Here is a 66470-nt window from a genome sequence, read left to right as displayed (position 1 = left end):
TTGTTTTGTTTTGTTTTGTTTTGTTTTGTTTTGTTTTGTTTTGTTTTTTGAGATGAGTCTTGCTCTTGTTGCCCAGGCTGAAGTGAAATGGCCCGATCTTGGCTCCCCGCAACCTTCTCCTCCTGGGTTCAAGCAATTCTGCTTCAGCCTCCTGAGTAGCTGGGATTACAGGCACCCACCATCACACCTGGCTAATTTCGTACTTTTAAGTAGAGATGGGGTTTCTCCATGTTGGTCAGGCTAGTGTCAAACACCTGACCTCATGTGATCTGCCCGCTTCAGCCTCTCAAAATGCTGAGATTACAGGTGTCTGCCAACAGGCCCAGCTAATTTTTGTATTTTTAGTAAAGATGGGACTTTATACCAACTTGGCCAGTCTGATCTTGAACTCTTGACTCGTGATCCACCTACCTCAGCCTCCCAAAGTGCTGGGATTACAGGCATAAGCCACCACACTTGGCCTCTCCAGATTAGTCTTTTTATTCTGAAGTTAAAGAAACACTTCCCTCAAGGTTTTAATGGACAAACAAACCTCCGCACTGAGGAAGGATCATTGACTGAAGGCTGGCTTTGTCTGAGGCCAAGAATCCTGCAGCTGACCAGGTGGTCATAGCACTTCCGATAAAAATCTGAGAGTTCACGTGAAGCCAGCTCAGTATGGACAATTCTGGCAGTATTCAGGCCTCTGAAGACTGCCTGGGTCAGCTGCAAAACTTTTTTATGAGGTATTCTTCTCTGAGGAAAAGCCTCCAGCAATGCATCCCTTCCCACTCTTCCAACCGGTCCTGACTTGGTGAGGCTTCCATCCTGAGGACATGGAACCTGTTCCTGATCCTTCAGAATAAGGCTGATGGCTGAATAAACAAGACCCTGATAAGTAGCCTTCTTACCAAAGTCACACAAAGGCCTCAGAGGAATCACAGGCTCTCTCCTTGCCAGCAGCTTCTCCCAACACCTGCCGCTGTCATCTGATTTTTTATGCACTGCTCCAAATCCCACACATGCTCAAAAGCACACTGTAACTCCCTGTGGCTTCTGGCCCCTGGAATCAGGTCTGCACTTCTTACTCTGGCTTTTAGATGCTTCCAAGCTACATCGCACCTTGCCTTTCCAGTCCTTCATGTCATCACTTTCCCACCATGTCCTCACTTCTCTCCCTTGCCGCAGTAACTTACCTGGGAAGGGAGTTTAGGCTATTCCTCTGTAATGGATGCTGCTGGTGTCCTGACAAGGCCCCTTTTACCATCTGCTAGAACAGCATACAAAGTCTGATCCTCTGGCTTAAGAAGCCCGATCCCTGGCGCCTTCCACACCCTAGGGCTCCCAGGTGGGATCAGGCTGAGGTTAAACTGCAGCTGAGCCTCATCCTTGCTTTGCTTCTTCCCCTGTCTTATCTCGCTTTACCCACTTCCTCACAGAGCTTTTTCTCCAGACAGAACTTCCTCATCTACCACTTGAACAGGAATCCCTGTCTCTGGCTTTGCTCCCAGGGAGCCTGATCTGAGACTCCCCTGTCCCTTGGGAAATTACCTTGAGGCAATAGTAATAGCCTTCAACTATACTTCCAGGAAGGCTACCCCGGAGGCCACAGAACAGAAGGCTTGAAGAACAAATTATAGTGCTTATTTACACCGCTTTAAACACACAGCAAGAAGCACGGGCAATGAGATGGAACAGGTGAACATGACTAAGAACAGGTAAACAAGCATGTGGAAGGATCAGCTACCTGCACCCTTGGTTATGTAACACTCACCTCTCTTGTTCTCCCTCTGCTGCACCAGCCTTTCCTCCTGACGGTGTGTGGCTATGGAGGACAGCAGGCAGGGTTTTCCTATCATGGGTGAGCCATGGATTTGAGGCCACTGGTGACATTGTTCAGGGACAAGGAGAGTTGCTTTTGCAATGAGTAGATAATGCTGTTTTGAAATTAAACTTTTTCAGTCAGATGACTTATCTTGGAATGGTTTCCAAAATATGGCCTTTTTTTTTTTTTTTTTTTTTTTTTTTTTCAAAAAAGAGTTGGCAGATCATGGATGGAATGTAAGTCCATTTGTGTAGCTATTTTCTGTAAATAATGTACCCAGGAGCAGAGATGACCTAAAATGGGATTTGTGATGTCCGGACACCTCTTTTGTTTTTATGGTGAGAGGAGAGCAAACAGAAGACAGTGAGTGAGTTGTTTAGAAATAATTTGAGAAAATGTTATTGAACTGAACTGGGGTCAGCTCTTTTGGTGCAGTAAGGCCCAACATCCGCAATGAAGTTTGCAGGAGGAGAAACAGCATTTATCGGCAGGGCACCAAGTAAGGAGAGTCACACAGCTCATTCCTAAAACTCAAACTCCCCAATGGCTTGCAGGTGATAATTTTTATGGAGATAGAGGTTATAGGCAAGGTCATGCATCAGTAAATGGAGGCTATACATTGGTTTGACCTAAAGGGTGAGACATCTTGAAGCAGGAGCTTGGACATTGGTAGAGCCAAAGATTTTCTGATTTTCAATTGGTTAAAAAGGCAAATATTTTTCTTAAAATTTGGGTCCGCAGCAAAGAATATTAGCTCTGGCTCATGGGTGTGACTTCCTCCAGACCCTCAGGAAGAACAAAAGATTATGGCGAGAGTTCACTTCCAGTTTTCCTTTTTTTTTTTTTTTTTGGTGGAGTCTCACTCTTTCACCCAGGCTGGAGTGCAGTGATGTGATCTTGGCTCACTGTAACATTTGCCATGTCAGGCACACAGGTTGGAGGATATCAGCTCCCATTTTACAAAGACTGGGAACACTGTATCCATATTTCATGTAAGACAGAGCTGGGATATAAGCCTTGGGCTTCTATGGTCACAACTACTTTTTTCCTTAACTTTGTAATATATCATTTTAAAGTAATCTGATTTCACAATGTTTTACAATATAAGAGTAACATCTATACCATCTTCTTTGGCAGGTTACCTCTGAAGATAGCCAACCAAATTACCTCATAATCTGGCACATTTTAAGGCAGTTGCACCACTCATTTGATTTCCCAGCTATGCTTGAGGGTCCCAGGAGCCAAAATTGCAGCCAAACTGATCTGAAAGGCCCAGGGAATAGAACGGTCAAGTATGTTTCCAAATTTAACCTAGGCCTGGCACATCCTGGCCAACTGCTCAGTTGGCAAGTGGGGAGCAACTAAGTAAAGAGAGTGGCAGGAAGACCCACCTGGTGTGGACACTGATGAAAAACACAAGCAATATCAGTCACACTGATTTTAATATCAGGATTAAAATCCCCATATGTCCAGTTGATGGTCTACCATCTACTATTTCATTACCAGCAAGACAAAGGGCAATACTTCTCGAGACTGGAATATGCAAGAACAAACTTAAGCTGCCTGTCTCTCTGGGGCCTACAAAGCCAAACAGTGCTAATTTCATACATACAAAACAAGAAAAGTTGTTCATTTCTTTCTGATTTGGGATTTAAGGAAGAGTGCTGATCATCAGAGAAACCAAGTAATTCTATCCTGAAGCCCAGGAGGAGACATGGTGGGCATTTGTGAGTTATAGATGGTGCAGGGGCAACACAATCTGCCAGCAGGAAGGGGAAAAGCTGTCCTGGTAAGCTTTGGTTTTCCACAGGACATGGAACCAGAGGAGCAAGATCAGGGCCTGCGTGACCAATTCTGATTAAGAGCAGGACTTCTCACATAAGGTACACAGGGGCCGGGTGAGGTTTCTCACACCTGTAATCCCAGCACTTTGAGAGGCCCAGGCGGGTGGATCAATTGACGTCAGGAGTTTGAGACTAGCATGGCCAACATGGTGAAACACTGTCTCTTTCTCTACTAAAAATACAAAAATTAACCAGGCATGATGGTGCATGCCTGGAATCCCAGCTGCTTGGGAGGCCAGGGCAGGAGCATCACTTGAACCCAGGAGGTGGAGGCTGCAGTGAGCTGAGATCACACCACTGCACTGCAGCCTGGGCAACAGAGTGAGATGCCATCTCAAAACAAAGACAAAAATGATAAACAAACCAAACAAAACCCCTAAAGTGCACATGTATCTGAGAAGGGTCTCAACAACCTAAAACAGCAAGCAAAATTTTGAGTGTGTACTTGCTTTCCTAGTGAAGGGGTCCTCATTCTCAAATCCTGAGCTTTTAGAAAAAAGTACTAAGCCAGTTTCAAGTTAAGGTACAAAAGCCACCATATACACTACAGCCAGCCATGTCTGAGAGCTCTCAAGGCCACTACTGACAAGTTGGAACATAGACTCACAGCAGAGACAAGTGAACACTTATTTTTGTCTTTTTCTTCCTATGTGTAATTCAAGTCTTTTACTAAACAAGTCCTCAGAAATCTCAAGATTCAATTATGTCCTAAGACTGCTCCAGGAGTCTTAGCAACCTTGTACAAATGCTAGAGTTACTCACTTACCAATATTAAACCCTAGTACAGAATATGAAACAAACAGGACTCCTTCCTCCATGGAATGTGCTGCTTTCAAATGAGGCAGGAGCCAAAGTAGAAAATGTTGGAATTTTCCTTTGGACCTGGACAGTGATGAAAGGCACTTGCCATGAACACAAGCTACTGTCTTTGCTTTGACCCCTACTTTCCAGTTTTTAAAGATAAGGCAGGAAATAATCTTCTCTGAAGACAATAAAAATTTCAAAAAAAAAAAAAAAAAAACCGGAAACACATGATTTCACTTCATTGATAAAAATTTACTGAACTTTGACACCTGGATCTAGTTCAGCTGATGGAGGAGCTGATTGATGCATTCACCTTGATAGCCAGGTGTGCCCATCTCCTCAAGGAAGCCCACTCTGTTTTTAATAGTATTAACAGCTGAGAGGTGGAAAGGGCACAAGAACCAGGAGATCTGGATATGCTTTCCTGGGAAGGCAATTTTATGAATGAGGTCTTCTAAGCAAATGACACCAAACTTCCCCAGGTGCTCATCAAACACTGTATTGTCTGTCAGAGGAATGACCTAATTCTTGACCTTGGCCTGTCCAAGCTTCAAACTGATTTGGAAATCCCCAGGTTACATAAGGTTCCACTATAGGCAGCATTTTTAGGTTCTTGGGGGTGACTTTTACAAAGACACCACTAAAATTTTTCATTCAGTGAATTCTTGCAATGGTTCTCTACACCAGTAAACTCATGCCATCAATCTTTTTGATGTCTACAACAAAGGTCAAGAAATGTTTATCTGGCAATTCCAAGGCATGAGCTTTCACTTCTAGTCATCTGAGACACATCTTGTCATGTTTCTGCCACCAGAAAACATGTAGACATGATTCCAGTCGCTTAAGCTTGAGCCCTTTTTCTTTCCTCTGCTCCTTCTTTGCCACAAGTGCCTACTTTGCCTGGGTGGCTTTGAAAGCTTAACAAGCCTTTCTCCTTTTCAGATTTTCTGGAACCAAAGGGATTTTTCTTTGCTCTTGCTCTGCCATCTGTCTGGTGTTACAGCTACTGATTGATTTTGACTCATTTTATCTCATTTCAATTGTTTTCTCTAATTGTTACTTCTACCATGTTAATCTATATACCATGTTAATAAGCTATCTATGTAACTGTGCATTCAATACATATTTATATGAAGATGTTTACAGTTTAAAATTGCATGACAGTGTAGTAGAATCCTATAAAATTAGAAGTTTATTATTAATAAATTTATTGGCTGGGTGTGGTGACTCATGCCTGTAATCCCAGCACTTTGGGAGCCCAAGGCAGGTGGATCACAAGGTCAAGAGATTGAGACCATTCTGGCCAACATGGTGAAAACCCATTGCTACTAAAACATTAAAAAAAAAAAAAATGGTGGCACATGCCTGTAGTCCCAGCTACTTGGGAGGCTGAGGCAGGGGAATAGCTTGAACCTGGGAGGCGGAGGTTGCAGTGAGCCAAGATCACACCAGTGCACTCCAGTTTGGTGACAGAGCAAGACTCCAACTCAAAAATAAAATAAAAAACTTATTGCATTTTCAATTTTTTTCAACTGTGAAAACAAAAAATTATGTATGCTTCTTTTATAAGATGGTAGACTATTTGTGTCCCAGAGGCTGATCCTTTACTATGAATTAGTAAATATTGCTTTCTAATGTCAGTGAGACTTCCCAATCAGGTTTTATTGCCTTCTTCCTCCAATGATGTGGCATGTCGTGGTCTCCTCTGTTTATCTTAAGCTATCCCTAATAAGAGGTGGTTATTTCTTGCATGACTGAGACCCCCCTTTTTTCTCTGCCATGGGATCCTCCTGTGATTCTTACTGGAAGTAAAATGTGGGAGGCAGGAATAATGATACTGTAGAAATATTTTTCCTACCATGTAGCCATCATAAGCAGCTTACAATATGGCCCACCAAGAATTCACTGACTTCCAGGCTGGCAAATGTGTTTTTATATGATGTGTCTTTCTCTTATGATTAAGTTTAGCTCAATCATAATAATCTCTCTTTGAATGAACACAAAGTCAACACCTTAGTTACCTTATTTCATGAGTAATTTCCCAGCAAAGTCACAACTTTTATATATCCCAAAGGAAAGGATTACATACTCAGCAGATGTTTAACAGACTGAGAATCATCGTAGAATTTTGCCTACCCACCTGAATAGATTTTTAAAACAGCCTTTTTGGCTGGACACAGTGGCTCATGCCTAATCCCTGCACTTTAGGAGGCTGAGGTGGGTGAATCACCTGAGGTCAAGAGTTTGAGACCAACCTGGCTAACATGGTAAAACCCCATTTCTACTAAAAATTAAAAAAAAAAAAAAATAGCCAAGTGTGGTGACATGGGCCTATAATCCCAGCTACTTGGGAGGCAGGATAATCGCTTGAACCCAAAAGGCACAGGTTGCAGTGAACTGAGATTGCACCACTGCACTACAACCTGGGCAAGAGTGAGACTCTATCTCAAAAAAGCCTTTTAATTGCTTTTGTTATCTAAGTAAACAGAGATATTGTCTGTACATAATAATTGACTACTTTGCAATTTTATTTGTTGCAAACGTTAGCGTATCTTCTCTGGCTTAAATTATTTCTCCTTACTGTACCATTTTATACAACCACACACATATAACAATAAAAATTTATTCAATTATCTTTTAAATTTTTATTAAAAATGAGTGTTAAAAATCATTTCTTTTGTTTGAAAGGTTTTTATTGATGTACTCAAGACTCTTATCTCTGGAGACAAAGTTGCCTGTGTTTTAATACTGCCTCTGCTATGGTAAGCAAGTTATTTCTCTCAGTGGCTCTGTTTCTTTCTCTCTAAAAACAGAATAATTAAAATACACGTCTGAGCATATTACTTGAAATTCACAAAATCTTTTGTTAAAGTAGAGACTTCTATATGGCAAATAATAAGAAAAAACATCTAACACTGCAATTAAATCAGAAAAGTAGTCTAGAAATCTCTCTCAATCAATTGTTCCTTTTTTCATCAGAATAATTGTGATGGAGTGAGCATTTGCAGCAGTATGGTCTTGAATAACTTGGTCTGTTTCATCATTTTTGGGCTATTCCTATAAGGCTCCTATGCATTTTTTAAAAATGTTTCCTTTTCCTAATTCAGCGATTTAACATAATTTTCATAGGCTAACATTTTCAAAAATAGTTCATTCTTAAAAAGAAGTGATTAAACAACACACCATTTTTCTCCAAAAGGAGTAGAGTTACAAATTAACTCTATAGTTTACTGTACAGATAAATGAAAAATAAAAATGTAGAGTCTTTTATTTTAACTGCATACTTAGGAATAAAACACTTCTTGGTCTATAGGCCAAGAGCTTTTAGAGATAGTAGCTTATAGAGTTCAAAGAGACCTGGTAAACATTCATTTCTATGGTCTAAAGAGTGAGTAATTCTTTCACCCCTAATTATAACTATTGGCCCAGAACTGAAGAAATGCAACATGTCATTATACCAGAAAGCATTTTATTATTTTTATTTTAAATTCAGAAGGTACATGAGCAGATCTGTAACATAGGTATACTGCATGTTGAGGTTTTGGTGCTTAATAATGCCATTGCCCACATAGTATACATCATGTCTAAAAGTGTCTCAATACTTGTCTTTTTTTTTCCATCTCTTTAAAAGTCCCAGTGCTTATTCTTTTCTTGTTTCCATCTGCACCCAATGTTCAGCTCCGACATATAAGTGACAGCTACCACATGTCTTATTTGCTTAGGATAATGGCCTTCTGCTGTATACATGTTGCTGCAAAAATAATTATTTAGTCTTTTCTCTGGCTGCATAGCAATTCACGGTATATAAGTACCTAATTATTCTTATTCAATCTGAGATTCATAAGTATCTAGTTTAATTCTATATCTTTGCTTTTATGAATAGTGCTGCAATAAACATGTTTGCTAAGTGTCTTTTTGGGAAAATAATTTATTCTCCTTTGGGTATATACATACTGAAGAGACTGATGAGTCAAAAGGCAATTTGATTTTTAGTTATTTGAGAAATCTCCAAATTGCTTTCCATATTCTCACCAACAGTGTATAAAAATGTTCTTTCCTTCAAAACTTCAACATTATTTTTTCACTTTTTTAATAACAGTAATTCTAACTGTGTATAATGGTATCACATTGTCATTTTGATTTACAACACTTTGACGATTATAAATGTTGAGCAATTTTTGGCATGTTTCTTGACAGCTCTTGCATCTTCCTTTGAAAGTTCCTATTTCATTTGTATCATTTTTTCTTAACTTTCTCATAAATTCTGTATAATCCTTGTTATATCAGTTTACAAATATTTAATTTTATATTGCAGGTTGTCTGTTTACTTGGTTAATAGTTTCTTTTGTTGTGTAGAAGCTCTTTAATTAGATGGCAATTTTTAATTTTTGTGCTGTACTCACTTTTAAAATGTTAGGCATAAATTTTCTTTAGGGGCCAGTATCTAGAATACTTTCTAGTTGTTCATGTAGGATTTTTATAGCTTGAAGTTTTAGTTAAGTTGTTAATATACCTTCAATCATGTGTTTTATATGGTAAGAAGCAGGAGTTCAGTTTTCTTCTGCATATAACTAATCAGTTTTCTCAGTACCATTTACTGAATATGGAGTTAATTCCCATTCATTTATTTCTGTTGTTTGCCAAAAATAAGTTGTAGAAGTGCAGCTTTATTTCAGGGGTCTTTGAATATTTTCGGGGTCTCTCATCTGTTCCAGGGACACACATATGTATGTTACATATGTGTGCGTGTGTGTAACAGAACCATGTTATACTGGTAACCGTAGCTTGTAGTACAGTTTGAACTCAGGTAAAGTGAGGTCTGGTTCATACTTTTTGTGTAAAGTTGTCTTGGCTATTTGGGTTGTTCTATTTTTTCATATACACTTTAGAATAGTTTTTAATTCTATGAAAAATGGAATTGATAGTTTGATAGAAATAGCACTTAATCTGCAGGTTAGTCAGCCCGCACATCTGAATTATATTGGTTATTCAATGTCATGAGCATGGAATGCTTTTCTATTAATACTTGTGTCATCTTTGATTTCTTTCAGCAGTTATTTTAGTTCTCCTTGTAGAGCTATTTTACTTCTTTGATGTAATGTATTTCTAGGTATTATTTTTTTGTTAGTATCTATTGTAAATAGAACTGTTTTTAATTTTGTTCTCAACTTCAATGTCGTTAGTGTGCAGAAATGCTACTCATTTGTATATATCGATTTTGTATTCTGATACTTTGCTGAAGTTATTTTTAGGCTTAGGATCTTTTGGTGAAATCTAGGTAGAAAATTATGTCATCAGTGAAGATAACTGGACTTTCTCTATTATTATATAAATTTTATTTCTCCACTTTGTTGAATTGCTCTGGCTAGGACTTAAAGAACTATGTTAAATAAAAGTGTTTACAGTACCTATTCTGGTCTTATTTCTATTTATGTAAATAATGCATCCACATTTGCTTGTTCAGTATGATGTGGCTGAGAATTTGTAATAGATGGCTTTTATTATTTTGTGGTACGTTTTTTATTTGCCTTGTTTGTTGAGAGTATTTTAATAAATATTAGATTTTCTTGAGTGCTTTTTTGCATGTATTTTATTAATCATATAATTTATTTCTATTATATTTACAAGGTAAATTGCACTTATTGACTTACATATAATGAAACATTCTTGAATACATGAATACAACTCAGATGATTGTGGCAAAATACTTTTTTATGAACACACCTTTCTAGTATTACATGGAGAATTTATGTTTTAATGTTCAAAGAAATATTGGACTGTGGTTTTCTTCTGTTGTATCTTCACTAGATTCTAGTATCAAGATAATAGTGATTTCATATGAGTCAGGGTGGAATCTCACCATGATTTTTTGGAATACATTTAGTTGAGTAAGTACCAGCTCATCTTTATGTATGTGGTAGAATTTGGCTGTAAATTTACTTAATCCAGGGTTTTTTATGGTTGGATATTTTGTATTACTTATTCAATCTCATTTTACATTTTATACATTTTTACTGTGTTCAAGATTTTGTTTTTCCCAGTTCTATCTTGAAAATTTTTGTTTATTAAGATCATTTATTTTCTATATATTTTATAATTTGCATGCAGAGATGTTCATAGTCGTCTTTAAATAACAATTTTATTTATGTAGAATTAGTCATGATTTTACAACTCTAAAATTTAAATAGATGCAGAATAAAAGTTTGACACAATTTAACATCCCCTTATGATAAATCTCTAAAAACATCAGATATGAGAAAAATTATCTCAAGCCAATAAATCTCATGTACAGAAAAAAAATGCACACCTAAGAACATACTAAACAGGAAAATCTGTAAGCTTTTTCTCTATGAGCTAGAACAAGGATGTCCACTTTCTTTAGTCCTACCAAACATAGCACAAAATGTCCAAGACAGAGAAATCAGAATAAAATCAAAGGAATCCAGATGGAATAAAAAAATTTAAAGTATCCTGTTGGAAGATGGCATAATCTTATGTATAGAAAAGTTGAACACTTTACTGAAAACTACCAGAATTACTAAACAAATTCATTGAACTTGTAGAACACAAAAGAAACAATTTAAAATCAGTAGGATTTCTATACACACACTAACAACTATCTCAAAATGAAATTGAAAAACAATTTTATCCACAGTAACTGTAGTAACTAAAATTTGAAATAAAGTCTACCAAAAAGTTGAAACACTTTACATTATACTCTAAAGAGTATTAAATAAAAAATTAAATACACAGACGGAGAAATATTACTCATTAATGAATTGGCATTAATATTGTTAAATATTTTTATTACACGTAATAATCTAGATATAATGCAACCTCTATCAAAATACTAGTAACATACTTAAAAAGGTGATAGTTCCTTAGGGAAAAGGCAGTATCTTCAATAAATGATGTTAAGAAAACTTTATATTTACATGCAAAGCAATAAAATGAGATCACCTCAGAATTTAAAATAGTTACTTAAACGTAAAGCTATTAACTCTGAAACTAGTACAAAAGATATAGACTAAAACCCTCATAACATTGGTTTGGGCAGTGAATTTTTAAATTTAAGTTCAAAATCTGAGAAACAAAAGGAAAAATGGATGAGTCAGATTATTTCAGTATAAATCTGCTGCACAGAGTCTGATATAATCAACATTATGAGACAACTAAACAATGGGAGAAAGTATTTGCAAATTATGTGTATGATAAGAGAATAATGTAAAAAATATGCAAGAAACTCAAATGACTACACAACAAAAAACAACTATGAGCAGCATGCTGAATTTTTTTGTTTGTTTTGTTTTCTTTTTTGAGATGGAATCTGTTGAACAGGCTTGAGTGCAGTGGCACAATATCAGCTCACTGCAAGCTCTACCTCCCAGGTTGAAGCGCAATACTCCTGCTTCAGCTCCTCTAGTAGCTACAATTTTAGGCATGTACCACCATGACTAATTTTTCTAATTTTAGTAGACATGGAGTTTTGTTGTGTTGGCCAGGCTGGTCTTGAACTCCTCACCTCAGGTAATCCACCCACCTAAGCCTCCCAAAGCGCTGGGATTACAGGCATTAGCCACCATGCCCAGCCCAAGCTTAAATATTTTTCAAGAAAAGACATGGCCAAGAGATAAACTGAAAAATGCTCAATGTCAATTATTGTCAGAGAAAAATAAGCAAAAAATATCTATGAGATATTTATAAAATTTACCTATGAGAAAAACAAAAATACTACAACAAAAAGAAATACCTATGAGATATTTAAGTAAAATAAAAAGAAAACATTGGTAAAGATGTAAAGGAAACACTTGCACACTGTTGGTTTGAATGTAAATGAGGACAGACATTAAAAAAACAAAATAGACTTTTGAAAAAAATTTAAAATTTAACTACCATATAATCCAGCAATTGCACTTTCAGATATTCAAAATGAGAATGAAGAAATACTTGCACTTCTATGTTGTTCGCACACCCTTCACAATAACCCAAATATGGCACCAACAGTTCAACATCTAATACACATGCATATGGTATATGTACGAAACATAATTTTTTATTTTTTTAAATTGTTTTCAATCACATGGATTAACCTGAAAGATATTATTTGTTGAAATAAGCCAGTCACAGAAAGACTAGTATCTCATTCCACTTACAAATGGATACTTAAAAAAGTTAAACTCACTGAGGTATAGAGTAACATGGTGACCCCCAGGTGCCAAGGAAATTGAAAAAAAGAGGCAACTGGAAAAATGTCAACAAATACATAATTAGTTGTATAGGAAGAACAATTTCAAGAGATATATTATTGTTCAGCATGATGACTCTAGTTCATAAAAAATGTATATGTATGAAATATGCTAAGACAAGATCACGTGGTCTCATCAAAAAAGTTAACTCTGTTAGTTAACACATTTATTACACAGGGCTAAGTATTGGACAATGTATGTACACTTCAAAATACTATGTTTTAAAAAGTAAATACCCATTTCATCTGTCAAGTTAAAAAATATGTTTAAAACTTTATAGAAAGTAAATATTTCAAATATGATCTGTATTTGTCATAAACTTGACTGGATACTATTAATCACACATAGCTTTGTGCAGTTCTGTCATTTGTAAATTACAACCATAGAAACTTTGATACTTGAACATCATGCCATGGACCCTGCACAGTGCCTGAAAGAAGCCAATTTACTTTAGGGCTTTTAAGTTTGGGGCACCCGCAGTTTCTAGTGCTAATGCTAATGATATGGAAGACAATAAAAGGGCAGGCGGTCCCATGACTGCTGATGGTCTGATGACTGGCCACTTTGTGAACACAGTAAACAAATTTGCATGCAAAATAACATAAAATATTTTAATTCAAAAACTGGCATAATCTTCACATATTCTCCAAAGAAAATAATCAAGGATTGGCTACAGATAGGTGACTAAGTATAAAAACTGTATGCTGAACTTCACTGACAAAAAAATATATAAAATAAGTGAGAAAATTCTTGAAATTATATCGATATAAAAAATATTCAAATTTAAAATGTACAGAGATAATTTTATTATTTGGCAACCTCTAACATTCACACTTAGAAATTCTGCATGGAAACATAAGTTGTGCTGTAAGTATATCATGAAACACAAAAAATTTATTACTTACCACCAACTGTTAGAAATTTAATTACCAAGATACATTTTATATTTGACACATTTTATGTAAGAATCTTTTAAAATTTTTCTTTTAAAAATAAAGCTAAATAATTTAATTCTCCCACCCCCTGAGAATACTCTATGACTTTTATCTTTATCTGATGTCAAAGTTATACTGCTAAGCAAACGCTCCAGTTAAAATCGACTTATACTGCATTAAAAGTTTCAGGTCAGGCACAGTGGCTCATGCCTATAATCTCAGAACTTTGGGAGACCGAGGTGGGCGGATCGCCTGAGTTCGGGAGTTTGAGACCAACGTGACCAATATGGAGAAACCCCATCTCTACTAAAAATGCAAAATTAGCTGGGTGTGGTGGCAGATGCTTATAATCTGAGTGTCTTGAGAGGCTGAGGTAGGAAAAGAACCTAGGAGGAGGAGGTTGTGATGAGCTGAGATTACACCCTTGCACTCTAGCCTAGGCAACAAGAGCAATACTTCGTCTCAAGAAAACAAAAACTGCCGGGCGCGGTGGCTCAAGCCTGTAATCCCAGCACTTTGGGAGGCCGAGGCGGGTGGATCACGAGGTCAAGAGATCGAGACCATCCTGGTAAACACGGTGAAACCCCGTCTCTAAAACTACAAAAAAAAAATTAGCTGGGCATGGTGGTGCGTGCCTGTAATCCCAGCTACTCAGGAGGTTGAGGCAGGAGAATTGCCTGAACCCGGGAGGCGGAGGTTGCGGTGAGCCGAGATCGCGCCATTGCACTCCAGCCTGGGTAACAAGAGTGAAACTCCGTCTCAAAAAAAAAAAAAAAAAAAAGAAAACAAAAACTATTTTCTCATCAAAATCTACAAAGTACTATGTGAAATGACATAGAATAAAATCAAAAATTGAGAAAACTGTAGCCATAACACAGAAAAAGAAGGTCTGTAATGCATATGTAGTTGGAATACACATAAGAAGACAAAACTAAATAGAATCAGAAAAAAAAGACTTTCTCTTTAAATTCAGCAAGAATCAATTTTGCAGCCTGGAAATACTGTTCTCTCCACATGAAGAATGAATATTATTTCTTCACTATTGACATTTTCCATATATGATTTGACTTGCAACCTAACTCCAGGAAAAATATTTATGGCTTACTATGGAGCATCTGTTACATGAGAAGCACTATCACGTTTGCTTGCTACATTTATACATCAAAACATTCTTGCCAGGTATGGTGACTCACGCCTGTAATCCCAGCACTTTTAGAGGCTGAGGGTCGGATCAACGATGTAAGGAGTTCAAGACCTGCATGGCCAACATGGCAAAATCTTGTCTCCACTAAAAATACAAAAATTAGGTGGGCATTGTGGCAGGCACTTGTAATCTCAGCGGCTTGAGAGGCTGAGACAGGGAGAATTGCTTGAACTCAAAGAGATGGAGGTTACAGTGAGCTGAAATTGAACCATTGACCTTCCGCCTGGGTGACAGATAAGATTCCAGCTTAAAAACAAACAAACAACAACAACAACAAAAACAGAAGAGAACACAACCAAAAAAATTAAAAAATATCTAAAATCATCATGACTCATGAAGCCTCCCAAGTAATTCCCTGAATCTAATGGCTTAACAGATAAATTTACAAAAATCAATTATAAAAAGATAAAGGAACAATAACTAAGGAATAGTAGGCGTATAGAGGTTTCGCCAATTAAACACAATGAAACGCCCTAAAAAATATATAAAGACACAAATTATGAAATTATATCTAAAAATCATTTTGTGTGCCCTACATTTTATGATACTTACTAATCAATCACCTTACAATGAATACTCCTTACACTGTAAAGCAAAAACTAATTATAAAAAACAGGAAAAGTATGGGGTCTGTAAAATAATAAATAAAAGGTAAAGACACAGATTTGCATTTAGCATTATTGAAGTTTGAAGCTTCCTAGCAAACTAGTCACCTTATGAAAATGTTTTGTTTCAATATTGTATTTTCTGAAAATAGGTAAAACTCATGCACACACAAACACATATTCTACAGTTCTATTACAGTTACAAAATATCATTAGACTAACGTGCATATTTAACTGTATGTGAATCAAAACTAAAAGCTTGTATGTGTAGGTAGTTCACATGTTCAAAGAAAAATATATTAAAAAATTTTAAAAACACTTCTTTGGGACATAGAAACGTATTTTATTTATACTTTTATATAGTTTTTATTATGACCATAAAAATAAAAGATACAGCATGAAGTAAACTGTGAGTTGAATTATATCATTATTTACTTTCCAAAAATTAATCTGTAAGGCTTTTATTGAATGTTATAATTGAATGCAATTATAACACTCCAATTTTCTTTTGTTAAAGTTACAGAACAATAATTTATTTAACAACTTTAATTTTGGATGATGTTCTATATGCAACACTCTGATTTAGTGTAATGCCTGGAGGGTCAGCCTTAGTTATTTGTACTGTGAATTACTGATGTTGACATAGACTTAATTTTGAAGTAAATGTTGTTTTCATAGTTACTGCATCTGTAAACATATATTTTACTATGAACTCTCTGATGTTTTCTTAGCTATCATTTTTGAATAATTCTTTAAACTCATTACATGTATTGGGTTTTTTTCCAATATACTATAAATTCCCTGATGTTGAACAAGTTTTGAGAAATTCCTTCAGGTTCTTTTCTCTAATACAAACTCTGCACAATAACATCTATGAAACAAGTAATGGTACTACAAGCCTCTTTATATTTTTAATGTTCCTCTTAAAAATGAATGCTCTTCTTCACTTTAATGACTTATATTTTCTGAAAGCTATTTTGACAATAATTGCACTTACAATGTTTTTATTAAGTATAAACTCTTGGATGTTGAGTAAGATATGAGCCGGTATCAACAGCTTTTCCACTTGTTATATTTGTAGAATTTTCCTCGAGTATAAATGCTTTCTTGTGCAACAAAATGTGAGTACTAGCTGAAAGTTTTGTTGCATTTTTCAAACAAGTAGTTTTTTAGAGTGTCAATTATCTTACTAGCAATCAAGAGTGACAACTACTTAAAGGTTTTGACAGATTCTTAACATTTCTGCGGTCTAGGATCACTGTATTTATTTTAATTTTTAAGTTTGAAGTGTTGTGAAAAGACTGTCTCATCTTTCAGGTTTGTAGAGTTTCTCTTCAAAATAAATTATCTTATGTCTCCTGAGAATCGAGAAGTTGTAAAAGGCTTTGATACATTCTTTATGCTAGTATGATTTCTCTCCAGTATGAATTGTGTGTAATAAATGTTGAGAACTTGTTAAAGTCTTTGTCACATTTTTCACATTTGTTGGAATTCTCTCCAGTATGAAATACCTTATGTTTAGAAATGGTTAACAATATACTAAGGGCTTTGTCACATTCTTAAGGTTAGTAGCTTCCATCCATTGTGTATTATTTTATGTTCTGTAGGGTTTAAGAACTAGTTAAAAAGTCTGCCACATTCTTCACAAGCGTCAGAATTCTCTCCAGTATGAAGTTGCTTATGTTTAGTAAGGGATGAGAACTGGTAAAAAGCTTTTCCATGTGCTTCAGTATGAAATATTTTGTTTACTTAGTGCTGATTCACAAAAGTCTTTGCCACATTCTTCACATTTGTACAGGGTTTCTCATCAGCATGAATTCTGTTTACTAAACGTTAAGAATACACCAAAGCCTGTGCCACACCGTTCACATTTGCAGGATTTCTCTCCATTATGAATTGTTTTGTTAAGATTCGAGAAATGGTTAAAAGCTTTTCCATATTCCTCATATTAAGCTTCTCTGAAGTATAAATTCTCTTGGCTTGATGGCTGGTTAAAAACTTTGCCACATTCTTCGTATTTGAAGGCTTTCCCTCCACTATGAATTCTCCTAAGTGTAGTAAGGTGTGAGGACCAGTTAAAAGCTTTGCCACATTCTTAACATTTGTAGGGTTTCTCTCCACTATGTATTCTCTCATGTGTAGTAAGGATTGATAACCGGTTAAAAGCTTTGTAACACTCTTTACATTTGTAGGGTTTCTTTCCAGTATGAATTATCTTATGTCTAGTAAGGTGTGAGGACCAGTTAAAAGCTTTGCCACATTCTTTACATTTGTAGGGTTTCTCTCCACTATGTATTCTCTCATGAGCAGTAAGGATTGATAACCGGTTAAAAGCTTTGCCACATTCTTTACATTTGTAGGGTTTCTCTCCTGTATGAATTATCTTATGTCTAGTGAGGTCTGAAGAACAGTTAAAAGCTTTGGCACATTCTATACATTTGTAGGGTTTCTCCCCACTATGAATTCTCTCATGTGTAGTAAGGATTGATAGCCGGTTAAAAGCTTTGGCACATTGTTTACATTTGTAGGGTCTCTCTCCAGTATGAATTATCTTATGTTTATTAAGGTCTGAGGAGCAGTTAAAAGCTCTGCCACATTCTTTACATTTGTAGGGTTTCTCTCCAGTATGAATTATCTTATGTTTACTAAGGTATGAAGAACAGTTAAAAGCTTTGCCACATTCTTTACATTTGTAGGGTTTCTCTCCAGTATGAATTTTCTCATGTGTAGTGAGGATTGATAACCACTTAAAATCTTTGCCACATTCTTTACATTTGTAGGGTTTCTTTTCAGTATGAATTATCTTATGTTTACTAAGTTGTGAGGAACACTTAAAAGCTTTGCCACATTCTTTACATTTGTAGGGTTTCTCTCCACTATGAATGCTCCTATGTGTAGTAAGGATTGATAACCACTTAAAAGCTTTGCCACATTCATCACATTTATAGGACTTCACTCCACTATGAATTCTCTTATGTTTAGTAAGGTGTGAAGAACAGTTAAAAGTTTTGCCACATTCTTCACATTTGTAGGGTTTCTCTCCACTATGTATTCTCTCATGTGTAGTAAGGATTGATAACCGGTTAAAAGCTTTGCCACATTCTTTACATGTGTAGGGTTTCTTTCCAGTATGAATTACTTTATGTCTAGTAAGGTCTGAGGAACAGGTGAAAGCTTTGGTACATTCCTTACATTTGTAGGGTTTCTCTCCAGTATGGATTCTCTTATGTTTACTAAGGTGTGATGAACAGTTAAAAGCTTTGGCACATTCTTTACATTTGTAGGGTTTCTCTCCAGTATGAATTCTCTCATGTGTAGTGAGGATTGATAACCACCTAAAAGCTTTGCCACATTCTTTACATTTGTAAGGTTTCTTTCCAGAATGAATTATTTTATGTCTACTAAGGTGTGAGGAACAGTTAAAAGCTTTGCCACATTCTTTACACTTGTAGGGTTTCTCTCCAGTATGAATTCTCTCATGTGTAGTAAGGATTGATAACCACTTAAAAGCTTTGCCACATTCTTTACATTTGTAAGGTTTCTTTCCAGAATGAATTCTCTTATGTCTATTAAGGTGTGAGGAACAGCTAAAATCTTTGCCACATTCTTTACATTTGTATGGTTTCTCTCCACTATGAATTCTCTCATGTATAGTAAGGATTGATAACCACTTAAAAGCTCTGCCACATTCATCACATTTGTAGGATTTCTCTCCACTATGAGTTCTCTTATGTTTAGTAAGGTGTGAAGAACAGTTAAAAGCTTTGCCACATTCTTCACATTTGTAGGGTTTCTCTCCACTATGTATTCTCTCATGTGTAGTAAGGATTGATAACCGGTTAAAAGCTTTGCAACACTCTTTACATTTGTAGGGTTTGTTTCCTGTATGAATTAACTTATGTTTAGTAAGGTCTGAGGAACAGTTAAAAGCTTTGGCACATTCTTTACATTTGTAGGGCTTCTCTCCACTATGAATTTTCTCATGTGTAGTAAGGATTGTTAACCGGTTAAAAGCTTTGCCACATTCTTCACATTTGTAGGGTTTCTTTCCACTGTGAATTTTCTCATGTGTAGTAAGAATTGATAACCGGTTAAAAGTTTTGTCACATACTTTACATTTGTAGGGTTTGTTTCCTGTATGAATTAACTTATGTTTAGTAAGGTCTGAGGAACACTTAAAAGCTTTGGCATATTCTTTACATTTGTAGGGTTTCTCTCCAGTATGAATTTTCTCATGTGTATTAAGGATTGATAACCGCTTAAAAGCTTTGCCACATTCTTTACATTTGTAGGGTTTCTCTCCATTATGATTTCTCCTATGTTTAGTAAGGTATGACGAACAGTCAAAAGCTCTGCCACATTCTTTACATTTTTCGGGTTTCCTTCCAGTATGAATTATCTTATGTTTAGTAAGATCTGAGGAACAGTTAAAAGCTTTGCCACATTCTTTACACTTATAGGGTTTCTCTCTACTATGAATTTTCTCATGTGCAGTAAGGATTGATAACCGGTTAAAAGCTTTGCCACATTCTTTACATTTATAAGTCTTCTTTTTAGCAAGTCTTATCTTATATCTATTTGAATATGAAAATGTATAAAAGACCTTTACATATTTGTAACATAAATATGTCTTGCTCTGTGTAGCCATCAAACATTTCTTAAGTTTACCATAAACTCTTTTGTGCATTTTACAACCATCCACACTTTCACAGACTTTTCTTAGTGGTACATGTTTATCTCCACAGTTTCCATAACTTCTCAGTATCACTTTTGGAAATAATTTTTTTGTGTCCTGCTCTGGCAATAGGTCTTGAGCAAAATAAGAACACATAACTGAAAAAAAATAAAAATAACAAATTACTCCACTTGCTAGACTAAGATTTGTTTACTCTATATATCTAACCCATGAAATTATACAAACTGCATAAGCAAGATGGCATAGAAAAGTACCACAGGCCCAACTTTCTTCATAGACATATAAATCCAACAAAAAGATACTGACCAAAACACATTTGTGGAAGATTTGTAAATAAGTTACTTGTGTTCAGTACCCCAGGTGAGCACAATGCAAACAATCACATAGAACAAAATGTCTGTTACATTTACCCTACACAGACCCAACAGAGCTCTTCCTGCTCCCCAAACATGATGTAGTGTCTTTAGAAGTAACCTGTCAACTTGTTTTTTTATAACAAAAATAAACAAATAAATAAGTAAATAACATAAACCCCAGTAAAATGATGTTTCTATTTCTGGCTTCTAAGAGTCTTTTCGAGCACTGGTTTCTGTCTTCCATGGCATTAAATACTAAAAAAAATAGTGGTGGCTAATATGGTTTGGTTCTGTGTTTCCACGTAAACCTCATTTTGTATTGTAGCTCTCATAATTCTCATGAGTTGTGGAAGAAACCTGGTAGAAGCTAATTGAATTCTGAGGCTATATATTTTCTAGGTTTTTCTTGTGATAGTTAACAAGTCTAACAAAATCAGATAGTTTTTATAAAGCAGAGTTCCTTTTCCCATGCTCCCTCTCTGACTGCCATCATGTAAGATGCCACTTTGCTTTTCTTTTGTTTTCTGCCGTGATTATAAGCCCTCCACAGCCATGTGAAACAGTGAGTCTATGGAACTTTTTCTTTATAAATTATCCAGTCTTAGATATATCTTTATTAGCAATATGAAAGCAGACTACTACAGTAGTATTCTTTGGAATGACAGTTTGAGTCACTAAAACCAAAGGTAAATGCCACAGCAGTAGAGAGATTGCAGTACTACACAGAGAAAACACATGTAGCAAATGAGGACTGGCCATTAAATAGAAACACTAAGAAATTTCTTTAACTAAAAATAAACAAAAAAATTTCAGAGAAGATACATCGTAAGAACATGTCTGAGAGACTCCCAGAATCTCTAGCTAAAACAATTAGTTTCAATGTATGTCAGAAAAAAAGCTACATTATAAAGACTGTGACAGGTAGATTTTCTTTAAATGTCCAAATCTCAATCAAAAATTACAATGCATAGAAAATGTTGCAGCAAAATAACCTCATATAAAAATTATAAACTGTTCAGAAAGCAACTATAGAAAATGAAGATGTATAAATTTTTAAAAATTTAAATAAATTAAATACTCAGTGAATGAAAGAGAAACACAGACAACTATAAAGAAATTATAAAACTAGAATAAGCACAAAAATATTAAAAATATCAAAAAATTATAAAGGCAAAAGATATAAAAAGTAAAAAAATTCTAGAGGAGCAAATGATGAAAAAAGATAGAAGCTCAACAAATAAACTAGGATACGCACAAAGATATTTATAACAAACACACATATAAACACAATTTTAAAAGTCACAGATGAAAAGAAAATCTTGGGTGCCCCAAGAGAAAAGTGATGTGTCGTTTACAAGCATAGTCCTTTAAGATAATCAGTGAATTTGCCAATAAAAAATGTGCAGGCCAGAAGAAAACTGCTATAGTCAAAGTCCTGAAAAAAAAAAAAATTGTTAAATGAGAATAATATCAACAGCAAAACTGTTCTACCAAATACCAAAAAAACTAAAAAGAAACCTTCCAAAATAACTAACTTCTGAGAAAGTATATTGGCACTGCATGTTTGCTACATATCAAAAATGATAAAATGAGTTGTTTTCACTGAAAATAACATGATTCAAAAAAACAGCACCTAATTACTGGAAAATACATTCTCAGAAAGATATACACATACAAAGAAATTGAATTCTTTAGCATTATCATAATCATGAAAAAAATTTTTAAATTATTCTTTAAAATTTATAAAAGTCTAGAAATATTTATAAACATGTTAATAAATGTAAAACAGAAATATAATTAGTAACATAAATGACAAATGAGAGTAAATGTAATAGAGAATACTTGCTTGCAACTGAAGCTATTTTTTAGAATTTTAAAGTATATTGCTGTATCTTTTTTTTTTTACAAAGGTAATCAAATGTCAACTTTATTTACTGAAAACTATAAAAATAGCATAATAAGTTTGCTCTTATTGTAACCTAAAATTCTGAAAGCCAGAAAATCTAATTATCATGCTCTAGCTAAAGTAGCTAATGCTTTCTTTATCCACAAGTAACTTTCACTTCACGGAATTTGGGCTTCTAAAACACATAGGAATACTTGTATCTGTAGGATTCTGTTGGGAATACTTATATCTGTTGGGTCAAATTAAACAGTAGAGCTGAAGTTATTCAAATACATTCAAACTACACAGATCCCTTATAAATTAGCAACATAGTAGGAAGAAAAAGATACAAGAAAAATACATCCTAGAACTCATTAACAAAATTATTGGTGTATTGTCTATACTAGCAGAGAGTAGGTTTCTTGGTCTGCTATATAAAATTAACAGCAAGAAAAAAAAGTGCAAGAATAAGGTTTATGGCTGAAGTGGCTTGGTGTCATAGTTCCTTATTCCAGCATTCTCAGAAGGATCTCATCCTCTAGACATGCAGAAACTGCAGGGACAGTATAACATTCCTCTTCTTGATGCATTCTTAACTTTCCTAAGCCCAATTTTCGTTAGTGTCCTTTCATACTTCCTAGGACCTCTGCCTAATAACATGTATCTGAATCTTGCCATCCTTTCTCTCTGCACAAACAGCAATGAATATTGAAAACTAAAAATTTACACTGATAAAATAAAGTTGGATAATTCTCTTGAGTTGTATACAAAAAAACAGTTTAAATAAAATAGACAAAATAAAATAACAAATCTCTTAGAAACAAAATAAGGGAAAGACATGACATTGGTCTTGGCAACATTTTCTTAGATATAACAGTAAATGCAGGAGCAACAAAGGAAAGAAGAGAAACATTTAACTACATTGTAATTCAGTATTTCTGTACATCAAAGAAAACATTCAATAGAGTGACAATGTCTTTTAGAAAATGAGTGAAAATATCTACGAATCACATGTGATCCGAGTTAATATTCATAATATAGAAACAACTCTTAAAATTTAAAAAGAGTTGACTAATTTGATTTAGAAATGGACAATTAAATGAAATATTAGAAAGAAGTATTTGAAAGAATATAAAAAATTACTAATTGGTAGAGAAATGCACAATTATAATGAAAACGAAAATCACCTCACACCAATTAGAATGGCCATAATAAATTTTTTAAAAGCAGCAAATTCATTGATGATGCAATATAAATAAAACACATGCTGACTGTTGGAAGACAAAAATACAGTCATCATTTAAAAATGTTATGAATGTTTCTCAAATAATTAAACATAAAAATATCATCAAATACAGCAATGTCAATTATGAATCTATATCCAAAGTATGCAACTCGGGACCTGGAAGATATATTTAACCACCTATGTTTATTGTGCCACTATTCACAAAAGCCAAAAGGCAGAAGCAACTCAGTTATTTTTTGATTTATATACACACCAAAAAATGTAACATATATGTATGGTGGAATAGTATTTAGCCTTAAAACAAATCTTGTCACATTTAAAAATCTTAGATATTAAGATAAATCTTGATAATATTACCTAAACTAAGCCGGTAACAAAGCATTGAATACTAGATGATATCATTTACATGAGATATGTCAAGCAGTCACATTTATAAAAACAGAAAGGGGAAGAAGGTTTCTCAAGGGCTGAAGGGAGGGTAAAAATGGGCAGTTGTTTCAGTTGTTACACGTTTTGAGTTTCAGTTTTACAAATGTAAAATTTCTGGAAGTGTTTTGAATAACAATGTGAATATACTTCACATGCCTAAAGTATGCAGTGTTTTTGTTGTTGTTGTTGTTGTTTTGTTTTGTTTTTAAAGGAAAGAGTAAGGCCAAGCGCAGTGGCTCACACCTGTAATCCCAGCACTTTGGGAGGTCGAGGTGGGTGGATTGCCTGAGGTTGGGAGTTCAAGACCTGCCTGACCAACAAGGATAAACCCGGTCTCTACTAAAAATACAAAATTAGCTGGGTATGGTGGTGCAAACCTGTAATCCCAGCTACTCAGAAGGCTGAGTGAGGCAGGGGAATTGCTTGAATCCAGGAGGTGGAGGTTGCAGTGAGCCAAGATCACACCATTGCACTCCAGCCTGGGCAACAAGAAAGAAATTCCATCTCAAAAAAAGAAAAGAAAAAAAAAAAGGTAGAATATTACTCTCATCCAAGATTCCAAGATGAAGTGTTAATGGCACAATTATGTATCACTGTAGCCTGAATGAAACTCCCAGGTTCAAGTAATTCTGTCCCATCAATCTCCCAAGTTTCTGAGACCACAATCCCAGCCACACGTGGCTATTTTTAAAAATATTTTGTAGAGAGTAGTTCTTTATATGTCTACCAGGCTGGTCTGAATTTTTTTGGGCTCAAGCACTTAGATAAAATATTTTGAAAATAATAGAGCTATGATGCCTTTTAGCTCATGGCTGTCACTCTAGTGGGATGCTTAGCCCAGCAAAGTGTGGTCTTATAAATCTCATAGTAGGTCATTGCCTCTGGAAGGAAAACAAAAAGTGACACCAGTTCCTACCTAAAGTTAGAGACATCTGACACTCTGTAATTGAATCCCAAAAGGGGAAACCCCTGGCAGAGATTCTGAGGTCTGGTACTAAACCTTACTCAGAATTTTCTCTCAGGCTGGGCACGGTGAATTATGCCTGTAATCCCAGCAGTTTGGGAGGCCGAGGCGGGTGGATCACCTGAGGTCAGGAGTTGGAGAGACCCTGACTAACAAGGAGAAAGCCCATTTCTACTAAATGTACAAAAGTTAGCTGGTCATGGTGGCATATACCTGTAATCCCAACTATTTGGGAAGCTGAGGCTGGAGAATTGCTTGAACCTGGGAGGTGAAGGTTGCAATGAGGTGAAAACAAACCATTGTATTCCAGCCTGGGCAACAAGAATGAAACTGCATCTCACAAAAAAAAAAAAAAAAAAAAAAATCCTGACATTTACATTACCGCTTCACCCACAACACTGTATGTAATGTGGAGTTTACTGCCGAATGGGAAAGTGAAATGACATTGTACGTATATAGGCTTTTGTGCTGTGGTTCTAAGCAGGGGGTTTAGTTAACATGAGATGCTCTCCCTTGGTGCTTGTTGGCCCCAGAGTTCCTTAGAGTCTGGCAAGGTTGAGCTTTTAAACTGCCTTACCCAAAATTTTGGTTCACAGCCTTTATTGGATAATTTATTGGGCCAAACAAAATAAAACCAGTGTGATGGTACTGCTATGTCATGGGTAGGGTTTCAAGCTATTAGATCTTAGTTTGTGTGTATACATGTCTACATGTGTTTCTTTATATACTTATTTTTAAATGGTGTGCCTACCAAATTGGTCTGTAAGTAAGAGTGCTTATGTAAGTAAGTGTAAGCAAGTGTTTTGGTTTTTTTTCTTTCTTTCTTTTCTTTTCTTGAAGACCGAGTCTCACTCTGCTGCCCAGGCCTGAATGCAGTGGCATTATTCTGGTTCACTGCAACCTCCACCTTCCAGGTTCAAGCAATTCTCCTGCTTCAACCTCCTGAGTAGCTGGGATTACAGGTGCACTGCCACATCCAGCTAATTGTGTATTTTTAGTACATTTGGGGTTTTACAATTTTAGTCAGTCTAATCTCAAAATTCTGATCTCAGGTGTGCTGCCCACCTTGGCCTCCCAAAATGCTGAGATTACAGGCATTAGCCAACGTACCCAGCCAGCAATTTTTAAATACATATGACTTTAGCATAACTTAAGTAAATAAGCTAGCTTTAAAATTATTGCTAAAATAAAAATAGAACTGTCTTCAAAATGTAGACGTACAATTCAAATTATGCAACTCAGAAACTAGGTTGGTTAAATGTCTTAAGGTCACTAACTGCTTCTTTGGCTTTTGAAAACTTTTTGACTTTTCTGCTTTACATGTTGGTAAGAGCAGGAAATATATGCCATCTCTCTAGCTGTGCCAGAAACAGTAAAACCTGACCTGTACCTAAGTCCATAAAACTAAAATAACTTGCCAGGCATTTCACCAAAACTAAGGATTACTAACAGTTGCCATTATAACATGTAATTGAGACTAGAGAAAACAGATTTTCATGCAAGGTATGTAAGGAAAGTGAAATATGTCTTCAGTAAAAGAAAGTAAGAAGGTGTGAATATGCAAATTTTTGCCTAGTTTAGAGGATTAAAGGATTGTTTTTAAGTAAGTTACAAATAAAAGTTTAAACAAGTTATGGAAAGTCAGTAAAAATTTTAAACAGAATCTATGTGTGAACATATTGACTGAATTCAAAGAAGTATTATTTAGTTTTTCCATAAATTGAACACTGGAATAAAAGAACAAGGGTGTCTTAAGGCGCTGATCTACTCTTTAACACAAATTTGTAAAGGGTTATAAAAGTTTAATAAGAATCACACCTCATGGTCAATTTGGTTAAGATTGGATAAAATTATAAGGTTTTATTTAAAAAGTTGGGGTTGACAATAATAGACTAATGCAAGTGTGAAATTTGGCTTTCTTTCCCTTGAAAAAGGATTTTTCTTTTGACTTATGAATAAACCATCTAAAAACAAAGATGAAGAAAAGAAACAGATTGTTTGAAAAACTAGACTTTCCCTCCTGACGACTTTGTGCTTAAACAAAAAACAACAAAACCCAACTTTATGTCTTTTAAACAGATGACTTGTGGTAATCTAAATTTCTAGTAAGTCTTGAGCCTTTATAGCTTTAAAATTGTCTTTTCTAACCCATAGTTTTGGATGCCACAGAGGGCCCCTGGGGCATCCAAGGGAGAGGTGAACAGGACTATTTGACATAGGATTATTGGTCAGGGAGTGTTTGATTTTCAGGTAACAATTTAGTGAAAAATGTTAATGTGTATTCCAAAAGTTGTATGGAATTTCTAAAGTTCTGATGTCTGAGTCTGTGTTATCAATCATAATTAAAATTATTGTGTTAGGTCATTGTAAATCACAAAGGTGACTAAATTTCTTTTGTCAATCATGTTTTTCACTGAGGGAGAGTCGAATCTTCCCTCCCGGATGCAGCAGCAGCTGTCTGACTCACTGCTACAAACCTGGACCTCCTGCTCCACAAGGACAAGCAGGAGCTCTGCCCCTTTTGAGTTGGTGGGGTTGGAGCTTGGTGGGTGCAGCTGCAGCCATCCTCCCAGGTGGAAGACATGGGCATCTCTGGTGCCTACATACTTGGAGTCCTGGGAAGGTCCTCTCCCATTTTTGCTGGCTTGGAGGTGTCTGTTCCTGCTAAAGGCCTCTCTCCTCTCCCAGCACCTGTATACTCCAATCTCAGACCAGGGTTTTAGTCAAGCCGGGGGCCATAAATGGCAGCAGGAGGCAGACAGATTCCTTAGCAGAAAAGAGTGAGTCCCTTGTAGAGCGCCACCTTTAGGGGCCCACAGACGACAGCAGGGACTTCTGGTGCCTCTTTTTGGCCTGCCTATGGCCACCCATGGACCAATTGTAATGCACTTCCTTCCTTCTGAGGTCCAGAAAAGCCCTGGCTTCAGACAGAGGGCAGAGGACACAGAAACAATGTGATGATCAGTTGCAGAGACAAACAACCTTCTCTGCTGGCAGCTTCAGAGACCTGCAGAGACCTCAGAATGACCTGCCTGCAGAGTGAAGTAACTCTCTTCAGGGCCTTCTCTCTGCTGAGAGCTAAATACTTGATGGGATGACCTGCGTACAGAGAAGAGCTACCCACTGTGTGTCTCCTCTGAACTCTTCTAACACTAAATAAAGATCCTCCTTCTTTTCTTCATCCTTCACTTGTCTGCATATCTTATTCTTCCAGGATGCAGAATAAGAACTCAGGCAATGGTGCCACTCATCACAGAGGTTTCCAGGAAAAAAACTGACACCTCAAAGATTCTGTAACACAAACATAGCATGTATATTCTAACATATTGTCCTAAATGTCTGAATCTAATGTTGCAGACAAATTTGAAATAGGAAAAAGAAAGTAGAAATGTATAGGGATAGTAACATCAGTAAGACGGAAAAAGGTGCTTTATTTTCTCATTCCCCCAGAGCAAGAAAATGTGTCAGTCATTTCAGACAAAATGCCTATATAATAGAGTTAGACACTATGGCTCACACCTATAATGACAGGTACATGGTACACTGAGGTTGAAGAATTGTTGCAGGAAAGGATTTCAGGACCAGGCTGGTTTATGTGGCAAGACCCCATATCAAAACTAAGTGCCTTTAACAGAGCTTTGAGATCCAGGAAAGAAGTTGTGAAACTCTGCTAAAACCCAAAATTGACGAGTGTTCTTTTCAGAAGGCAGGCCCTCTTTAATGTAGGTAACTGCAAGACCTCTGCTCTTGGCTAAAGAACCAGGAAATGGTCCACCCAACTTGGTCTCACTGAGAATGGTGAACTTACTCTGTAACCATCGCAAACTCCTCCCAGCAACCATCTGGGAGAGGCCCTTTTCCCCCAGAGGCCTGGAGAAAGATACAAATTAATAGCCATGCAGGCAGGTCTGCAGACCTTGGCCTTTACTGTGATTCCAGAAGCAGTCTGATGACTCAGTTTCAGCTTCCTGGACCACACAGTTCATGGCCAGTTATGCCTACATAGAAACCCATACAGTGACTTAGAAAAATTCTCTTTGGGGCTGGGCATGGTGGTTCATGCCTGTAATATATCAGCACTTTGGGAGACCAAGGAGGGTGGATCACGAGGTGAGGAATTAAAGACCAGCCTGGCAAAGATGGTGAAACCCTGGTTATACTAAAAATACAAATGTTAGCCAAGTGTGGTTGCAGGCACCTGTATTCCCAGCTACTAGGAGACTGAGATTGAGAACTGCTTAAACCTGGGAGGCAGAGGTTGCAGTGAGCCAATATTGTGCCACTGCACTCCAGCATGGCTGACAGAGTGAGGCTCTGTCTCCAACAACAAAAAAAAACTTCTCTGGTATTCAGTGAAAGCCATACTCATCCGCACACTGATATAAGGTCCACCATATGCAGACCCAACTGCGGACACCTCCCTTAGTGTCTTCTCTACAAATCAAAGTCCTAAAGGATATTCAGTCTGTCTAAAAATAAAATGGAATTAACAACTACCCAAGTTCTTTGCAACAAGCCAACTAAAGGTGAACCCTAGTGTAGACTCAGAAGTCTTGTAACAAACCAAACTACAAACCTTCTCCACTACAAACCCAGAGAGCATCCCATCACCCTGGGCGCCTAACAAAAGAAAATCTTTACCTTCTAAAACCATTTTACAAAAACTTGAAGAGGCATTTGCTCCTTCAAATTCACAGACACCAATGCAAAGCTATACTGTATCCATTGTCAATGCTTCTATTTTAGCATAGCACTGAAAGTATGTGTCAGAAGAGATAGACAAAAAGTTTTTAAAGACATTGAAATTGAAGACAAGTGAAAAGTTGCTGTTTCTAGATTATATAATCTTATATATAAAAAAGACTATAAACAGTACATTAAAACCTGTCTAAACTAATAAACACACTCATTAAATTAGAAAAATATAATAAAATTAAATTACAAGTATAAGTTATGGTTCCACATACTTAAAACAAACTCTCTGATATAATAGAAAAACAATCTATTTGGAATAGCATTGTTTTTCTATTATAAAACAATAAATTTCTAAGAAAAAAATTAACCAGATGTAAAAAATATTTACAATGAAAAACATATCAATAAAAAAATTAAAGACAAAAATAAATTTAAATTTTTTATGTCTATGGATTGAAAGAATAAATATTTTTAAAGTGCCATATTATCCAAAGTAGTCTATAGATTCAATAAACTCCCTTTCAAAATTTCAGTGGTATTTTTCTCAAAGTAATGAAAAATACAATTATAAAATTTATGTGACACTACAATAAACTCTGAATAGCCAAAGCACTCTTGAAGAAAATGAATAAAGCAGAAGGACATCATACTTTATAATTTTCAGCTGTACTTCAAGTCTACAGTAATAAAAAGTGGATGGACTGTGTAGAAAAATGAACAACAACAAAGATGGGACATAAACCACCACTCACACATTTCAGGCATGATGCTAAAGAGAACTTAAAACAAGAGTTTATCATAGAGGTTTCTCAAAATTATGCAGATATTTTTGTGTTCCCCATAACAATGGAAAAGCAGTCAGATTGTGCAGTCTCTTACAATTCACGAAGAGGACTTTGGGCTCTCATTGTAAACTTGAAAGAAGATCACCAAAGAAAAAGAAGAATCTTTAGAAAATTTAAAAACATAAGACAGAAGGTACCTCTGTGTGAGAGCAAAATACAAACTCCTCAGGCATCCCAGAAACTATTTCCTTTGGAACACAGCTTCCCAAATCACATTTTAAAGACTGGCTTTCTCTTTGACTTTTGGACCTCTCATTAGTTGCATTGATTTTCACATACCTGGTGGCTTGGCTACAGTCTCATGCCTCTTCATATTCCAAGGCTCTTTTCCTTGCTCCAGATAGGTGATCAGGGCTGGCTTAGACAAAGCAATACCTGTTTTATTAAAAATAAAGAAACGTGAATGTTGTTCATATTCTCCAGTTCTCGTTAGTAATTTGCTCTGTAAGAATGACAGAATAGCCTCATTAATCCCAAAATAATAATTTACAACAGAATTTTAATATTTAGAAAATATTTTAAATTTATATATATATAAAATTTTTTTTTTTTTTGAGACGAAGTTTTGCCCTTGTTGCCTAGGATGAAGTGTAATGACACAATCTTGGTTAACTACAACCTCCACCACGTGGGTTCAAGCAATTCTCCTGCCTCAGCCTCCCAAGTAACTGGGATTATATGCATGCACCAGCACCCACACATAATATTTTGTATTTTTAGTAGAGACACGGTTTCTCCATGTTGGTCAGGCTGGTATCAAACTTCCGAACCCAGGTAATCTGCTCACCTTGGCCTCCAAAAGTGCAAGGATTACAGGCATGAGCCACTGTGCCCAGCCTAAATTTGTATGTTTCTAATTTAACCCCCTAGTACTACTGAATCAAAAACTGGTGGTGGAAGGCCAGGCACAGTGGCTCATGCCTGTAATCCCAGCAGTATGTATGACAGAGGCAGGCAGATCACCTGTGGTCCAGAGTTAGAGACCAGCCTAGACAAAATGGTGGAACCCCATCTCTGCTAAAAATACAAATAAAAGTAGCAGGAGGTTGTGGTGTGTGCCTGTAATTCCAGCTACTCAGGAGGCTGAGGCAGAATTCTGTGAACCCAGGAGGTGGAGGCTGCAGTGAGCCAAGCTTGCACTACTGTACTCCAGCATGAGAACACAGCAAGATTCATCTCAAAAACAAAACAAACAACAATAAATTTTAAAAAAAACTGTGTGGGTGGCAATTAGATTTTTAGGTGTAGAAAACAGTATTTTAAGCCACCAACTTTCTGTCATTACCAATAATCTAGAGTGAAAAATACAGATCAGCTTAGGAATGTGGATAATTCAGATCAACATGAAACATCTTGAAGATATTCCTCTCTACACAAGTATCCAAACTTTTTTTCAAAACAGGTATCTTAAACTTATCTATACAAAGCAAAATTAACCAAAAACATTTCACAAAAAAAATAAAATAAAAACCTTTAGGGTATATTATGAATTGTGTATTGAAGTTATTCTCACCAAGGAAGACGAGGTTTCTGTAGTTCTCTAGCATCACATCTCTGTATAAATTCTGTTGTGCAGTGTTCAGGCATTGCCACTCTTCCAGAGAGAATTCTATGGTTACATCCATAAATGTCAATGGTCCCTGATAAACACACACACACACATACACACACAGATTTATCAAGCAGCCATGAGCAGAATTTTTAATTTGACTCAAGATAAAATAAGAGTAAAAAGAAGTGCTTCTAACTTATGGGAGCAGATGAAATCTATAAAATAATTCTCAACACAGAAATATATTCTAATGTATTCTCTAACTCTGTGTAAAGAGACTAGCATAACCCACAACATTGGTGAATATATAATAGTTTTCTGGATTACAAAGTATAAAATTCAAGGCAAAAACACAAATGTACATTATTTTATTTATTTTTTTTTAATTGCATTTTAGGTTTGGGGGTACCTGTGAAGACATTCAAGATTGTTGCATAGGTACACACATGGCAGTGTGTACAAATGTACATTTTTAAGTGCTGTATTTGCATCAAACCAAATGAGCTGTGTACATTTTTCAGATGAAAAAGACATGTTGAGTTAGAAGGTACCTCTCAAATTTCAATGTGTACAATGAACTGGAGATCTTTTCTGGCAGATTATTTTTTTCAAAAGATCTGAAATAGGGACTGAGTTTCTGAATTTCTAACAAATTCACCAGTAATGTAACTGTTTTTGGCCTGATAAGAATATTTTGTCAAACATCCAGTAAATGAAAGAACCTGTTTTTCCCAGTTTCTCTGGCCTATAAACACAAGGAAAGAGATTTCTGCAAATTGGCCATGTAATTCTAATTAGAAGCCTGAGCTGATAACCACTTAGCTAAGAATTACCTCTCAAGTTTGAATGACCTTATAAACTCTTGGTAACTGTCAATGCTGATGCTGCTCCCCCTGGCCTCATCATTAGAATTAGTTAGAGAAAACAGGCACAGCACAGAATCCCTTACGCTCAGCAGTCTTGTCACAACACATATAATTCTGGTACAAATGAAGACAACAAGTCTCCATCCTACAATATCATATTATTTGCTGGATCTTTAGAAGGAAGTAATGACTGAATAAGTCTGCATTTGGAAAACAACATGTACACAGTTATTAATGCAATGTTTATAAAGCAAGTACAATGTGATCAAGAGTATGTTACAGAGAACTATGCTTGGAATAACATATTATGAGATTTAATCTTCATAACACTCTGGGATTAGTACTGTGTCTAATAATTCCCATTTTTTAAATAAAAAGCCCAGCATTTTTATTTACTTTTCTGTTTCTCTGTAATTGGTTGTTAAAAAGAATGTATAGAATAAAAACTAAATATAGACAGATGAGAGGGATACAGAAAAAGAAACAGGTTAATGCAGTTTAGAGAAATTATTATTGTATTTATGTTTACTTTCTTGTTAATCATTTAACAACTACTGGATATGAAGGGATAGAAAACAAGTTGCTAAACGGAGAGTCTCTGCAAGTGCTGGTGTTAATAGAAAATTTAAAAATTAAGACCTTAAAATACATATTTGATGTTTTTCATTTATCTCCTTTTGGGTTTCAGGAAATTGTGTGCAACAGCTCTAGAAAGGTAGCAGGATACATCAAGGCACAGTGACCCACGCCTGCAATTCAGGCACTTTGGGAGGCTGAGGCAGGCAGATTACGAGGTCAGAAATTTGAGACCAGCCTGGCCAATGCAGTGAAGCCCCATCTCTACTAAAAATACAAAAATTCGCTGGGTGTGGTGGTGTGCGAAGGGTGCTAAGGAGGCCGAGGCAGAAGAATTGCTTAGAATCCCAGAGGTAGAGGTTGCAGTGAGCTAAGATCACAGCACTGCACTCCAGCCTGGGCTACAGAGCAAGCCTCTGTCAAAAAAGAAAAAAGAAAATAAGATGCCAGGATTCACCACCCAAACTCTGATTTTCTCAGAGTTCTGAGAGTTCTGAGAGTTCTCAGAGTTCTTTTCTCAGTTCTGAGGCAAGACTCTAGGGTGGAGCCAAACCTAAATGAAGCCCCCAAATAAGGTGATTCTGAGCAGAACTGAGTCCGGGAGAGTAGAAATGTACAATTCTACTCTCTATGCCTCTAAGAGGAATTTCCAGTTCTGTTTTTCCTATGTTTACTTAATGCCATTTACTTAACTTAAATGCCAGAGTTTGTGTAATTTTTATCTTTTTTAGCCACTGTGTCTTCAATTTTATAACATACACTAATAGGCAATTAAAACAAATCTTTTAAGATTTTCTAGGATAATTTTCTTAGAAGATAAATATGTATTCTTAGCAAGGTAAAATAAAAATAGTAAAAACAACTATTCTGGCCCTAAATATCTCTTAAGATGATGACGTCAGAAGTCACAATAATATAAAGTGGCCCAAGTAAACCCTAAGATTTCTTGCATATGTCTATTTATTGCACCAATCTTATAATTCTTTCTTTTTTCTTTTTTGAGATGGAGTCTCACTCTATCACCCAAGCTGGAGTACAGTGGCATGATCTCGGCTCACTGAAAACTCTCTCACATTCAAGAAATTCCCTGTCTCAGCCTCCTGAGTAGCTGGAATTTTAAGCACCTACTACCACGCCTGGCTAATTTTTGTATTTTAGTAGATACAGGGTTTCACCATCTTGGCCAGGCTGGTCTTGAACTCCTGACCATGTGATCCACCTGCTTCAGTGTCCCAAAGTGCTGGGATTACAGGTGTGAGCCACTGCACTCAGCCCCAACTATATGATTTTTCATTCAACAATGTATCTAGTTGCTAGTCTAGAATAAAATTTCCTGGATGGTAAAAAATGTAACTGTTTCAAATATTTTCTGAATGGCCATAAAAAATAATTTAAAACATACTTTATTTGTTTGAATCTCCAGGTCTTGTTTTCCAACCAAGTTCCAGGAAACTGGAGAAACTTTCATCTGGATACCAAAGACATCTTTTGTATGAGGGCAGGAACAAACACAGGCTGACTCATTTCTCTTATAGTGAGACTTAGAAGGATTAACCACTCTTGTCTGACTGACACAGTTCTGCTCTGGATATCCTCAGATTTCTCAATGACACCAAACTGACTGTGAGAGGGCTTCCAGTAAGCATGGGCTGATGGCCCAATGGAGCCAGGCAGGGTAAACTCAGGCTTATTCTAAACAGAAAATGGAACTGCCCTGGTGTAGCTCCAGAACCTGGATTATCTTCTCCTGACTAGCTAGCTCTTGAGTAAGAGGAAGCAGAATAATACCGTACTATAGAATCACATTTTACAGGTAGGTGTAGTTGTGATTATGCTCTGGATACACTGTGGTCTTGAACTCTCACTCTGAAGATGCTTTTTTACACATGCAGATTTTGCCATCTGATTCTGTTTACACCTGGAGCCTCTCACATAAATATAGCAGGTCACTGGGTAAGAGATGAAAAGCTCAAAGAGCCACATTCTCAAAAAGAAACTTTAAACATTCATTGTTGACATCTCACAATGCAGAAAAGGCCTCTTGTTGGTTTTCAGTACATTTTTTATTCTACGTCTGGCCCTGTTTTGTAATACCAGGCAGAGGCCAGAACTTACGTGCAGATTCAAGGTGGGATCAACCAGGCTCTGCATTCTTGGGTGTTACAGCAAGTGGAGTACAATCAAATGAGAAAGCCCCTCTTACAGTTGCTCTAGTACATTCTAAGTGATATGTCCACCTAAAAAGAAAAAGCCAAGTCAATGTGAATATGAGTAGACAGTGTATTTGAGCCAAATTTGAGGACTGTAACTTGGCAGCAAAGATTTAAGTTGCCTGGAATCTATACTTTAATTAGCAGTAGTTACCAGTGAATTTGTAAGGGTTAAAAAAAGGACAGAGAATGGGCTGATACAAAAATTCTTATTTATTTACAGAAATAACATTAATTATTGATTGTATATAAATAGTCAAGATTTAGGGTTTTGGTTATGGTACCCAGTGTGATATTAGTAGTTTTATTTGTAGCTACTAATGGCAACAGCAAACAACTTTAAGAGATAAATATAGTTCAAAGGTGAAAAAAATGACAAAATTTTGCTCTCATTTTAATGTATCTGAGTTTGACAACTGAAAGAATTTGTATTTCTCAAATAAAAGGTTTTTTTCCCCCAAATCTCAAGATTCAGAATTTGGATCTGCAGTTTTAGGTACTGGATTGCTGGAATAGCAAGATATTACCTGCATCTTTGGTCATTATAGTAAGAGGAAATTTTTGGGCCTTTTAGCAAGAGGAGGAAGGGAAAACTGGAGATTCTCATATCTACATGTCATTACTCTGACAGGGTTTCTGGGTCAGCCTCATGGTCTGGGAATCAGTTTCAGGTCTGAAACGAACGAGTCACCGAAAGAGGTAAAATGACTGATTGCTGCCCTGTGAAGTTTGTAAAAATCTGATCTAGCCTCTCTAGAAGTGACTGAAGGAGACTACAGATAGCAAATACGCAGAGACACAATTCTACCTGCGTATTCAGGGGACAGCATGCACTCTGCAGCACAATTATGAGTTTAGTGGAAGGCAGAGGGGAAAATACTTGCTACAGTTAAGCTTGGTTGGCACCTTATGTGTTTATATCATTTCTGATTATTCTAGACAGTATTGGGAAAGTATAATTAAAAGAAAATTTTTCTCCAGCCCCAGAGAAACTCCACAATAATAGAAAGAGAAAAAAAATGTTTTATTATGCAATTAAACAAGAATGTTACATATATCAAAGTCAATCTGCTTAAAAAATTGCACAGACAGAAAAATGATCACCATAATTATTACAGAAGTAGAAGAATTTATAGCAGATCACACACTGTTCATTCTAAATTCACCTGGTAACTAGGGTGGCCATCCATGTATGCTAATTGGTTATATTCAGTAACAAAATGAACTTTTCACAGCTTCATGACAGAAGGCAATTTTGTACCTTGAAGCCAGGTGCCTGCTGAAGGTAGACACTGACTCTCCAAAATAAATGGTTGAATAGGGTGCTACCTTTCTGGCTTTTTACATTTTAAAGCAATGGCTCTCTACTCCCTGAGCACTAGAGGCTATAGCCCCTCCTGCTTGCCCACTCCTGGTGGCTAGTGTCCTCTCTTGACTCCTACCATCCAACACAGAGGCACAGCTCACAGCACACAGCTTACAGCTGACATTTCACATCTTATGTAAACCTCAATTGCCAAAGCAGCACTCCAGTGCCACATTAGAGACTGAAGCCTGAGCTGTAGGAGGACAGCCTGCAATCCTCCTGGGTAGAACTGTAGCTTACAAATAGTGAGAATAGGAGCAGTGTTTCAGCATCAGTTTCTGTTTATAATGCTGTCATACAAAAAATACTGCTGGATTTCTAGCATGAGTCTAGATAGAGACAGAGCCAATACCTCTCACTGTGACCATGCACCTCATTAACAGATGCCATGAGATACTAAAAGAACTTCTGAAAGACACCCAAAGCTTTAAAAAGAAAAAAAGCTCTCAGTCAGAGCAAGATTACATTGAAAAAAAAAAAAAAAGTTAAAAGCATCTTAAGAAAAACATCAGATTACATACAAGATTGTCAGCCAGAAAAGATTTTCCTTAAAGAAATTTATCTCTAGGCATCACACTACCAGATTTCAAACTATACTACAAGGCTACGGTAATCCAAACAGCATGGTACTGGTACCAAAACCAATGGAACAGAACAGAGGCCTCAGGTGCAACACTACACTTCTACAACCATCTGACCTTTGACAAATCTGACAAAAACAAGCAATGGAGAAAGAATTCCCTGTTTAATAAATGGTGTTGGGAAAACTGGCTAGCCATGTGCAGAAAGCAGAAACTGGACCCCTTCCTGACACCTTACACTAAAATTAATTCCAGATGGATTAAAGATTTAAACATAAGACCTAACACCATAAAAACCCTAGAAGAAAACCTAGGCAAAACCATTCAGGACATGGGCATAGGCAAGGACTTCACGACCAAAACACCAAAAGCATTGGCAACAAAAGCCAAAACAGACAAATGGGACCTAATCAAACTTCACAGCTTCTGCACAGCAAAAGAAACAGTCATTAGAGTGAATCAGCAACCAACAGAATGAGAAAAATTTTTTTGCAATCTACCCATCTGTCAAAGGGCTAATATCCAGAATCTGCAAAGAACTAAAACCGATTTACAAGAAAAAAACAAACAAGCCCATTCAAAAGTGGGCGAAGGATATAAACAGTCACTTTACAAAAGAAGACATATACAAGGCCAACAAACATATGAAAAAATGCTCATCATCACTGGTCATTAGAGAAATGCAAATCAAAATCACGCTGAGATACCATTTCACGCCAGTTAGAATGGCGATCATTAAAAAATCTGGAGACAACAGATGCTGGAGAGGATGTGGAGAAATGGGAACATTTTCACACTGTTGATGGGAGTGTAAATTAGTTCAACCATTGTGGAAGACAGTGTCGTAATTCCTCAAGGACCCAGAAATAGAAATTCCATTTGATTCAGCAATCCCATTACTGGGTGTATATTCAAAGGATTATAAATTATTCTACTGTAAGGACACATGCACACAAACGTTCATTGCAGCACTGTTTACAATAGCAAAGACTTGAAACCAACCCAAGTGCCCATCAATGATAGACTGGACAGGGAAAATGTGGCACATATACACCATAGAATACTATGCAGCCATCAAAAACGATGAGTTCATGTCCTTAGTAGGGATGTGGATGAATCTGGAAACCATCATTCTCGGCAAACTGACACAAGAACAGGAAATCAAACACCGCATGTTTTCACTCATAGCCGGGTGTTGAACAATGAGAGCACATGGACACAGGGAGGGAAGCATCACACACTGAGGTCTGGGGGGAGGCGGGGAATAGAGGAGGGACCGCAGAGCAGGGGGAGTTGGAGAGAGAGAGCATGGGGAGAAATGTCAGATATAAGTGATGGGGAGGAAGGCAGCAAATCACACTGTCATGTGTGTACCTATGCAACAATCTTGCATGTTCTTCACATGTACCCCAAAACCTAAAACGCAATAAAATAAAAATTTAAAATTAAATAATTAAAAAGAAATTTATCTCTAAACACTCAAAGTGTACAGCTACTCTCAGCATGAGAAACATAAGCACTATGAAGAAAAGGGTCATACTCTCGGCAGAATTTTATAAGTTTCTCTTTTATCTCTGCTGCTCTGTCATCTCCTGCCATTGAATGGGGGATCTCTATTGATATACATCTCACAATTTCCACCAGCACTGTTTGATGGAAATTGGACTCTGATTTTGTTCATATAGTGGAATATATTTAAGCTCAGAACATAGATAACTGAAGAGCTATTATAGTGTTTGGATGGCCACATCACTTGTGTTTATTTGCCCTGTAACAGTTTATTTGTTCTGCAATAGCAGCATTCAAATTTAGTAAAATAAAACACACTAAACTTACGCTTACCTATAGTTATCACTACTAGATAAATTAAAGAGCGTGTCAGACTAATATCTCCTGTAACAATTTGGTAGTAAATTTACTTCGGACACTAGATATAAATATCTAAGTATAAATAATTTTAATGTAGTAGTCATAATGTATGTAGGATTTTTTAAAAATTGTCTTTAACCATAATTCAATTAAAGCAGTTTAAATTTAAAAAGTATTAATGACAATATTAATATAACTATTTAAGAAATGTATTTAGGCCAGGAGTGGAGGCTTATGCCGGTAATCTCAGCACTTTGAGAGGCCAAGGCATGTGGATCCCTGGGGTCAGGTGTTTCCAACCAGCCTGGCCAACATGATGAAACCTTGTTTTTACTAAAAATGTAAAAAAAAAAAAAAAAAAAAAAGAAAGAAATGAAAGAAAGAAAAAAGAAGCCTGACATGGTGGTAGGTGCCTGTAATCCCAGCTCCTGAAGAAGCTGAAGCAGGAGAATCACTTGAACCCTGGAGGTAGAGGTTGCAGAGAGCTGAGATCACTCACATGAGTGCACTCAGGCCTGGGCAACAAGAGCCAAACTCCATCTCAAAAAAAAAGAAAGAAAAAAATGTATTCAAAGTTAATATTATGGTCCTATAAATAATATTGTTTAATTTATGTAAGTGCATGTTATCTACAAACACTACATATAACTATGCTAAATGATCCATAGACATAAACAGAAGTCAAAGTACAACTACAGACTCCACTGTTCAGTTTATATACTGAACTGCTTTTGCTTTTGCAGTGTAAGTACTTATTCCAGCAAGTATTCATTAATTACCTTGGATAATAACTTTCCTATCTAACAAACGTAATCAGTATCTTTTAGACTTTTTCATTTTGTAAAGCTAAATTTAATCTCATCCTTGTGTTCAACTTTTGTGTTCTCTTACAATGAGCTTTAATCTAAACAAATCTGTGTCTACTTTAAAAGACTATAGAAAATATAAATCTTTGCCAAAGGAGAAATGAAAAGCAATAAATCTGAGGTTCTAAATGAATACAATCCTGAGTCAATAAGAATGAGAAAAGGTTTATTTAGCTGTTACAATTATTTACACATATTTTCTGAAAAGCACAGAAAAAACCTAATCTAAATGCTTTAAGGGAGATAAGCAAAATATCCCGATTTTCAGATAGAAGAATAAAGCCACTTATTTCTCATTTGTTTTCTCCTAAAGAAGCCAGGTCTCTGGACATGGTTTTGAACCCTTAGACATCTGAATTTTAGTAGACACTGGATTCAGGCATCTAAGAAGTAGCCCTTGGCATACTGTGCACTTGGAAGAATGTTTATGGGGAAAAAAGCAGAAGAGAAAAAGCGTTATAAAAAGTTCATGGTTGCGTATGAATAAATCAAGTTCTTCGAGTCGGATAAAGAGACTTAGATTCTTACACAATAACTGTGGTAGACTACAACAACCCACAGACGATTAGACAGATTTTTAAGACAGAAACTTAACAGAGATATTAGGACCTAAACTCAACACTTAACCAAACAGTCCAAATATACATCTACAAAACTCTCCATCTAAAAACAAGATAATATACACTCTTTTTATTATTATACGGCACATACTCAATTTATTGACAACACAGATGAGCGCAGTGGCTCACACCTGTAATCCCAGCACTTTGGGAGGTGAGGCAGGCGGATCATATGAGGTCAGAAGTAAAAGACCAGCCTGGTCAACATGGTAAAACCCGATCTTTACTAAAAATACAAAAATGAGCTGGGTGTGGTCATAGGAACCTGTATTCTCAGCTACCCTGGAGGATGAGGCAAAAGAATTGCTTGATTTTAGGAGGCATAGTTTCAGTGAGCTGAGATTGCATCACTGTACTCCAGACTGGGTGACACAGTGAGACTCGGTCTCAAAAAGAAAATAAAAAAACAAAACATTGGCCACACAATCAGAAATAAAACAATCCTCAGCAAATTCAAAAATCCCAAAATCATACCAATCACACACACAGACGACAGTTTAATAAAAATACAGTTCAATTTAAAAAAACACTTGATACTATATAGCTACATGGAAATTAAACAACCTCCATTTAAATGACTTTGAGGTAAATAATGAAATTAAGGCAGAAACTAAGAAATTCTTTAAAACAATGAGAACAAAGATACAACATAATCTCTGCAACACAGCTAAGACAATATTAACATGAAAATTTATATCATTTAATGTTTACATCAAAAAGGTATAAAGAGCTAAATTTAAACTTAATATCAGCAATAAAAGAATGGGAGAAGCAAGAGCAAATCAACTCCTTAGCTAGCAGAAGACAAGAAATAACCAAAATCAGATCTGAAATAAAGGAGATTTAGACATTAAAAACTATACAAAAGATTAAATAAGAGTTAAATCTGTAAAAAATATTATAAGCTACTAAATGCTTTACTAGATAGATTAATAAAAAAAAAGAAAAAGAAAAGCTTCAAACTTGAAATGACAAAAGGGACATTGTTACTGACCCCACAAAAATATAAATAACTACTGAAGTCTAGAATGAACAGCTCTATGCACACAAACTAGAAAATCTAGAAAACAATGGATACACTTCCAGACAAACACATCCTCCCAAGAGTGAACAAAAGAGAAATTGAGTCCCTGAATAGACTAATAACAAGCTCCAATACTGAATTTGTAATAAATAGCCTACCACCAAAAAAAGCTCATTACCAGACAGATTCACAGCTGAATTCTACCAGATGTACAAAGAAGACCTACTACCATTTCTACTAAAACTATTTCAAATAAATTGAGAAAGAGTGACACCTCACAAGTCATTGTATAAGAACATCGTTCTTATACCAAAACCTGGCAGAAATAAAACAAAAATAGAAAACTTGAAGCCAATTATCTTTGATAAACATTGATAAAAAAAATCCTCAACAAAATACCAGCAAATCAAATCTAGCTGTACATCAAATAATGAATCCACTATGTTCAACTATCTTTTGTCTGTGGGATGCAAGACTGGTTCAACACACCAAAATTAATAAATGCTATAAATCACAAACAGAACTAAACATAAAAAACACAAAATTATTTCAATACATGTAGAAATAACTTTCAATAAAATTTAACATCTTTTTTTATTAAAAGCTCTCAACAAACTATGCATTGAAGGTACATACTTCAAAATAATGAGTTATCTATGACAAACCAAAAGCCAAAATACTGAATGAAAACAAGCAGGAAGTATTTCTCCTTGAAAACTGGAGAACGACAAAACTGCCTTCTCTCACCACTCTTACCTAACATAGAATTTGAATTTCCAGAAAGAGCAATCAGGCAAGATAAAAAATATAAACATTCAAACAGAAAGAGAAGAAGTCAAACCATCCCTGTTTGCAGATAACATAATTTCCTATTTAGAAAATCCTACAGTCTCAGTGCAAAAGCTCTTTAAACTGACAAGCAACTTTAGCAGAGTTTCAAAATACAAATAGATATACTAATATCAGTAGCATTCCTGTACATCAGCAACAACAAAATCAAAGCCAAACTTAAAAAAAAAAAAAAAAAAAAAATTCCATTCACAATATCTAGGTATACAGTTAACCAGGGTGGTGAAAAATTTCTTAGAAAAGAATTTTTTTTTCCATTTATTTTATTGCATTTTAGGTTTTGGGGTACATGTGAAGAACATGTAAGATTGTTGCATAGGTACACACGTGGCAGTGTGATTTGCTGCCTTCCTCCCCATCACCTACATCTGGTATCTCTCCCCTTGCTATCTCTCCCCAACTCCCCAAGCCCCACCATCCCTTCCCTATTTCCCCCCAACTGACCCCAGTGTGTAGTGCTCCCCTCCCTGTGTCCATGTGTTCTCATTGTTCAACACCCGCCTATGAGTGAGAACATGCGGTGTTTGATCTTCTGCTCTTCTGTCCGTTTGCTGAGAATGATGGTTTCCAGGTTCATCCATGTCCCTACAAAGGACACAAACTCATCGTTTTTGATGGCTGCATAATATTCCATGGTTATAAAACACTGAATAAAGAAGTCAAAGATGAAACAAACAAATGGAAAACCGTTTTATGCTCATAAATAGAAAAGACCAATATTAGTAAGATAGTCATACTACCCAACAAAATTTATAGCTTTAATGCTATTTCTATTAAACCACTGATACCATTTTTAACAACACCCAAAACTATTTTATATTTCATTATGAAATGACAACAACAACAAACAAATAGCTAATGCAATCCTAAGCAAAAAGCATAAAACTGAAAGCATTACATTACCAACCTCAAACTATACTACAGGGCTACGGTAACCAATGCGACATTGTACCAATGCAACACAATACAGGCCTAGAAATAATGTCACACACCTACAACCATCTGACCTTTAAAAAAGACGATAAAAGGAATTTGGGAGGAAATCTCTTTTTAATAAATGGTGCCGAAATAACTAGATAGTACTATGCAGAAGACTGAAACCAGATTCCATCCTTACACCATGTACAGAGCTTAAAGGCTTAAATACAAAACTTAAGGTTGTAAAAATAAATAAATAAATAAAAACACTGACAGATAATCTAGGAAATACCATTCTAAACCTACAAACTGGCAAAGACCTCACGATGAAGGTACAAAAGCAACTGCCAACAAAAGCAAAAATTGATAAATGGGACCTAATTAAACTAAAAACTTTCTTCATAGAAAAAGAAACTATTAAGAGAGTGAACAACCTACAGAATTAAACACACACACACACACAAACACACACACACACACACAAACACACACTTGCAAACTATGCTTCTGTCAAGGGTCTCATATACAGAATCTATTAAAAAAACATAAACGGGAATTTCCACCAAGACAGCCAAATAGGAACAGTTCAGGAGTACAGTTCCCCACAAGAGCTACTCAGAAGGCAAGTAATCTCCACATTTTCAATCAAAGTACCAGGTTCATCTTAATAGAACTGGTTGGACAGTGGGTGTAGCCCATGGAGGGCAAACCAAGGCAGGGTTGGAGGTAGCCTCACCTGGGAGCTGCAACGAGCTGGAGGGGATTCCCTTCTACCCAATGGAGGCCGTTGGGGACATCCGGTCACTCCAGAGCTCGGGTTCCGATGCTGCGCTTCCCTTGTGGTCTTTGCAGCCCACAGACCAGGAGATCCCCCGCATGCCAACATGCACCACAACTTTTCAGGGCAAATCTGAGCTGCTGATTCAGCTGCCGCCTTGAGTTCAGGGCAAAAATCTCGGTAGCTGTTTTGACTGGCTCCTGGAACACCTGCGAGACAGAGTCACCCATACACCTGAGAGAAAGTGGGTTGAAGGCGGCGAGCCAGGTCATCTGGCTCAGCGGGTCCCACCCCTACAGAAAAGAGCAAACTGAATCCTACTGGCTTGGGATTCTCACAGCCAGAATAGCAGTGGTTTGAGCTCCACCCCAGACAGTCTAGCTCCGCAGGAGGAGGGACATTCACCATTACCAAGGCAGCTCTAACCTTACCTATGTAAACAAAAGCAAAAAGAAATTTACACAGCAGCTTGGGGGAGCCCAGAGCTGGTGGCAGTTCAAAAACGCCTCTGCAGGCAGACTGTGACTTGACTCCCTTTTTGCTGGGTAGAACATGTTTGAAAAAAAGGAAGCAGCCTGTCAGAAACTTATACATACAGCCACACCTTCCCGGGACAGAGCACCTGGTTGGGAGTTTCGTGCAGCAGACTTAAACGTTCCTGCCCAGCATTTCTGGAGGGAGTAACAAAGCTTCCAGCACAGCATCTGAGCTCTGACAAGGGACAGATTGCCTTCTCAAGCGGCTCCCTGACCCCTGTATATCCAAAGAGTCACCAGACACAGGAGAGCTCTGGCTGTCATCTGGTGAGTATCCTTCTGGGATGAAGCTACCAGAGGAAGGAAAAGACAGCAATCCTTGCTGTTCTGCACTCCCTGCAGGTAATTCCCAGGCAAGCAGGGTCTGGAGTGAACCTCCAGCAGACCTGCAGCAGAGGGGCCTATTAGAAGGAAAACTAAAAAACAGAAAAAAATAGTCTCAACATCAACAAAAAGAGCGTCAACTCAGAGACCTCATTCGAAAGTTATCAACTTCAAAGACCAAAGGTAGATAAATACATGAAGATGGGAAGAAAGCAGCACAAAAAGAATAAAAACACCAAAAACCAGAATGCCTCTCCTCCTCCAAGGGATCACAACTCCTCACCAGCAAGGGAAGAAAACTGGATGGAGAATAAGTTTGATGAAATAACAGAAGGAGACCTCAGGAGGGGAATAATCACAAACTTCTCTGAGCTAAAGGAACATGTTCTAACCCAGTGAAAAGAAACTAAGAACCTTGAAAAAAGGTTAGATGAAATGCTAACTAGAATAACCAACTCAGAGAACTTAAATGACTTGATGGATCTGAAAAACACAGCACAAGAACTTTGCAAACCACACAAAAGTTTCAATAGCCGAGTCAATCAAGCAGAAGAAAAGATATCAGAGATTGAAGATAAGCTTAATAAAATAAAACGAGAAGTCAAGATCAGAGAAAAAAGACTTAAAGGAAATGAACAAAGCCTCCAGGAAATATGGGATTATGTGAAAAGACCTAATCTACATTTCATCAGTGTGCCTGAAAGTGACAGGGAAAATAAATCCAAGCTGGAAAACATTATTCAGGATAGCATTCAGAACTTACCCAACCTAGGAAGGCAGGCCAACATTCAAATCCAGAAAATATAGAGAACACCACAAACATATTCCTCAAAAAGAGCAACCTCAAGACACATAATCATCGGATTCACCAAGGGTGAAATGAAGGAAAAAAATGCTAAGAGCAGCCTGAGAGAAAAGTCAGGTTATCCACAAAGGAAAGCCCTTCAGACTCACAGCGGATCTCTCAGCAGAAACCCTACAAACCAGAAGAGAGTGGGAAGTCAATATTCAACATCCTTAGAAAAAGAACTTCAAGTCCAGAATTTCATATCCAGCCATACTAAGCTTCATAAGTGAAGGAGAAATAAAATCCTTTATGAACAAGCAATTGCTGTGAAATTTTGTCACCACCAGACCTGACCTACAAAAGCACCTGAAGGAAGCACTAAACATGGAAACAACCAGTAGGAGCCACTGCAAAAATGTAACAAATGATAAAGACCATCAACACAAAGAAGAAATTGAGTCAACTAACGGGCAAAACAACCAGCTAGTATCAAAATGGCAGGATCAAATTCACATGTAACAATATAAACCTTAAATGTAAATGGCCTAAATGCCCCAATTGAAAGACATAAACTGGGAAACTGGATTAAAAGTCAAGACCCATCAGTGTGCTGTATTCCGGAGACCCATCTCACATGCAAAGACACACAGACTCAACATAGGGAGATGGAGAAAAACCTACCAAGGAAATGGAGAGAGAGAAAAAAAAGCAGGAGTTGCAATCCCAGTCTCTAATAAAACGGACTTTAAGCCAACAAAGATGAAAAGAGACAAAGAAGGGCATTACATAGTAAAAGTATCAATGCAACAAGAAGAGCTAACTATCCTAAACATATATGCACCCAAAACAGGAGCACCCAGGTTCTTAACAACCTACGAAGAGACTTAGACTCCCACACAACAATAGTGGGAGACTTTAATACTTCACTGCCAATATTAGACAGATCAATGAGATAGAAAATTAACAAGGATATTCAGGACTTGAACTCAAATCTGGATCAAGTGGACCTAATAGACATCTACAAAACTCTCCACCTGAAATCCACAGATTATACATTCTTCTCAGCACCACATTTCACTTGCTCTAAAATTGACCAGATAATTGGAAGTAAATCACTCCTCGGTAAATGCAAAATGGAAATCATAACAACCAATCTCTCAGACCACAGTGCAATCAAATAAGAAAAACATAGCACTAAGAAACTCACGCAAGATTGTACAATTGCATGGAAACTGAACAACCTGCTCCTGAATGACTACTGGTTAAATAATGAAATGAAGGCAGAAATGAAGGTGTTCTTCAAAACCAATGAGAAAAAAGACACAGTGTACCAGAATATCTGGGACACATGTAAGCAGTGTCTAGAGGAAAATTTATAGCACTAAATGCCCACATGAGAAGCAAGGAAAAATCTAAAATTGATACCTTGTCAAAATTAAAAGAAGTAGAGGACCGAGATCAAACAAATTCAAAAGCTAGCAGAAGACAAGAAATAACTAAGATCAGAGCAGAACTGAAGGACATAGAGACACAAAAAAAAAAACTCTTCGAAACAAATCAATAAATCAAGGAACTGATTTTTTGAAAAGATCAACAAAATAGACTGCTAGCAAGACTAATAAAATGAAAAGAGAGAAGAATCGAATAGATGCACTGAAAACTGATAAAGGGGATATCACCACTGATTCCACAGAAATACAAACTACCATCAGAGATTACTACAAACAACTCTATGCACATAAACCAATAAATTTAAAAGAAATGGATAAATTTCTGGACACTTACACCCTCCAAGACTAAACCAGGAAGAAGTGAAATCCCTGAATAGACAAATAACAAGGTCTGAAGTTGAGGCAGCAATTAATAGCCTACCAACCAAAAACATTCCAAGTCTAGACAGGTTCATAGCCAAATTCTACCAGATGTAAAAAGAGGAGCTGATACCATTCCTTCTGAAACTATTCCCAAAAATACAAAAAGAGGGAATACTCCCGAACTCATTTTATGAGACCAACATCATCCTAGTACCAAAAACTGGCAGAGATACAACTAAAAAAAGAAAATTTCAGGCCAATATTCATGATGAAAAATGATGCAAAAATCTTCAATAAAATACTGGCAAACTGAAAGCAACAGCACATCAAAAAGACTGTCCATCATGATTGAGTAGGCTTCACCCCGGGGATTCAAGGCTGGTTCAACACATGCTAATCTATAAATGTAAACCATCATATAAACAGAACCAAAGACAAAAACCACACGACTATCTCAATAGATGCAGAGAAGACCTTTGACAACATTCAACAGCCCGTTATCTAAAAATTCTCAATAAACTAAATGTAAATGGAAGTGTCTCAAAATAATAAAAGCTATCTATGACAAACCCACAGCCAATATCATGCTGAATGGGCAAAAGCTGGAAGCATTCCCTTTGAAAAGTGGCACTAGACAAGGGTGCCCTCTCTTACCATTTCCATTCAACATAGTACTGGAAGTTCTAGCCAGAACAATCAGGAAAGAAAAGGAAATAAATGGCATTCAATTAGGAGAGGAGGAAATCAAATTGTCTCTATTTGCAAATGACATGACTACATATTTAGAAGACCTCATTGTCTCAGTCCAAAATCTCCTTAAGATGATAAGCAACTTCAGCAAGATGTCAGGATACAAAATCAAAGTGCAAAAATCACAAGCATTCTTATACACCAATAACAGACAAACAGATAGCCAAATCACGAACCAATTATCATTCACATTGCTAAAAAGAGAATAAAATACCTAGGAATACAACTGACAAAGGACATGAAGGACCTATTCAAGGAGAACTATAAACCACAGCTCAAGGATAAGAGAGGACACACCCAGATGGGAAAACATTCCAAGCTCAAGGTTAGGGAGAATCAATATCATGAAAATGGCCATAAGGCCCAAAGTAATTTATAGATTCAATGCTATCCCCATCTAGCAACCACTGACCTTCTTCACAGAACTGGAAAAAAACACCTTAAATGTCATATGGAACCAAAAAAGAACTCACATTGCCAAGACAATCCTAAGCAAAAAGAACAGAGCTGGAGGCATCATGCTTCCTAACTTCAAACTATACTATAAGGCTACAGTAATCAAAACAGCATGGTACTGGTACCAAAACAGAGATATACACCAATGGAACTGAATAGAGGCCTTGAAAGTAACTCCACAAACCTATAACCATCTGATCTTTGACAAACCTGACCAAAAAAAGCAATGGGGAAAGAATTCCCTGTTTAATAAATGATGTTGGGAAAAATGGCTCACCATGTGCAGAAAGTTGAAATTGGATACTTTCCTTATACCTTATACAAAAATTAACTCCAGATGGATTAAAGATTTAAACATAAGACCTAACACTATAAAAACCCTAGAAGAAAACATAGGCAATACCATTGAGGATATAGACATAGGCAAGGACTTCATGACCAAAGTACCAAAAGCAATGGCAACAAAAGCCAAAATAGACAAATGGGATCTAATTAAACTTCAGAGCTTCTGCACAGCAAAAGAAACTATCATTACAGTGAACCAGCAACCAACAGAATGGAAAAGAATTTTTGCAAACCACCCAACTGACAATGGGCTTATATCCAGAATCTACAAAGAAATAAAACAGATTTACAAGATAAAAAGGAACAACCAGAGAAAGCTCGTGAGGAGACCTGAAACTGCTCACCCACAATCTACTGAGCTCGCATGTGCGGGGGGTGGGGCCTCGTGGCTTCCCCCTGCGCCTCCAGGCCACAGAGGTCCGCATCTGCCCCGTGGAGTTCAACCCCCAATTCGTGGCGCATATGATACCCAAGGTGGAGTGGGCGGCGTTCCTGGAGGCGGTCGATAACTTGCACCTGGTCCAGGTACCTAAAGGGCCGGTTGAGGGGTATGAGGAGAATGAAGAGTTTCTGAGGACCATGCACCACCTCCCGCTGGAGGTGGAAGTGGTGGAGGGCACCCTGCAGTGCCGGAGTCTGGACGTTATGTTCCCCATCAGCCGTGGGATCCCCAACATGCTGCTGAGTGAAGACGAATCTGAGAGTTGATCGTGCCAGGCGCCAGTTTTTCTTGTTATGACCGTGTGTATTTTTGTTGTGTATCCCCAACCCTTGACCCAATAACACACCAAATACACAGTGCTCTTGAGCTCCATAGTATATATTTTTTTCTCATTAAAGGTTCAAAACCAAAAAAAAAAAAAAAAAAAAAAGAACCCCATCAAAAAGTGGGTGAAGGATATGAACAGACACTTCTCAAAAGAAGACATGTATGTGGCCAAAAAACATATGAAGAAATGTTCATCATCATTGGTCATTAGAGAAATGCAAATCAAAACCACATTGAGATATCATCTCACACCAATTAGAATGGTGATCATTAAAAAATCTGGAGACAACAGATGTTGGAGAGGTTGTAGAGAAATAGGAATACTTTTACACTGTTGGTAGGAGTGTAAATTAGTACAGTCATTGTGAAAGACAGTGTGGCAATCCCTCAAGGATTTAGAAATAGAAGTACCATTTGACCCAGCAATCCCATTACTGGGTATATACCCAAAGGATTATAAATCATTCTGTTATAAAGACATACGCATATGTGTGTTCATTGCAGCACTGTTTACAATAGCAAAGACTTAGAGCCAACCCAAATGCCCATTGATGATAGACTGGACAGGGAAAATGTGGCACATATACACCATGGAATACTATGCAGCCATCAAAAAGGATAACTTCATGTCCTTTGTAGAGACATGGATGAGTCTGGAAACCATCATTCTCAGCAAACTGACACAATAACAGAAAACCAAACACCACATGTTCTCACTAATAAGTCTGTGTTGAACAATGAGAACACATGGACACAGGGAGGAGAACATCACACAATGGGGTCTGTTTGGGAATGGGGTGCTAGGGGAGCAAGAGCAGGCGGTTGGGAGGTTGGGGAAGGATAATATTAGAGGAAATATCTAATGTAGGTGAAGAGGGGATGGGGATAGCAAACCACCATGGCATGTATACACCCACGTAACAATCCTAAAAGAGCTACACATGTATCCCAGAATTTAAAGTTAAAAAAAAAAAAAAAAAAAAAAAACTACTTAAATAAGTTTACAAGAAAAAAAGAAAACAACCTCATTAAAAAGTAGGCAAAAAATATGAACAAATGCTTTTCAAAAGAAGACACACCTGTGGCTAACATGTATATTTTTAAAAACATTCATCGCTAATTATTAGGGAAATGAAAGACAAACCACTATGAGATACCATTTTACAGCAGTCAGCAATGGCTTTATTAAAAAGTCAAAAGGTAACAGATGCTGTCAAGATTGTAGGAAAAAAAAAAGGAAATGCTTATACACTGCTGGTGGGAGTTTAGTTCAACCATTGTGCAAAACAGTGTAGCAATTTCTCACAGAACTAAAAACAAAATTATCATTTGATCCAGCAATGTTATAATATAAATTATTCTTTCAAAAAGACACATGTGCCGGACACGGTGGCTTACACCTGTAATCCCAGCACTTTGGGAGGCAGAGGTGGGCGAATCACCTGAGGTCGGGAGTTAGAGACCAGCCTCACCAACATAAAGAAAAGCTGTTTCTATTAAAAATAGAAAATTTGCCAGGTGTGGTGGCGCATACCTGAAATCCCAGCTACCTGGGAAGCTGATGCCAGAGAATCACTTGAACTCAGGAGGCGAAGTTTGCAGTGAGCAGAGATCATGTCACTGCACTCCAGCCTGGGCAACGAGATTAAAACTCTGTCTCAAAAATAAATAAATAAATAAATAAAGACACATGCACATGCATGTTCATGGTAACAATATTCAAAACAGATAAGACATGGAATCTGCTGGGTACAGTGGCTCACGCCTGTAATCTCAGCATTTTGGGAAACCTAGGTGGGCAATTCACCTAAGGTCAGGAGTTTCAGACCAGCCTGGCCAACATAGTAAAACCCCATTTATAGTAAAAATATAAAAAAGTAGCCAGGAGTGGTGGCATGTGCCTGTAATTCTAGTTACTTGGGAGGCTGAGTCAGGAGAATCGCTTGAACCTGGGAGGCGGAGGTGGCAGTGAGCAGACATCTCATCATTTCACTCCAGCTTGGGCAAAAAGAGTGAAAATTCCATCTCAAAAAACAAACAAACAATAACAACAACAGAAAATTACACAAATACATAGAATCAACCTAAATCCCTATCAATGGTAGACTGAATAAGGAAAACGTGGTATACATGGGCATGGTGGCTCCTAAATGTAATCCCAGAAATTTGGGAGGCCAAGGTAGGTGGATGGCCTGAATTCATGAGTTCAAAACCAGTCTAAAAGACAAGGCAAAACCCCATCTCTACATAAACAGCAAAACAAAATATTACCTGTGCATGGTGGTATGCACCTATACTTACAGCCACTTGGGAGGCTGAGGTAGAAGGATTGCTTAAGCCCAGGAAGTTGAGGCTGCAATGAGCCAAGATTATGTCACTGCACTCCAGCCTGGACAACTGAGTGAGATTTTTTCAGAAAAGTAAAATAACATAAAATAAGGTTTAATAAAAACAAAATATGTACATAAACACTGGAATACTTTGTGGCCATACAAAAATAGCAAGATTATGTCCTTTGTAGCAACATGGAAAACAAATGCAGAAACTGAAAGCCAATGCATGATATTATTTAAGAGTTAAGAGGTAAATAATAACACACGGACACAAAAAAGGGAATAGACACTGAAGTCTAGTCGAGGGTGGAGGGTGAGAGCACAAAGAGGATCAGAAAAACAAACAAACAAACAAAAACAACTGTTTGGTGCTATATTACCTCAGTGATAAAATGATCAGCATTCCAAAGCCCATGACAGAATTTTACCTATGTAACAAACCTGCACATGTACCCCTGAACCAAACATAAAAGTTAAAATGGAAAAAAAAAAAAAAAAAATCCATGGGTGGGAGAGAGTATAATGTAGGTGGAAGAAATGGTTTGTGCTACAGATAGTGGCCCAGGTGGAGCTGCACTCTAGTTTATTTCTGTGTCCATGGAGGTAGATAAAAATACAAACAGATGGTCCAGAACCCTAGGTTGGTGGAGAAAACAGGTTGCTGCTGCAGATTGAGTGTCTGAGGACAGGTATATGCCAGGAGACTCGTAGATACTTTAGCAGGTTTTTGGCAAGAAACCAACAGGATTGAAAAGGCTGTGGTGAAATTTCTAAGTGTGCTTTCTTGTCCTGGGAGGGCTGCAGACACAGCAATGTCTAGTGGGTATGTTTGTGAGTGGGTGAAAACCCTGTGGTGGCAGCTGTGGGAAAAGAGGGTCTGCTATCAGAACTCCTTTCTTCTAAGTTTTCAACTGTTTCTCACCCTGAGAGAAGACCTGGAATCACAGGACAATGGTGTGACAGCCTGTGTACAGTAAACTAAAGCCTCCATTCCCAGACACCCAGAGTTTTACTCCAACCCAGGCCAGGCCAGGCCTCTGTGATATCTTTATTTTGTCATCAATTCTGTAAAGTTTGCTGAACTTCAAGCATTTCTCCAACACCAACTCATTGTCTGTTATTTTAATTCTGGCACCACCCAGAGTCAGCACAGATTCTAATTCAGGGCTCGGTCCCACAACATTGTCCTTACTGCAGATGTCAGTCACAAACCTCATGGGCTCATCTATACTTCTGAGTTACTGTTTAAAAATTGGAGATTTTGATAATCTCCCTCAAGGTCAATTATTTGATAGAGCTACTCACAGAACTCAGAAAAACACTCTATTTATGTTTACCAGTTTATTTTAAAAGATACAACCCCAGACAAGTCAAATGGAAGAAATGTATAGAACAAATAAAAAGATGGTCAGAAACGAAGCATATAGATAATCCAGGTGAATAGCTGTAATTAATAAAATTCTCCTTCCTTTGTGTTCTCCAGGAACAGTTCATGGAAACATCCTTCCCAATATGACTTAGATGGTGCTCTCTTTATTACCTTTCACACATCCAGACACAGGCTATCCACATTTTCTTCTTTTCTTCATTAAAAAAAAATCAGCTGAATTCATCTTCAGTGATCAAAATAAAATATTCTTAATCAAACTTTACTCAAGTTTATCTCCTTTCCACAGACTCCTAGACTTTGAGCTACCCTCATCTGACCAACATACAAATAAATGCATATTCTGTTTCTCCTAAGAACATGCTGACTTCAGGGTAAAACACTCTCTGACCTAAAATCCGATTATTCAGCCTCCATTTCCCATTCCCGTTGAACCTTCTTTTTAATCGGCTTTGCTCCTCCCTATGAAAAAAACCCCTTGTCTGCCTAAATTGTGCAATATTTATAGATCTTATAGTTAGTACTTCCTCCTGTTGCAATATTCCTCTGAAATTCAATTTTTATTTTTTACTTAAATCTAACTGCTATATTTTACAAAATCTAGAAACTACCTCAAAACAGTAATAACTTCACCTTCAGTAAGACTCTGCCAGTCCCCTTCCATCTGCCTGTGGACCCCCAGCTTTCCAGGGCTCTGAAGATTCTCTCAGTATAAAGACTTCTTCAATGGCTGAAGTGAGCAAGCTGAGACAGCTGCACAGGAGGCTACTCAGAAAAAACTAACTGGACCTTTAATAACCTCTTTATACAGGTTCACTGTTACCCTTAGCTCAGAGTCACTGGGCTCAGGCTTTAATTTTCATCTCAGAGTTATTCACTTGGCTTTTGAAACTGTGTGTAAAATTCAGCAAAATTACTCAAGCACAGTATTAACATAAGGGAAGGAAATTTTAAGGTGTCTACATTTCATACCTGGATAAGAAAAGTAAAAGTATCTAGTTCTTTCAAACAATAAATATATTATTGGATTATTTTAATTAAAAATCATGTTGTAAACAATTAGTCACATGGTAACATTTCTAAGGCAAGAAAAATTTAGCACGAAACTTAGAAATCAAGATAATGGGATAGAGAACAGAGATAGTCACTGTCACAAATGTACCTTGCAAGAAGAGGACCTATGTTTTCATGAATCTATGTGACTCACCAGTTATCTATCACATTTTCTTGTGGAAAGGTATTCATTTTCTACAGCCAAAATGGAAGGAGATTTCTCCTATTCTTTTCTTTCATAGCTAGCATTCTGAAAGCTAAGCCTTAAAATGCTGTTTGAAATCACCAAGCCATAAAAAACTCACCTGAGAAAATTTCGAAACTCATGTTGGGAAAGAAAAAGGTAAATGAGAATTTTTAACAATTGAAATATATAATTAGATATAATTTTTTATTTATGAAAGCCACCTCTTTTATGCCCTTTGCAAATTTCTTTTTTTCCTTTCAAGCCCTACTAATAAAGTGCAACTTACAAATAAAAACTGAGGTCCAAGTAAGTGAACAATCTTTTAAAGGTGACAAACTCAGAGAGTGGCAGTGCTGATTAAAAAACAAATTTGCCTTACTCATGTATCAAGTAAGGCCATTCAATCACTTGAGAGACTCTCCACTCCATCCTGCTCACTTAAGTGCTCAATAACAACCTGATGAGGAGAGGCTGCACTATGTGTGCCTCAGTGAGTGCCTCAGATACGTTTCATTTTGCAAGCTCTTACACCATCTCACTGGGGTCAGGTTGTTTCTAACTTTTGGGACGGCTTTTTTCCCACAAAATTTTTAAGTATTTTTCTTTATATTTATTTCACTATTTTTCTGTCCCTTTAAAAAATCCAGGGGGCAGAAATTATTTCTACGTTTTTTTCCTCAATACTAGCATCTGATTGGCAGACCAGCAATGCGTCTCCAAGAAATGGAAGCTGGGTTGGGTAAAGACAGTTTTAATGTCTCAAGGGGTTAGCTTTTCAAAAAACAGAGTACATCAGGAGATTCCTGTCAGCCCCACAGCCTCCATCTTCTTCCTTGAGAGGCTACATTCCATACCTCAGGTTGTCCTATGAAAGAAAATAACCCAGGAGCTGATATTCACGAGACACTCCAGTAGACATACCCATGTCAGGTATCTTCATTTATCCCAAAACAGTACTGAAACCCAGGACCAGGGTGGCTGAGGACAAATAACCCCACAATTTTTTTAAGGAAATCTCTGACCCAAAAACATTCTGATAAGACTTCTGTACCCAGAGAAAATAAAAAGAAAAGAGTTATTTAAAAAAATACAATGTCAGGGGATTATTCTTTACTTTCTTCTCAGGGGAAATATTTTTCAAACAGAAAACACATCTTTGTAAAAGTCCCATTCAATTATTTGTCAAAAAATGATTAATGGCCGGTGCAGTAGCCACCCCTGTAATCATAGCACTTTGAGGCTGAGATGTGCAGATCACTTGAGGTCAAGAATTTGAGATCGGCCTGGCTACCGTGGTAAAACCCCGGCTCTACTAAAAATACAATTAGCCGGGTGTAATGGCACGCACCTATAATCTAGCTATTCAAGAGACTGAGGCAGGAGAATCACTTGAACCTGGGAGGCAAAGGCTGCAGTGAACCGAGATTGCTCCACTGCACTCCAGCATGGGTGGCAGAGAGAGATAACATTCTTATTTTTTAGAATGATTAATGAAAATCTGGTATCTAAAATGTACACTAAAGGACAAATACCTGATAATGTAAATTAGGGAGGGGAAATTGGCATTTGGGAATGTCAAAAATAACTGGAAATGTAGAATTTACTGCAAGCCAGAGTTAGGATGAAGGAATGCAGGGCGGGGGTAGAAGGTAGACTTGAGAGGTTGGTTGGGATACATGTGAAAAACGCAGGGGAAAATCATTCCCCAGTGGTGTGTGAAAATAACTAAGTGGCAGGCAATGAGACTGATGTGGCTCTCGTCTCGATTTTTCACTTAAAAAAATAATAATTAACTCAAGCGCATTATTTTATTTTGGTAAATTTCTACATTGGGGGAAAAAAATCAGACTTACCAACTATAAACTGTCAATTAACCTCTGATTGCATAACCAGGAAATATGGAACTTAAAGTGGAAATTGTCAGGTCTCCATATGCAAGCCTGGAGCCTGAATGTCAGGTCTCATATGCAAGCCAGGAGCCCGAAAGTCTGAAGTCCTGCCTGCCCCGGCTTAAGTCTCCCACCTACACCGCCTGCGTTCCCCATGGTCTCTAATTGTCCATCGGAGCTTCCCGGACAAGGCCCTCACCCAAGCCTGCCATCTTAACTGTTCTTATGATAATGTAAATCCCTCTCGCCTAACACTGCCCTTGTAACTGAACTTGTGATCTTACTCTGCAACACCCCCGTCCCGCAAAAAAACTACCCCAACAAATAAAGCCAATTCCCAACTTAGCCTCTTCGCCTTTTCCTTTCTTGGATTCAGCTCGTTTGCACCCAAGCGATAAATAAAACGGCCTTGTTGTCCACACAAAGCCTGTTTGAAAGATCTCTTCATTAAATGCATTTAATATTCGGTACTACTGGAAGTGAATAACATTAAGAAACTATCCGTGTTAACCGATTAATAAATGTGGGTTTTTCTTAATCATGCACCTTATAAAAGTCTTCTCTTAAACCCACTCCTATGGACCACAAACTACAAACCATAGCTGGGCGCTCTACAATTTTTGAACCACTGTTTAAATAAATTATTTGATATTTTTGCGGGGACTCCAATACATTTTTCACAAACGAGGGACCAAAAGCTCTTCCGATTTATGAACCTCGCACCCCGAGTGAGGATTCTCCCATGACGACCGTCCCGTGGTCCCTGCACAATCCAGGAGAGATGCGGCGCGGTGGGTGCTGAGCTGCCCAAAGCGGGCTCCAGGCCACTGGGTAGGCAAGAGAGAGACAGGACGCCCGGGGTCCCGCCTCTCCGCCCAGCCGCCATCTTAAGACGGAAGGGACTGAAGGTCGAGCTGCGCCGAGGTGAACTCGGCCTCAGATTTTAGAGCTGACTCCTGGGGGCCTGAGTCCCGCTACAGCCACTTCCGACCGCTTCCAACCAGACCCTTTTCCGTCTCTCGAGATGTCGGATCCCGCACTCACCATTTCTAGGTTTCCAGCGGCTCCTGGCGTCTCAGCTGTGGATCTCTCAATACCTTAAGGTCACAGGGCCACAGAGACTGGATCTCCAGGACTGCAGGACACAGAGCGGCGAAGACGAGACCCGGAGCGCAGACTGCAGGAAGAGACAAAGAACCCGCCAAATCCGGAAGCCGGCCTGTGTACTTTCCAGCTATTGGACGGTTTCTACAGTCTCTGACTAGATAACCGTTAAGTTCCGCCCCTTTAGTCCCGCCCCTTTAGTCCCTGAGTGACAGAAGATTTGACCAGACACTGGGCTAAATGAAGAAAGTGACAGCCTGGGCTGCAACCTTTTCAGGCAGGGCTTCCTCCCTGAGCTGAACCACGACCAACAGGAGGATATTTGCATTTAACCTTGTGTATAAGGTGATATGCATTTATAAATAACATATTATATGACTATTCACAAATGGAAAGAATCTAATAATGATTATTTAACAACTTCAGATTTTATAAACTTCCTGACTTCTGGTCCTTTGAGCAGGCAGCTTAAGATTTTGAAAAGGAGGCAATCCTCTGATATAAAATGTGAGCCAAATGTGAATTTTAAAATTTCTATTAGCCAAACTTTTATTTTGTTTTGTTTTATTTTTATTCATTTATTTTTTTTTTTTTTTGAGACTGAGTCTCTCTCTATCACCCAGGCTGAGTGCAGTGGCACAATCTCGGCTCTTTGCAACCTCCACATCCAGGGTTCAAGTTCTTGACTCAGCCTCCTAAGTAGCTAGGATTACAGGCTCCAGTTTACCACGCCCCACTAATTTTTTTGTATTTTTAGTAGAGACAAAGTTTCACCATGTTAAACTGGTCTTAAACTTCTGACCTCAGGTGATCGCCCCCACTCAAAAATGCTGGGATTACAAGCGTGAGTCACCGCACTCGGCCTTATGCAGCATTTTAAAAATAAAACCTTCCTGTAGTTTCATTTCTAGGCAGACTTTATATTGAATAGTGTTTGGATTTTTTTTTTTTTTGGAAGCCTCTTTGAGGAAGAATTCGTGATTGCATTAAAAGGTGAGTTGGGTGCCAGATACACAACCAGTTTGCTTTTTTTTTTTTTTTTTTTTTTTTATTAGTTGCTTCTTCGTTTCTGCCTGTGTGGGAGGCTCATCAGCCCAACTACACACCCCACCCTCCAGGGCAGAGCCCACACCTTTACATTACAGATTATCATTGATATATGTACATAAATATCCATTTATAATACGTGCCATAGAGTATCTATTATGCATTATCATGTATTGAACGCCTCTGCTGTGTAGGCTGGTGCTGCAGGCTGGGGCTCTGGGAAGGCAAGAGGCCTGGGTTCCACCCACAGCACCCTGACCTTTCTCAGGTATGTCTTAAAGTTGTAGTTCCATTTTCCAGTGACCAGATTAGAGATTCCTGCTATTTTTTAAGTTCACTATGAGATTCACTGCAGCTGGGGGAGGGCCACACTGGCAGGGAAATTTACATAGGCAGACACCACCGGTACTACTCATGTGGGTGAGGTTAGGTTAGCACAAATGCAGAAAGTGCTGTTGACTTCAAAAAAGCAAAACTTCATCTTATATTTCTGTTGATTTCCTTGTCCATGAGAAATGCAAGGGGCTGTTTTTAACTTCACTGGTGAGTCTGGGGAGTCAGAGTTCAAGCCTAACATCTTTGGAGGGCCCTGGTGTCTGTCTGCTAAATGACTGGCACTGGGAGCTCTTAAACAAGGCGCAAAAGGAAGTATCCAGCCTAAGGACACGGCAGGAGGGCTCACGTGGAGCCAAGACATCTCAGAGGGCAAAGATATGCTCAAACCTGCATAGACTCATTCATCAACTTGAGCCAGGGAGCCTTTGGCTATCTCAAGTCCAACCCAGCGTAGATGACCTTAGGTTACCAAGCTGAGCTATACTTTTTTTTTTTTTAATTGCATTTGCAATTGTACTTTGGCTCAACAATGCTATTCCTAGGAATTTACCTTAAAGATAAACCTCCATAAATACAAAATAGTGTACATCCCTTTCTTGTTCCTAAATTGTTGGTTAGTGTCATTATTCTTTTTTTTTTTTAATTTTTTTTTAGAAGAAGAAAGAAAGAAAGAAAGAGAATAAAAGAAAAAAAAAGGAATGAAGAAGAGGAAGAAAGGAAGAGGAAGAGGGAGAGAAAACAGGGGTGTTGCTTTATTGCCCGGGCTAGAATGCAGTCTAAAAATGCATATGCCTGTAATTGTGTTTAATAATAGAGACACGAAAAAACAAACAAACAAAAAAAAGAAAAATGAGGGAAGAAAATAACTAACAAGCAGCCAACCAATATTTCATTTAAACCTGTACATAGGTGTGATGTGGTACTGATAAGAGTGTATATTTTGTGTATTTAAAGTGGAGAGTTCTATAAATGTTGATTAAGTCTACTTGTTCCAGATCTGAGTTCAAGTCCTGGATATTGATGTTAACTTTCTGTCTCATTGATCTTTCTAATATTGATGTTGAAGTCTCCCCCTATTATTGTGTGGGAGTCTAAGTCTCTTTATACGTCTTATATATCCGGGTATTCCTGTATTGGGTGCATATATATTTAGGATCTTTAGCTCTTCTTGTTACATTGATCCTTTTATCATTATGTATTATCCTTCTTTGCTTCTTTTGATCTTTGTTGCTTTAAAGTCTATTTTATCAACAAAAATTGCAACTCCTGCTTTCTATTTATTTATTTATTTTTTGCTCTCCATTTGGTTGGTAAATTTTTCTCCATCCCTTTGTTTTGAGTCTTTGTGTGTCCTTGCATGTGAGATGGGTCTGGATGTAGCATACAAATGGGTCTTGGCTTTTTTTTGTCTGTCTGTGTCTTTGGATTGGGGGATTTAGTTGATTTAAATTTAGAATTAATAATAATATATGTGAGTTTGATATTACCATTTAATGTTAGCTGGCTGTTTTGCCCATTAGTTGATATAAGTTCTTAATTATGTTGATGTTCTTTATTTTTTGGTATTTTTTAGAAAGGCTGATACTGATTGTTCCTTCCTATTTGTAGTGGTTCTTTCAGAAGCTGCACAAGTTTTAATAGCCGAGTTGATCAAGCAGAAGAAAAGATATCAGAGGTCGAAGACTAACTTAATGAAATAAAACGAGGAGACAAGATTAGAGAAAAAAGGATAAAAAGGGACGAGCAAAGTCTCCAAGAAATATAGGACTATGTGAAAAGACGTAATCTACATTTGATAGGTGTACCTGAATGTTACAAAGAGAATCAATCCAAGCTGGAAAATATGCTTCAGGATATTATTCAGGAAAACTTTCCCAAACTAGCAAGGCAGGACAATATTCAACTCCAGGTAATACAAAGAACACCACACAGATATTCTTCAAGAAGACCAACCTCAAGGCACATAATCGCCAGATTCACCAGGGTTGAAATGAAGGAGAAAATAGCGCAGCCAGAGAGAAAGGTCAGGTTACCCATAAAGGGAAGCCCATCAGACTCACAGCAGATCTCTCAGCAGAGAGATCTTTCTCCATCAGGCCTTGTTTCGTTGCTGATGAGGAACTGTGATCCCCTGTAGAGGGAGAGGCGTTCTAATTTTGGGTATTCTCATCCTTTTTAGGCTGGTTTCTTCCCTTCGTTATAGATTTATCCATCTGTGGTCTTTATAATTACCGTCTTTATAGTTGGGTTTCTGAGTGGATGTCCAACTTGTTGATTCCCGGCACTAAAATCTGAGCAAACCAATGCACTGGCCAAAACAGTGGCATTAAGATTGATGGTGTGTTCTGACTTTGCACCAAGAACCGCCGCACCAAGGCAGTGGCAAAACCACCTCACCGGCCACAAGAGTCACGCTGGCGACTTGTGGGGCTCCTCCGCTGGGAATCTCCTGGTGGGTGAGCAACAAAAATTGATCTGAAAGTGTGGCGTCCTCTCGTCCTCTGCACTTTCAGTGGGAGCTACAATCCCCAGCTGCTAGTGATCAGCCATCTTGGATCTCTCTCCGCTTTATTTTCATTGTGGGGGTGTTTTTCCTAGAGCAGCCATAGTGTGCTGTGGAAAGTGGAGCTTGGCAGTGTCCTTCCCTGACTGCATTATTTTGCTCTGCCGGCTGTGTACGGTGCTGAGAAAACCTCGAGCCTTGTTGATTGTCTCTGGTCAATACCCACTGCTGCTGACTACCTGTGACTCTTGATTTTTACAGGATCTCCATGACACTCATAATAATACATGCTATCTTATTGCTACTCAGCTCTGGGAGATAACTGGTTCAGCCTTATAACACTGCAGTTTCTGGAGAACGTTTATTGCATTTGGGGTAAAATGTTGTAGCAATCTTAGAATTCTGTCCTGTGTCATTTTAATAGCTACCTCTATAGCAAGAGTCTACACACAGTTAAATTGTTATTGTCTTAAAAAGCCAGTGCTAGATTTGCATATATTGTCAACAAGAAATTTAACATGACTAATAGAAAATCTTATACTTTTAAAATATTGGGATACTGAAGAGAATATTTTGTATTAACATTAGACTTGACATGTTGTTATAACATGTATCTTCAAAATTAAATTTTAAAACATTTTGCAAGGATTATGCTGTGCTTTATTATTATGCTAGATAGTAGAGTGAATGGGGAGGATTTGGGGGTTTAAAGTTTCTGATTGTATTTGATTAGTATGTTTCTAATTTCCCATTTTCAAAATGTCTTCCAAGATATATGTTTAACTTCTTTATATCAAGTTACATAAAATCAAGTAAAACCTTTCATTATTTACCTTGAAAGAATTTATTTTATTTGAAGCTTTAGTTAATGAAAAAAAGGGGTTTCTTTGAGTATGTATCATTTTGTTTTATATTGGAGGCTTCATATATTTTATGAGTGTTATATTGTTTTAATTTTTATTATTTCCGATGTATTTCCTAATCCACAATTAGCATTAATACAAATTATTGTACCCTAACTGTTGACAGAAATTACAGCACTTCAAAATGAGCTCAAAGATTTTAAGAAAGAGGCTTTATTCTGTTGGTGGGATGAATACTATGTACATGTTTCTTAAAGTTAAATAGTTGAGTGTATTTTAATTACTATTACTGTAAAAAATGCCACTGAGCTTAAAAAAGGGCAATTAATGCTTGTGTTGGACAGTTTTATAGAAAACATAGGTCACAAGTTAAGTTAATATGGTTGTTGCTTTTTAGTAAAGTCGTATAGAGTTTTCATTAGAGCAAAATTTTCTCTAACAAACCTTACTTTCAATAAATTCAGACTTTGGGGATTATAATAGAGCTAATTTCTGCTTATTAGTCTATGCTCAACTTCATGAAAACATCTACTGTGCCACTGACAGCAATATGTTCAAATGATTAGTAGATCACACCTTTAAAGTATTTAAAATTTGACAGTTTATATCAGTGAATTTTGTGATTTGAAAAAAGAAAGAGAAAAGGATCTTGCTTTAAAACTGTCATGTTATCAAACTACCAACACTCTTCAAAAGCATTTTGAAATGTTCATTCCTTTGTTCTAGTTTATGACTTTAGTTTTGATGTTTTATGAAACTTTAGTTGGCAGATTTTATGTTTGAGGGATACATAGTTTTCTAAATGTGCGCTTTAAAAAATATCAAACCATTATAAAATGAGAATTTTTAAATTAAAGCCTTTGCAAGGGTGCCTTTAGAGGGTGGGGTGGTACATAGTGTAGCCTTAGTGGGTTGATCCGTACAGTGGGCTCATCTGTACACTTAGTGGGCTGACCTGTATGACAGATCTGTACAGAACCCCAAAAAGCAAAGTTGCCCCTAATTTGAATCTAGTTTTTTCTCAGCTCAATTACTTTCAATTTATGTGCACCTGATGTGAATAGAACCCAACTACAAGAAAAAAAAAAAAAAACTAAAGGCATTCCACTTCTCATTCTTGCAAATTAGTGTTGTTTTTTTAAGTTAAAAAAATTAATCTTCTCTCATCAGTTTTTATTCCAAATCCATAATATTTTAAGACATAGGATAATAGTGGATGCCACTAAACCTCTCTAAGTATCAAGCAGAGCTCTTTTTAAAAACAAGGTGCATAGGCTTAGGCAGCAGTTCAGTAATCTCTGAAGAAACAAAGGTTACAAGACCCCATTCCTACAATTTTTTTTCAATTAGCTAAGTGTTTTGATTCATGCCTTTATTCCTAGCTACTAGAGAGGCTGATGTTGGAGGATCACTTAAGCCCAGGAGTTCAAGGCTGTAGTGAGTCACAGTAGCACCACTGAAATACTTCAGCCTAGAAAACAAAGCAAGCCACTGTTGCAAAAAACAAAATGGGGTGAATGTGTGACAAACCATTATCTATAGGTAGATGAGAAACCCGCAAAAAGACTTCAAAGGAGCAATAGGAGGAGAAAAACAAGAAGAGGGTGGTGTCCTAGATGCAGGCAAAGTTAGACTGTACCTTTTTCTGTAACTCACTGGAAAAACTCCATGACCATCAACACATGATTACCTGAAATAACCCGATTGTGCAATAGGAGAAAAAATACAAGTTGCTGGAATCACATTTACAGAAGTCCTGAAATATGTTACATGGCCGGGTAACAGGCTCTTGCAGGTGCTCCACATATATATCCTTCCTAAATTTGTAAACTGCAGAGATCTCTGGTTCAAATCTTCTCTACTCAAAACTTTAGTTCCCAAGTGAAAGAACAGTCAATTGAATACTTTGTAAAGTTTTAAATATAATTTTTAAACAATTTATTTTTGATAAAAACAAGAAGGGCAACCATCACACCACATCCCTGAGTGGAATAGGAAGACTTGGAAAAGCACACGAACAGGGCAGGGACATGAGGCTCAGACTTGTAGCAGCTTCTGAGAAAGATCTCACTCCAAGGGCAAGTTCAAGTCCATGGGGGAAATGGCTAGGATGCCCTCCTGGAAGGGAAAAGTGGCAGAGCCCTGTGAGGAGGGGAGAGATCTCCCCCTCCATAGCAGCATCTACATCAGCACAGTGAGATCAGAGATAGGATGGCGAGGAACCAGAGAGCAGAAGGCGATAGACACCCAGAGAAGGGGACAAAGACCCAGAGAGAGGGACACAGGAATGAGCTGGGACAAAGTCCTAGAGGGAGGAGGAAAGACAGAGCCCAAGGAGGATCAGGGCATCAACAGGGGTTAGATAGAGACCCAGAGAGAGTGAAGAGTGAAGGCACAGGGTTACAGAAGGGAAAGAGGGTCCTGGGATGTGAATAATTCAGGGCTGTGGCTTGTGTGCAAATTCTGATTTTAACACTCTGCATGATGGAGACTTTCCAACCCAACAAGGCAAAGATAATAACAGCCCCATGAGGTTGTAGTGGGGGCTGCATGGGATCATTCCATTGAAATCTCTGGCGGAGGACGTGATCCACCAGGAAATCTCACCTGCTAGCAGTCCTATGACTGCATGTTGAAGTAGGCCACCAGGGCGTGCATGTAGTCATTGCGCGCTTCACCTGCAGGCAGAAGGGGGAGGCGAAGGTCCGGTCTTCCACCTTGACAGTGTATATGTCCCCCTCCTGCAGGACAGGAGAGATGAAGTTCCAGGATGTGTCACCACCCCACTTCATATTCTTCTCCCCTCACTCCCCAGCTCCTGGAGGGCCCGTGACCCTGTTGTCCGCTTACTGCTGGTTCTTACCCATTGGTGCCTTGCCTCATCTCCTCATTCATTTCTCATGCTGCACGTCTGGCTCTCACCAACCAACCCCAGGTTCACACCTGTATTCCTTGTTCCCTTCTTTCCCACACCCAAACCTGGCAGCCCCACCCTAATTCTGTCCAGTGCCCACTCCTGCCCCACCACCTGGCCAGACTTCACTCAAATGCAGGTGCCCTGCATTGCCATCTCTCCAAGCTTTTCTTGAAACGTCCACAAATGTGATGACCTCAAACCCTGTCCCAAATTCCAACCTAAAACCTGTGTTCTCAGGAGGGTGGCTTGGGTGGGGTTCCTGCCCTTCCAGCCTTCTCTCTGCCCTTCAACAACTTCCTCCGCCCCTCAACAACTTCCTCTGCCACCCCATACCAAACCTCAACCCCTCAGCTCCAGCTCAGTAAATAAACACTCACCATCACCATACTTTTTTTCTTTTTTAAACAGGGTCTCCACAGGAAAAAAAAAAAAAAAAA

The 66470-nt window shown here is 37.5% G+C and overlaps 1 protein-coding gene and 1 pseudogene across 7 annotated transcripts; one reads left to right on the top strand and one right to left on the bottom strand.

Annotated features, from left to right (window-relative positions):
• Nucleotides 1-15764: 15764 nt before the first annotated feature.
• Nucleotides 15765-58544, bottom strand: LOC116545552 (zinc finger protein 91-like). 6 transcript variants are annotated; one of them, XM_032272098.1, is made up of 5 exons: nt 58308-58544; nt 35668-35789; nt 32072-32198; nt 30838-30933; nt 15765-20275 (listed from the first exon to the last, which is right to left on the bottom strand). In XM_032272098.1, the coding sequence occupies exons 2-5, from the start codon at nt 35701-35703 to the stop codon at nt 17538-17540; spliced, it is 2997 nt and encodes a 998-aa protein (XP_032127989.1). In that variant the 5' UTR covers nt 35704-35789; nt 58308-58544; the 3' UTR covers nt 15765-17537. The 6 variants fall into 6 exon arrangements, with proteins under 6 accessions (XP_032127989.1, XP_032127990.1, XP_032127991.1 ...); XM_032272099.1 differs by lacking the exon at nt 35668-35789; XM_032272100.1 differs by lacking the exon at nt 35668-35789 and having other exon boundaries at nt 32072-32167.
• LOC116545553 lies at nt 49936-50517 on the top strand (annotated as a pseudogene). Its single transcript, XR_004266350.1, has one exon. The product of XR_004266350.1 is annotated as a multifunctional methyltransferase subunit TRM112-like protein pseudogene (transcript).
• Nucleotides 58545-66470: the final 7926 nt, after the last annotated feature.

Source organism: Sapajus apella, unplaced genomic scaffold (assembly GCF_009761245.1).
Source record: "Sapajus apella isolate SASKATOON/1434 unplaced genomic scaffold, GSC_monkey_1.0 scaffold287, whole genome shotgun sequence".
Classification (NCBI taxonomy): Eukaryota; Metazoa; Chordata; class Mammalia; order Primates; family Cebidae; genus Sapajus; species Sapajus apella.
This window is presented reverse-complemented; position numbering and strand designations above follow the sequence as displayed.

Bases quoted from the DNA above. Each gene is read 5' to 3' on its own strand.
- LOC116545552 (XM_032272098.1), bottom strand. From the start codon at position 35,703: ATGCAGAGCCTGGTTGATCCCACCTTGAATCTGCAC. The intron at 32,199-35,667 runs GTAAGTTCTGGC...TGTGTTTATCAG, and splicing joins ATCCCACCTTGAATCTGCAC to GGACCATTGACATTTATGGA. The intron at 30,934-32,071 runs GTGAGAATAACT...TTAATAAAACAG, and splicing joins CAGAAACCTCGTCTTCCTTG to GTATTGCTTTGTCTAAGCCA.